The sequence below is a fragment of the Oryza glaberrima genome, chromosome 9 (genome assembly GCF_000147395.1).
Source record: "Oryza glaberrima chromosome 9, OglaRS2, whole genome shotgun sequence".
In the NCBI taxonomy this organism is placed as follows: Eukaryota; Viridiplantae; Streptophyta; class Magnoliopsida; order Poales; family Poaceae; genus Oryza; species Oryza glaberrima.
In genome coordinates this window covers 11,570,529-11,642,617 of record NC_068334.1, presented here as the reverse complement: position 1 = coordinate 11,642,617, position 72,089 = coordinate 11,570,529, and the positions used below count along the sequence as shown (strand labels likewise).

The 72,089-nt window shown below is 47.2% G+C and overlaps 4 protein-coding genes, 1 non-coding gene and 1 pseudogene across 5 annotated transcripts; 3 read left to right on the top strand and 3 right to left on the bottom strand.

The window, feature by feature from the left end:
• The first annotated feature begins 3,579 nt into the window (after window positions 1-3,579).
• LOC127784126 (homeobox-leucine zipper protein HOX25) lies at window positions 3,580-6,409 on the top strand. The gene is made up of 3 exons (XM_052311317.1): window positions 3,580-4,140; window positions 4,214-4,635; window positions 5,886-6,409. Exons 1-3 carry the CDS (start codon window positions 4,011-4,013, stop codon window positions 6,333-6,335), a joined length of 1,002 nt encoding a protein of 333 aa, XP_052167277.1. The 5' UTR covers window positions 3,580-4,010; the 3' UTR covers window positions 6,336-6,409.
• Window positions 6,410-13,831: 7,422 nt separating this feature from the next.
• On the top strand, window positions 13,832-15,663 carry LOC127785069 (UDP-glycosyltransferase 90A1-like; annotated as a pseudogene).
• A 4,179-nt stretch (window positions 15,664-19,842) lies between these two features.
• Window positions 19,843-20,346, bottom strand: LOC127784158 (uncharacterized). The gene has a single exon (XM_052311352.1). The coding sequence runs from the start codon at window positions 20,344-20,346 to the stop codon at window positions 19,843-19,845; it is 504 nt and encodes a 167-aa protein (XP_052167312.1).
• Window positions 20,347-26,141: 5,795 nt separating this feature from the next.
• Window positions 26,142-26,214, bottom strand: TRNAK-CUU (transfer RNA lysine (anticodon CUU)). Its single transcript has one exon. It is a non-coding gene; the product is annotated as a tRNA-Lys (tRNA).
• A 351-nt stretch (window positions 26,215-26,565) lies between these two features.
• Window positions 26,566-29,382, bottom strand: LOC127784083 (U-box domain-containing protein 19-like). Its single transcript, XM_052311269.1, has one exon. The coding sequence runs from the start codon at window positions 29,129-29,131 to the stop codon at window positions 26,984-26,986; it is 2,148 nt and encodes a 715-aa protein (XP_052167229.1). The 5' UTR covers window positions 29,132-29,382; the 3' UTR covers window positions 26,566-26,983.
• A 27,284-nt stretch (window positions 29,383-56,666) lies between these two features.
• On the top strand, window positions 56,667-61,431 carry LOC127784512 (leucine--tRNA ligase, cytoplasmic-like). Its single transcript, XM_052311835.1, has 2 exons — window positions 56,667-56,801; window positions 57,902-61,431. Exon 2 carries the CDS (start codon window positions 57,906-57,908, stop codon window positions 61,188-61,190), a length of 3,285 nt encoding a protein of 1,094 aa, XP_052167795.1. The 5' UTR covers window positions 56,667-56,801; window positions 57,902-57,905; the 3' UTR covers window positions 61,191-61,431.
• Window positions 61,432-72,089: the final 10,658 nt, after the last annotated feature.

Here is a 72,089-nt window from a genome sequence, read left to right as displayed (position 1 = left end):
GTGTTTAACTTATGCACATTTGGTGAAAACGTACCAATGGAGGAAGAGTATTTCCTCTTTGATTTCGATCAGCTTTTTGGATGCAATCTTTTGTTGAGAGAATCTCAAAAAATACCGAAAGGTCATAATTGTAGAGAACATAGAGTTGTAGCATGGCCTTGGATGACAATAAAATGTTAGATTTACTATCCAATATTGTTTCTCATTTTCCCTTCATCACTGTATAGTAGTACTCTTTTGGTAGAAGGGTGAACAGCTACCTAATTTTATTTTTTGGTCTTTTTTCTGAATGACTGAATAGTTAAATGTTGTATGATAATTATTCGAGGACACAAATCAATTAAATATTATAAAGTTTAAAAATGAATTTAAAATAATTGTAATAAATTTATATATGGAAAAGTTTTACGAAAATCACACCATTTTGGAGCACGGAAAGCGTGCGGTCATTAATTTCATTCCATCACTGTTTTAGAAGTATCCACTAACCAACCCAAGCTTGATTAATACTAGCTAGTATGTTTTATTCTCTCTTGACCAATTCTCTATATCAGTAATTGTCTTCCATCACAACATGAGATGACTTGATGACAGTTTTTCTGGTTTTGTTTTGTCAATTGTAGTCGATTCGATTCCTATACATAAATGGGCCATCAAATTAAACAAAAGTTGACTAAAAGAGTCGCAGCCATTACCGTTTTAATACTTGAAATGGGAACATTAGAACATGGCTTACATAGTACAACAATTACCAAGTCCCAGGATTCGTTCAATCACGCGCTTAATTAAATTCATATTATAGTTCAACCACAAGGATTTAGTTCATATTATAGTTCAACCACAATTCATATTATAGTTCTACGTGTTTCCCAGTCATGAGACTGACACAAACACTATATACCCAGCTAATTGTCATAAAACTTGTTAGAGAAAAGCATAAAAATTAGAGTGCCAAATATTACTTGTGATTTGTGAACCATTCTTAGAAGTTAGCATAGCCTTTTAGGTTTCTAAAGGGTGCTTTTTGTAGGTAGCAATATTGTCTTTTTACCCGAACGAAACGGTGGCAAAACAGAGATGATCATGTAGTCAATAGAACAGGTCAGGTAATATATAACGTGATGATAGTGACTCGTCCAGCAGTTATCACAGCTTGCAAAATTCACTCGGTTATGGTCTCGATGACTTTCGTTAATGCACCCTCCTTATATGGGACTGTTGCAGTGGTTGCAACAGCTTATAATCTCTGATTCATGACAAAGATATTAATGTTTCTTCTAGAAAAAAAAAACACATTATTAACACATGTGCTCACATATACACGCATACAATCTTATTATATGAATAATGACGAACGCAGATCCAAATTTTAGGAGGTGCCAATGGAATAAAAGATAAAAAGAAACTAATATAAGTGGATTAAATATAAAACAAATCCAAAGCACATTCATGAATATATTATAAGTAAATATCGAGAAAACTAAAAGAACTAATTATGCTATAATCATTAAGCTTTTCCTATAGCATGAACATATCTTAAAATCTGAAATGTATGTACGGGTTCACTACTAGAAAAATGGTTTCTTCAGACGGCCAAACACTATTTTTCTAGGCGGGGGAACGGTCCGCTTGGAAGCAAATGACTGCGAAAATCATCGATTTTCGCAGGCGGCCCAGTCACCTGCCTGCGAAAATCATTGCGGCAAACAAAAAAAGAATTCACTGCTGCCGGGGGTGGGAGGTGCCGCTGCCGCCGCCACCGCCCTCCTCCGGCATCCCTGTGGTCAGATCTAGGAGGGAGGGGAACCCCCGCCGCCGCCATCGCCCTCCCCCTGCCTCCCTCCGGCTGGATCTGGGAGGGAGGGAATCGCCGCCACCGCCATCGCCCTCCCTCGGCCTCCCTCAGGCCTGATCTGGGAGGGAGGGGAATTGCCGCCGCCGCCACCTCTGTCCCCCGGCCTCCCTCCAGCCGGATCTGGGAGGGAGGGAACCGTCGCCGCCTCCACCGCCCTCCTCCGGCGTCCCTCCGGCCGGATCTAGGAGGGAGGGAACCGCCGCCGCCACCACCTCTCCTCCCCCCTCCCCCCTTCTGCCGGATCTGGGAGGGAGAGTGTGCGCCGCCGCTAGGGGTGGGCACGCCGCCGCCATCGGGGGTGGGGGCCACGGGCCGCCGCCGCCGACCCCGCGCCACCCACGTCGCCGGTTGCTGAGAGGAGAGGTGAGGGAGAGAGGAGAGCTGAGAGGTGAGGAAGATAGGAGAGCTTAGTCACAGTGTCTTAGAAAAAATCTGGGCTGTTGTTGTGTCTTTTTATATCCACGCCAATTTTTGCAAGTGGACCACTTAAACGGTCCGCCATGCAAAAATAGATTTTCGTAGGCGGACAGCGAGTTTCAACCCGATTTACATTTTTGCAGGTGACCATTTGGCTCCGATGGCCATACCCGCCTGCGAAAAAAATACCCAACATCGGCAAAAATGGTTTTTCTAGTAGTGGTTTGACAATGATCGATAGGAGGGCCTTGAGCCTTTCTTTCCTATGGTTGGGACCGCTCCTACCTATGAACGAACGCACACACTTTTATCGTGTAAGCACGTATCAAATCTAAAAAGTAGGGGTGAAAACAGATAGGATAATATCCATCCGATCGATCCACTTCGAATCCGTCTGCAACGAGGATATGGTATGGTTTTTAGAAATCCGATGAATATGGATGCGGATACGGATAGTGTGGTGCGTATTCGGATGGGATGTGGTATCTCTAAAATCCGGTGGATGCGGATTATCCGACCTTTCTTCCGATAGGCCGTTTGCCGAATAATCCAAAATTATCAACCCATGTAACCACTTGATAGGATACATATGACATGAGAACGGCACATCCAATGTCCTAATTCATCAATTAATCTAGTCCCCTTAGTTTGAGGCTTTCATAGAATCATCTAACACTTCGTACGTAGCTATGTATTTATACTATGATCATCATATATTTATATTGTTTAGCACTTAATTATTTCGATGGGTCATTTATTGATAATTGTATTGTTGTCCCTTGCATTGCTCATTCAATATTGTATTGATTGCATATACACGTAACATCCGATAAATTTAATCCGTTTTCAACTGAGTCCGCATCGACTCCATACTATTTCTAACATCCGAAAGAATCTACTCCGCATCCATTCCGAATCCACTTAAATGGTTTATGATACGGTATTACCACTATCCGTCTGAATCCGCTTCGTTTCATCACTAATTAAAAGAGATATCATTATATTCATATAGAGGTAAGAGTTGAAGACTTGCTTGTATCAAGATTTTTGTACACCTAATGCATCAACAATTTCTTTTTTTCTCAAGTCAGTTGGAAGCACCTTTTATCCCCCAAAATGAGAGGCCAACATCAGGCTAACTACATAAACCACAAAGCGTGCTGCCTAATTACTAACACCCTAAATTAAAGATTAACACTTAAATAACAATAGGGGTATTTTCGTCAATGTACACTAGCTGTCCCTTTGGGCCTTGGGCCTATAAAACCCCTCCCTCCTCCAACCTCAAGACTTTACCCACAAAAGCCTCCCTCCCCTCACAAAGTCCAATTTCCTCCACTGGCCAGCAACTAATAACCAACCAGGCCCCTGAAAAAACATATTTCTTACAGTTCAGTCCCTCCGCCGCCGCTGGCTCGCTTCTCCGACCACCGCGCACCGATCAACCTTGGCCTGACCAACCTCCCCACCGCCGGCGGCGGCGGCGGCATGGGGTTCTCTCTGCACCCCATGAAGACGTCCACGCGCTTGCTGTGGAGTACCAGCTTCTTCCGCCACAAGTTCCCGGCCGCCGCCGCCATCGCCACTGCTTTCTAGCTCAGCTCCGGCTCGCCGGCCGGTGCCCGTCTGCCTCCGTGTTTCGAGAGGAGGCGGACGAGCTTATAGCTAATATACGTAGAGAGATTATATATATATATATTTACAGTTTGACAACGAGGTGGAGTAGAGAGGTGTGTACATGTGCAGCATGGACGACTACTCCGGCCGCCTCGTGTTCAGCTCCGCCGGCGCCGCGCCGCCGTGCAGCGCCGCCGGCGCGGGAGGCGGGCAGATGCTGCTCTTTGGCGGCCATGGCGGCTTCGTCGGAGGTGTCGATCGACCCAGATCAGTGGTTCTATATATATAGCTTGGAGCGCGTTGCTTACGTGTGTGAACGTGTAGGCTCGCCGGTGATGGAGGAGGCCGAGCTGCGGCGGCGGCGGCGGAAGAGGCCGTTCCTGACGACGACTCACGACGAGCTGGAGCTCCAGATGGAGGACCTCGTCGACGAGCTGTACGGCGTCGACGAGCAGGGGTCGTCGTCAGCGGCGGCGAGGAAGCGGCGGCTGACGGCGGAGCAGGTGCGAGCGCTGGAGCGGAGCTTCGAGGAGGAGAAGCGGAAGCTGGAGCCGGAGCGGAAGAGCGAGCTGGCGCGGCGTCTCGGGATCGCGCCGCGGCAGGTGGCCGTGTGGTTCCAGAACCGCCGCGCGAGGTGGAAGACGAAGCAGCTCGAGCTCGACTTCGACCGCCTCCGGGCCGCCCACGACGAGCTCCTCGCCGGCCGCGCCGCGCTCGCCGCCGACAACGAGAGCCTCCGATCTCAGGTGAGTGAGACGGATCACAGGACTGAGATCATCTACCTTCAAAATCATCGTTTCTTTTTTATCACTGATATGTGGATTCAGAATTCATCCGACTCACGTATCAGTGACAAACTCGTGTGATTTTAAAGATAGATGATTCTAACCCCGAGATACATCATAGTCAGGGCCACTAATTATTAAGGCCTCACTTTTAGAAAAAGAATTTTTAGGTTTAAACAAGAATTGAGATTTTTTATAATATATTTTAATTTATATGACTCCATTAACTTTAAATCGTAAGTTTAATTATTTGTATAATAAGAAAATTATGCAAATAAAAATCATAAGTTGGGCTTAAAATACTTTTAGTAATAGTCACCATAAATAATTATACTTAGATTTTCTTTAGAAAAATAAGATGAGTGGTCAAACCGTCCAACATAGAAACAATTTTACATCGTTTGTTGATCATCAAAGGGAACCGAAGATAATCATTTTCTGACGATCACACAGTCATAAAAACAGTTTTACATCGTTGTATCGTATCTATAGTCCGTAGAGGTATATTATTAGCAACTTTAGATAATTTATTTAATAGATAATATAATACTGCACGAGCTGTTTCTATCACCGTGTCTTTGTGGAAAACTCATACATAAAAATAGCAAATGTTAAACCATTATTCATACCTTGAAACGCACGTTCACAACTCAATCATTATTTTAGATAAGCCAAATGTCATATTTAATAGACGTCGTATTACTTATGTTGTTATTCTTCATTTTCAGATGACAATAGTAGACTTGAAGTGGATAAAAGGATCATCAATGTACTACCATCCCCCCTCTGAGCAATCATACCACTTCAGGGTTTAATATCGAACGTAATTTCTGAAATTTCCAAAAAAATAGACCGGGTCTATTCGTCCCTCGACAGAATATTATATCGGCCAAACTAGTAAAATTCTTATGAACTTAATTTATATTTAATCAAATTTTGTTTGAATTTCAACTTATTTTGGGTCCAAATTTTGAAATTTTATTTCTATCGGTTTATGCAAACCGCGATATGTAGAATCTTACAACTTAATTCCATTATGGATAAGAAATGACCTCAAGATTTTATTAGTGGGCTCGATGTGTTTGGCAAAATACGGACAGTCCATTTGACTTGTCATTTGCACTAATCGCAATTCGATCATGTGTACTTTTCAACAATATGGAGTCAAGGAAAATGAATTTTGATCATGATGTAAATGTGCCACGTGGCAGGTGATCCTATTAACCGAGAAGCTGCAAGCTAATGGGAAGTCACCGTCACCGTCGCCGGCGCCGGCGGAGCAAACCGCCGTGCCAGCCGCACCTGAAAGCGCCAAGTCGTTTCAGCTCGAAGAAGGTCGCCGCCTCTACGACGCCGCCGGGAGCACCACCACCACCAACAACGGCGGCGGCGGTGGCGTCGCGATGCCGGCGGCGCGCGTGGCGGCCGCAAGAGCGGCCAGCAACGACAGCCCCGAGTCCTACTTCGCCGGCGCTCGCTCTCCGCCCTCGTCGTCGGACGACGACTGCGGCGGCGGCAGCGACGACGACTACCCCTCTTCCTCCGTCTTACTCCCGGTCGACGCTGTGCTCGCCGGCGACGCCTTCGAGCACGCCGTGGCGGCGACGGTGGCGGCGGATGAGGAGGCGCCGCTAAACAGCTGGGAGTGGTTCTGGAATTGATCGAGTGATATCGCTGGTTGGGATTTTCTATGTTAATTCAAAACACACATATATATACATATATTTCTTTTTTATGCTTGGTTACTAGCAATATGATGCTAATGTATAAATTAAGCAGATTAAAAATTAAGGACGGACTTTTTTACGATTTTTAGGGTGTAATCGAATGCAATCTGGAAGGAAGATCACAATGTTTATGGACATGTTTTGCCTTGGAATAAGTTCACTTTAGGTCGCTTAATTTGTCGTCCAATCTAATTTTCATCCTTAGACTAAAAAACCAGATACAATCCATCGCTGAACTTTAAAAACCAATGTAAAGTAGATCACTCGGCAGTATTGTTCCCGGTTTTAGCTGACGTGATGTCTACATGACTCCTTTAACTAGGTCTTCATCCTACGTGGTATTGACGTGGCGCTTACATGGCTATTTGATCAGGAAAACAATAAAAGGAGCTAACGTGGCAGCTGAGTCAAGTAGGGGACCCACATGTTAGGGTAATTTCAGTCTAAATAAAAAATTAAAAATGATGGGCCCCATATGTCAGTGACATGTAATCTCCTTCATCGTCTGTCTCTGCTACTATTTCTCGGCGGCATTGGTGGGAGCAGGGTGTCGGCGACAACTGGTGATGCCGTGGAGGAAGGCGTCAGCGTTGGCGTGGGAGCATCTCCTCCGGTCGCATGCCCCATTCCCCTTCTCCCCTCCCCCTCCCTATAGGCGGGCGGCGAGGGGCGGGAGAGGAACTAGGCGGTAGTGGCGAAAAACGGGAAAGGGCGGCGGGCGGCAAGAGAGGAGCTGGGAGGTGGCGGGCCAGTAGTGGATGGCGGTGGCCGCCGCTCCAGCACGTCGTGCTCTGCATGGTCAAGGCAGCGCTCGAGGCCATCGACTTCATCGCCCACACCGGAACGCACCCACTCCTCAGCGCCGTCGACCACATTTGCTTTCACCCCCTCACCCAGGCCTCCCTTCACCACCTCACAGGATTAGGCCCGCGACACCGAGGGGGAGGACGGCACCGGAGGGGACGACGATGAGAAGGACATCGCGAAGATGACACCGGTGACAATGGCAGCCGTGCAGCACGTGGCGGAGGCTGACCCCACAACCAGGCACCGAAGACGAAGACCTCATTCCCTTTTCTTCCTCCTCCCTGCGCACAAGGGTTCACCGTCGGCGGCCGTGGCTAGGGAGGGAGAGGAGAGAAGGGGAAGGCCCACAGCTCACTGTCCTTCTTCCACCCACGGGCCCCGCCACCTAGCGCCAATCTCTGTGTCACCTGCCGGCCCTTCACACCGCCTGTCGTCGGCCGTCGCTCGCCCTACTCGCCACGCCGCTCCGCACCATCCGCGACCCACATGCCAAAAAGGGGAAGTGAGAGAGGAGTGGAGTGGTCATCGTCGCTCTGGCCACCGCCCGCCCCGCTCCGTTCCATTGGACTGCTCCGGCCGCGGCCGCTCCACCCGCCTCCACCCATCGGGCGCTCTGTTCTTGAAGGGGAGAAAAAGAGGAGGGGTAGTGAGGATGACATGTGGGGCCACATGGGCCCCACCTTTTTTATTATTGTGTGTAACTGACATGTAGTAGGTCCCATGGGTTTTATTATTTTTTCGGATCTAATTACCACGTCAATACCACGTGGAACGAAAACCTAGTCAAAAGATCTATGTAGGTGCCGTACTGCCGCGTCAGCAAAAACCGAGGTCAATACTGTCGAGTGACCTTGTTTGTGGATGCATATCTATCTAGTTTTCCAGAGTGGCCAACAAATTGAGGGATCTAGAGTGAACTTGTTTCTTTTGCCATTGCAAAAGCATTAGCTGGTCTGAATTTTGGAATAAGGTCACCGGAGGTCTCTCAACTTAACCGCGAGATTTTTTAAGGTCCCTTAACTACAAAACCAGAAATGTGTACCCCTAAACTCCTTTAAACCGTTCAAAGAAGGTCCCATGGCAGTATTTTTGCCCGGTTTTGCTGACGTTACATCCTAGTCAGCAAAAAAAAAAATTACATGGGACCCACATGTCAGCTGCATCCTAGTTTCTTTTCCTTTTTCTCCTCTTCTCTTTCGGCGTGTGCGCACCGCGACAACCTCTTCGCCTCAGGCGGGGCGGCGGCGTGCGCCTCGACCCAAGCAAGAGCGTCGGCAGCGGCAGGCAGCGGAAAGGGGCGAGCGAGCGCGGCCGCAGAGGGCGAGCGGTAGCGGGCGGTGGCGCGCGGCCGGAGCAGGCGGAGGGGCGGCGTCGGCGGCTGCAGGCGGCGGAAAGCGGCAGTCTGGGCCCGGGGACGCGAGGAAGAAGGCGCCGTCGAGGGCGCGCGCGCCGGCGTAGAGCGTGGCGAGGGAGCCCGGCGGGGGAGAGGAGCGGCGCGCGGCGCGGCGGCGGGAGAGAGGAGAGGAGTGACGCGCCGTCGGGGCTCGACAGAGGAAGGCCGTCCTGGAGCTTCAGCGGTCGCGGCGGCGGACGGCGTGGCGATGGCGGCGGACCGCCGCACGGGTTGCTGCTGCTAGCGGTGGTGCTGGATCCGCGAGCCGACGGCTATCGGCCCGGGCTTCCTCGGCGAAGGAGGATTCCGAGGGTCGCCGCCGGAGGGCGGAGGCAGTCGCCCACGAGCTGATCAACTTTAAGCATGCTTGCAATGGCGATCTGGCTAGATAGCTTGTGTGCGTGTCTTCTGAATTTCAGGTTTCTGAACATGATTAGGCAAAGCTGCATGCATGCTTTCCCATCGATCACACGCCCTGAAGATTAGGTAGATTAATCTGGTTGTGACAGTTGACTAATCACCGGAATTACATTAACAATGATGGCACTTTTAATTACGTGAATAGCTAGTGCGTGCTCTCTTCGATTGATCAACAAAATAATTAGCCGTCGTTTCCCTCCAGGGGCACTTTGTCGGCGTTGCCAGTTTAGACAGCAGCTGAAGGAACTGCATTCGGCTTAAGGGAAAGAAGGACTGAACTGCCATCTAGCATCGTTCTTCATCGCCGTTGGCGTCGTCCATTCCATCATCGCCGCCGCGGGGGCCCGTGGTTGCGTCGTCCTTCATCGCCGCCATCATCGCCGATTCCAAGGGCCGCCGCCGGAAAGCGGAGTCATCCCCTGCGGGGGCCCGTGGGGGTGTTCGGCCTCCGTCGCGACCGCGACGGCGTGCCCACGAGCTCGTCGGCCGTGGGGCCCGTGGACGCATTTGCCGCCTCCGCCGCGACGCCGACTGCCCTTCGACGGCTCGTCATGCATTTGCATCCTCACCGCCTGCCGCGCCGCCACCGCTCCGTCTGCCTCCGGCCGCGCGCCTCCCCCTCTGCGGCGAAGAAAAAAGCGAATGAGAAGGAGACTGCTGACTAGGATTCTTGACCTCACATTTTTTTTCTCATGGGCTCCATATATTTATTTTTTTTTATTTTTTTGCTGACTAGGATGCCACGTCAGTAAAATCGGACAAAAATACTGCTATAGAAAAAGAACGGTTTTAATAAGTCTAGGGATATACATTTCTTGTTTTGTGGTTAAGGGATCTCAAACAATCTCGCTGATAAGTTGAGGGACTTCCAGTGAACTTATTCCCTGAATTTTATATCCGGCTAAATGGGCCTAACAAAGAAATGGCAAGTGTAGGATGGGCTTTAATAATTGATAAAATATAGCCTAGCCCAATCTGCATTGTTATTTGCCGTTAATAATTCTCGGGGGCCTCAGAATACGCGCATGTGCGCTGGGGGTTAATTCGTGGACGCATTAGCGCGCTTAGTGCCCTAGTAAGCTAGTGTAATCATACACAATATGGTCATCGACAATGAGTGAGATGAAGATGTAGACTTCGACTATAATCAGGGAGACAGTGAGGTGTTGAGGAAGGAGGAGTACCATTGCTGTAAAATACCTGTGTTAGAGAACTTTCTAAAAATACATAAAGAAGTTAAAGACCAATAGGCACATGAGCAACTTCGAGATGATCTTGTGGAACATTTGTGGGCGCTTCATGGTGCTCGGTAGTTTGTTTAATTGCATTTTCTATCAACTATAAGTTATGTTCAATATTTGCTGGTAGGATATATCATTTTAATGTTAGAAAATTTTGAATTTAAATTTAAATCATGGTGTTTGAAATTGTAAATTTGAATATGGTTTAATTCCATGTGCTATAATTATTTATGTTTGAATTATTATGGTGTTAAACTATATATAAACATAAATTTTATACTAAAATAAAAGAGGAAAAGAAATAGTGGCTAAGATACGAGGGCTACTGCTAGAGTTGAAGATATATTTAGGGTTTTAAAGAATTGGGGGCAGTCCCCGTTTGATTTTAGGGGGCTCTAATGTAAGGGCTACTACTAGAAATGCTCTAAGTCCGCATCTCCAGCTACGATGCCCTCTTCCGGTCTTCCCACTGCTCACCATGCGCAAGATGTTGCGCTTTAGCGCCTGTCTCCGCTTTGGCACGCACGTCCCTCACACAACGCCCACGTCAACGCACTCATCAACAACTTTACCCTTGCCTGTGTCGCTAACAACGATGAATAAGGGGGAGACGGGCTCATGAAGGGGTAAATACAAAGATACGGCCATGTTATACTACCACATGAGCACTCAAACCTAGTTTGACAAGCTTTGGACATATTAAAATAAGATTGCAGATTCAAATATTGTTCTATAAGATTATAGATCTAACTGATACCACGCCTCAACTTTAAAGAGCGGTAGGTGTACTTAAGAAAACATATTAGGGGAAACACTCACGTGGGATGCAACGCTCGAATCATTTCCACTGTCTGCTAACATGCCTTTCCATATCTAGCCATGACCTTTTTGGGTATCGGATTCGGACCGGTTGTGCGCACGCTCATGGCCCATGAATGAGCTTTCAAACCTCTTTTTTCTTGGCATGTTTCCTCTTTTTAGGTCTTTGTTAGGTGCGTTATACATGTCCAAATCTAGAATGGTCTCATGGCCCAAATCACGGTTGTCTTTTGTTTGTTTTTCTCTTTTTATAATTAAATTTCTTAAATGCTGAATGCGCATATGAATTTTTTAAAAAATTAAGCCTGAAAAACCTTATTCACATAAACTTTGTCTCTTTATACGGCACGAGCACGACTGCATCAAGGGCTAAGGATCATGGTCAGAGCGCCGTGGCGACGAAGGCGGCGAAGGCGAGGGAGGCAGTGGCGGGGGCCGGGCCGGTGATCGTCGTGGAAGCGAAGACGCTGGAGGAGATATGGTCGGCGGCGCGTGCTGCCTGATGCCGACCGATCCAACCAAGTAAAATGCAGATTGATTCAGATTCAAGTTACAGTTATCTTCTCTGAAGATTGGGAAGTGCTAATAATACAGATAGTTGCGAATTAATTAATGTGACGTGCAATCATTAATCATGTCCATAGACGATCAATCAGAAAACTTCACATCCATCAATCCAGCGAGCTGATAATTAACAATATAATAAGTAGAGTAACCGCTTACTCCCTCCATTTCATATTACAACATGGGTGGGAGGGGAGGCGCGGTGAGAGGGTGGAGAAGAGGATGAGACGGGAGGCAGCAAGGACGGCGGCACGAAGGAGGGCATCCGAGACGATGTGCACGGTGAGGGTGGGCGAGAGGAGGGAGAGGCAGGGGAGCAGCACAAGGAGCGACGGCGGAAGCGTGGAGAGGAGCGGGTGGAGGACGTCATTGGAGTTGAGCTCAGCGGACAGAAAGTAGGGAGCGGCGCACCTACACCAACGCGACCCTCTTCCATTTCTCGTCCCCGCCGTGACGCGCCCCAATGCCGCCGCACTCTTGCAACGGAGAGCCCGCCTCGCCCCCGCTGTTTACACCATCGCGCCTTGCCATGCTGCTGCCCAAAGATCGCCGCATGCCTTGCCGAGCTCCGCAACCCGATCTGCTTCAGTCGCGTCATCTCTGCCATCACCGATGCCACCGCGCGCCACGCCCTTGCAACGGAGAGCCCGCCTCGCCCCCACCGTGCTGCACCGTGCTGCTGTTGGTCAACCGCTAGAATGGGGAGGGAAGGTAGAGGGGCCGGCGGTGACGGCGGCTGAGGCCTGCCTTGCCCCTGTCGTCTACACTATCACGCTGCACCGTGCCGCAGCCAATCGACCACGAAAATGAGGAGGAAAGGAAGAAGAAGTGGCGATGGCGGCGGCGGAGTCCTGCCTCGCCGTCGTCAAGAGGGGAAAGTGAGAGGGGGAGAGTATGATAGCTAGACCCCACCATTATGAAAAGAAAAAAAAAGTCTTGATTGGCACGTGTACATCATGTAGGACAAAATCGCTCTGGATTAGGTCAAGAGGGATAGTTCATCCTGTATAAATAGTCGAGGGTGAAAGATTTCTGGTTTCGGGTTTAGGTGGGTAATTCATACTCACCCAATAGTTCAGGGGTAATTCAGACTTTCCTTTTTTAATCTAACATTTGATATATTTTAATACTATATTTATTTTGTATTTTATATTAAAAATGTTGCTACATTTTTATATAAATTTGGTCAAAATTGAATATGCCAATGCTGCCCCTCTTCCATCTCTATGGCTCTAGCAGCGTCGCTACCATCTCACCGCATGCATGTGTTCACCACCCACCACCCACGGTCATCCTCTAAGCTCCGGGGAAACCTTGTTCTTCACTCTCCCCCTCACCCACCCTCTTTTCACCCTAATCTCAGCTAGAGGAGAGGGCAGCCGATGTAAATCTTGGCGCGGATCAGACGGTCCAAAATTGGACAGAAATCTTCTAAATTTCTATCCCATGAAGGTTAGCTGTTCTATATTTTAATACAGAAGGATGTATTTGGTCAGGAGAGCATCAGGTGCGACGGTGCTACCATGCTACAGTATGGCACCAAAGTGAGAGTATCATGTTCTTTGTATGGGCCAATTACTTACCATTTCACTTGATTTTGAGTGGGAGTTTACACGTTGTTTTCGTCCCATCCACCAATCAAGCTAGGTTGCCCCGGTTGGATTAACAGGCAATCTTGAGAAAACTTGTCAAGTTGTTCGGTTCCATTTTAGGCATTATATATTCGACGTCGTGGCAGGTAACTGCCGACATCGCTATTCAATACAGTAAGCATTTGTTATCCTGTCAAGGCCGTACGTAATAAAAGTGTAGCACACGGTACAACTTCCGTTTTAAAATATAGCAACATAAACAAAGAAATATCATAGAATTACGAATCTAGATAAACAAAGAAATATCATAGAATTACGAATCTAGATAGTAATATTTAATTATGTTTTACCCTCTACTTTGTAACTATATTTTGGGACAGAATTACTGCATCCGTTCTATATTTTGGGACAGAAATACTGGATCCATTCCAGGTTATAAGACGTTTTGACTTTGGTCAAAGTCAAACTGTTTCAAGTTTGACTAAGTTTATAGACAAATATAATAATATTTATAATACTAAATTAGTATCATCAAATCAATAATTGAATATATTTTTATAATAAATTTATCTTGGGTTGAAAATATTACAGCTTTTTTCTATAAAATTGGTCAAATTTAAAGCAGTTTGACTTTGATAAAAATCAAAATATCTTATGACCGAAAACTGAGGGAAGTATTTTTTTTTTCTAGAGAGCACTGCATCTTTTTTGAGTGCTTAAATATTACTTGTGCCAAACACGTGGGAGCTGCAGCATTGAATTAGCACCCACTGCGCAGTACACACTATCAGCAAGCTCCCGGACTCCCGGTCGGTCATGGCGGCGGCGGCTTCACCGTGTAGTCGAGCTGGTCGTCATGACGCGCAGCTCCCCCACGTCGCCATCTTCCCGTTCATGGCGAGGGGGCACACCGTCCCGCTCATCCACCTCGCTCACCTCCTCCGCCGCCGCGGCCTCGCCGCCGTCACCCTCTTCACCACCCCGGCCAACGCGCCGTTCGTCCGGAGAGTGCTCGACGACGACGCCGTGGGCCGTGGCCGTCGTGGAGCTCCCCTTCCCGGGCCACCATCTCCCCGGCGTCCCGCCGGGCGTGGAGTGCGTCGAGGGCCTCGACGGGCTGTCCTCCTCCTTCCCGGCGTTCGTCGAGGCGGCGTCGGCGCTCCGCCCGCGGCTGGAGGCGTGTCTCGCCGCCGCGCGGCCCCGCGTCGGCCTCCTCGTCGCCGACGCGCTCCTGTACTGGGCGCACGACGCCGCGGCGGGGCTCGGGGTCCCCACGGTGGCGTTCTACGCCGCGAGCATGTTCGCGCACGTCATACGTGACGTGCTCCTGCGTGACAACCCGGCCGCCATGCTGGTGGCCGGCGGCGGCGCCGCGGCGACGTTCGCCGTGCCGGAATTCCCGAACGTCCGGCTCACGCTTGCCGACATCCCTGTCCCCTTCAACGACCCGTCGGCGGCGGGGCCGCTCGTCGAGATGGACGCCAAGATGGCGAACGCCATCGCCGGCAGCCGCGGCCTGATCGTCAACACCTTCGACGCCATGGAAGCCCACTACATCGAGCACTGGGACCGTCACCACGTCGGCCACAGGGCGTGGCCCGTCGGCCCGCTCTGCCTGGCACGGCAGCCGTGCCACGCCGCCGCCGTCAAGCCGTCGTGGATGCGGTGGCTGGACGAGAAGGCGGCCGCCGGGCGCGCCGTGCTGTACGTCGCGCTCGGCACGCTCAACGCCGTGCAGGAAGCGCAGCTTCGGGAGCTCGCCGGCGGGCTGGAGGCGTCCGGCGTGGACTTCCTCTGGGCCGTGCGCCCCATCGACGCCGACCTCGGCGCCGGCTTCGAGGAGCGCGTGGAGGGGAGAGGCATGGTGGCGCGGGAGTGGGTGGACCAATGGCGGATCCTGCGGCACGGCTGCGTGAAGGGGTTCCTCAGCCACTGCGGGTGGAACTCGGCGGTGGAGAGCATCAGCGCCGGCGTGCCGCTGGCGGCGTGGCCGATGGGCGCCGAGCAGCCGCTCAACGCCATACACGCCGTCGACGAGCTCAGGATCGGGGTCAGGGTGCCGACGGGTCACGGCGTGGTAAGCAGCGAGGAGATCGCGCGCGTGGCGAGGGAGCTGATGGGCATGGACATGGACGGGGAAGGAGAGAGTGGCGAGGCGGCGAGGAACGCGGCGGCGCTGGCGGCGAAGGCGAGGGAGGCGGTGGCGGAGGGCGGGTCGTCGTGGAAGACGCTGGAGGAGATGCTCGCCACGGTGTGCCTCCCGAGCGAGCCAAACCAAGTGAATGCAGATTAATATTGTGCGGTATGTTCTCTGCAGATTGGGAGTTGAGGTTTCAGAAATAAACAAAGTTTAATACTATATATTTCTTTTTAGCTATATAATCTCTATTTTTATATTATGCTCCCTCTGTTTTATATTATAAGTCATTTGATTTTTTTTCTAATTAATTTTTTAAATTTGTCAAGTTTAAAAGAATATAATAGTATTTTCAACGCAAAACAAGCATATTATCAAAATATATTTAACGTAGATTTAATGAAGCTAATTTAATATTTTAAATATTGTTAAATTTTTTATAAAGTTGATCAGACTAAGTTTGATTAAGAAAAATGTTAATAGAGAGACCTATAATATGAACTGCCAATCGGGATTAAGATGCTGCATCTTGCGTCCCTTTTGCGTGGTGTTTGATCAAATCGACCGATTGGGTGTAAGCACAAATAGATACAGTACTCAATATCAAATGGAAGCAGGGCCGCCCCTCGGGGGCAGTGCGACCGCACTGGGCCTCCAAAATATGTATACTATGGTACCAAGCCTGATAGGCTACTTTGTGCATTGAGAAGATGCTGCTAGATGAGATTATTATTGACACTATCATCATTGATTTTGCATCTAGAACTGTTAGAAGAAATTATTTTAAATGATCTAGAGATATTTGTTTTGGTATTTTAAACTTATTAGTGTGAAATTCGTTAATGACAATGAGTTTTTAAATATTACCTTTTATTTTTATGGTGAATGGGGGCCTTCATTTTTTTTCCACACTGGGCCACCAAAAAGTCAGGGCCGGCCCTGAATGGAAGCGTCGTGTAGTCGGCTGTCGGCCGAGCTTTTTCTACACGGCAGCTGAAGCAAGATGCTTTAGCTAAGAGCAAGCATGTAGGCTGTAAACCGACTAAATACTAAGGTGGAGCAGATAAGAGTGGAGAGAGAGGAGAAGTGGGCTGAAAACCTACAGCAGGCTTGGACACAATAACCAAGAAACTCTGTGAGAGAGATAAGTGGGTCCTATATTAATTGTAAAGAGCTAACTATTATATGAGTGGGCTGAGAGAAGGCTGCAAAGAACCTTATAGCCAACAAGTCAGCTGTATTATTAACCTTGCTCTTAAGATGAAGTTTGGACCAACAGTACACGTGGATAACTTGTAGAGTCATTGTGGGTGGGGCCACCCCGCCCTCAGTCCCACTCTGATGAGGTTCTCAGCTCGCCTAGCGCCAACTTCCACGCCTAAAATGAGTGCACCACAGCTTGTAACCTATATTTGTTATTTAGTCTCTTATCATCTGCGGGTTAGCTTATCGGTTGTAGCCAGATAAAATAGGGTTTATCCATTTTATTGCAAATTTGCCTATTAAAAAAATATTATTACAATTCGTCTATTTATAACCGTGCCATTAAAATATTATAAAATTAAGACTGTGCCGCTGCCTTCATGTTTTCCATCCATCTCTTTCCTTTTTACGTCTTTCTTCTTCTCGCCTTCCCACTAGTACTACTCTTTCTCCTTCATCCTCAGGACCCCCAGATCGAGCCCGATCGCACCATACGCACCCATCGACCCTGAGAGCTCGTTTCCCATCGTTGAATCCAATCTCCAAAGCTCTGGCGCTGAACTCTACGTGGTGGATGAGGACAACCCTGTTTCTTCATTCGTCGACCGGCGGACTCCCGAGAGCATCCGTGAGATCGATCTCCTTCCCGACGACGCTGTCGCCGACCTCCGCACCATCGCGTCCCGCATGGCTGCAAGCCGGCTGTCGGCTCCTCCCTCTGTCGGCTCGACGTCGAATGGCTCAGCATCAGCGACAAACAGCGCCTCGAGTGAAAGGCCCTCGAGGCCAAGATATGCCGCTGGATCCGCGCAGCTGATGCATTCATAATGGCATGGATCTGCGTTGACTTCGCAAGGAAGAAGATGCGAGAAGAAGGAAGAAGTCGGAAAAAGGATGAGATGGATGAAAAACATAACGATAGTGACACGGTCCTAATTTTATAAAATTTTAATGTCACGGCTACAAATAGACGAACTATGTTTCTCTACTTTATTTTGAGTTTTAGCCATGCCAAATGGTCCGATCATTTTGTAACTTCCCTGCCAGCTTTAGGGTGTGTTTAGTTCCTGGAAAAAGTTAGAAGTTTGGGGAAAGTTGAGAGTTTGGAAAAAAAAAGTTGTAAGTTTATGTGTGTAGGAAAGTTTTTTATGTGACATGATGTGATGGAAAGTTGGAAGTTTGGGTAGTTGGGGATGAACTAAACACGGCCTTAAAAGGATAGTTTTTTTTTTCAAGCAACGCAGTACTGTACAAAAGTCTCAAAGTGTTTCAAACAAGTTCGATTCGATCCAACGGTCAAAGAAGCCCAGGTTCAGATCGCTACAACTGGTAACGATTGGTACATTTCGTAGCAATTGAACGTGTTCATATGGTCGATTCTAAAAAATGCCACCGGAAATACGATTTCTTCAAGGAAAAACATGGTTCGCTTGATGAGCAAGCGATCCACACGCGGGACGACATGGGTCGTTTGATTTTGTTGAACAGCGCGATCCGGCTTGTGAGAAGTTTTGCTAGCTTTGCTAGGATAAAAGAAAATATATTCTAATATAATTGAAATAAATAGAAATATATTTTCCATCAAATGTATTACATATGTTTTATAGAGAATATTTATCTTAATTTAATTTTACACATAGCTGTCTATTTAGATTCGATTGTTTTTCAATATTAATAAATCTGAACTCTGAAGGGCAGTTTATAAAATTTATGATGGAAGTAGATGACGTGGCAACTATCTTTAATTATTTTAGTAAAGGGGTATAAAGGACAAACACTTGGACAGCAGTCAGCTAGAAATGACGTCTAAGCATGCATAAGTGTTACAGTGACATATATATATGTACATAGTTATATCGAATTAATCGAGTAAATGACAACAAGTTAATGAAATTGATCTCTTAGAACTGAATCATTCATTATACAGTTGGACATGATGCATGTGCATGCTTGCTGACAAACAAAGAAATAAACTTGGTTCTTGGATGAGCTAACAATCTTATGATTCACCGGAATCATCATCTCCGTCTTGGTCTCCATGGCCATGGGAGATCGAGCAGTCACACCCGGAGCTCGCACTCTTGCGCAGACGTACGGGATCGTCGATCGACCCGAGAGACGACGAACGCTTTTATTTTCGTGGACAAACGTACACGCGCTCACGTAATCCGACTCGGATAACTACTCCGATTTGCTTTTACTTCCTCCGTTTTATAATGTAAGTCTTTCTAGCATTATGCACATTCATATAGATGTTAATGAATCTAAATATATATCTATGTCTAAATTCATTAACATCTATATGAATGTGGACAATACTAGAAAGTCTTACATTATAAAATAGAGGGAGTATATGTTTATTGAAGCCGACAAATTGGAACATACAATGCTGGGCCTAATTGGCAAGAAGAGAGGAAATTAATGGGCCTCAATAAGCACGATCAGTGCTGGGCCTGGATCGGCCGGTCCATTTACTAGGAAATATGCCCCTCCCATCTCTAAAGTCTAAATGCTACTTCTTCTTTTTTTGTTTGAACGACTCGCACGAGACGGTGCGAAGTTCTATTGATAGAGCAGAAAAAAATTACAAGATTACAACCCTGGAGGGTCGTAACCAGGAAAATTGAAAAAATTATACCACCACCCACATATCGACAGCGCCAACACACAACCTAGGAGAAGGCTAGCACCGAATCGGCCGCCGCTAAGCGTGACCGACCGCCGCTAGACCAACAAAGGAACACAAACGAAGATCGCTCCCTAGGAGATGCCAAAACGACGTCTTCAAGAAGAGAAGCAACAGAAAACCGTTGCCGCCGTCCGTCGGGGCTCAAGGAGGCAAGACTGGCTTTCGCCCGGAGCCTGCGAATCCACGGCTAACGCACCGATGCTCAACCACCACTCAAGCTCTGTCGACATGTGGGACCCCTGCACCGGCGTCCCCCGCCGGCCAGCCTTCGTGCGTCGAAGACCGCGCTACACCCACCGGCAGCTCCTCCTCACACCGAGGTCGCCTCCTCCACCGCCGGCCGCACCTCTCGCGCCAAGCCAGCCTCCTCCAACGGACGCGCCTCTCGCTCCAATCCGGCCTCCCTCCATCGGCTGCGCCTCTCGCGCCAAGCCGGCCTACATCTCCGTCGCCCGCGCCTCTCGCGCCGAGCCGGCCTCCGCTGCCATCGGCTACGCCTCTGTGCCAAGCCGGTCTCCGACCCCTCCTCCAAACGATGCCACGCCGGCCAGATGCAACCGTCTGCCACGCCCTCGGCTAGCCGTCCGAAGCCGCCATGCCTCCGGTGACCGCGGTCACCGCCACCGCAGCCGTTGCTGCCGAACGCCCAGCCACCTCGCCATCGCCATCCTCACCTCCTCCGCCGTAGCCATGTCCACGATCGTCACGGCCATTGCCGCAAGCCGTCCGCAGTCGTAGCCTGCAGCCACCAGCACCCGCTGTCACCGCCCGCGAGCTCCATGTCGCCGGCCGCGACTCCACACTGCCGCCGGTCTCCATGACGCCCTCCCGCTGCCGCACAACGCTGGCCTCCACGACAGCCACACGTCGCCGGCCTCCACGACGCCTGCACGGCAGGCCTCGCCACCCACGAGGCCGCGCGACCGCCTCCACGACGCCTCGACCACCACGGCCGCTGCCTCGCCAGCCAGCCGCCGCAGTCGATGCCGCCACAGCTGCCGCCGCCATCATTGCCGCCGTCGGCAGCCGCAACCACCGCCAGCCAGATCTGACTAGAGGCGTCGTTGCCTCCTCCCGCATCGCCGGCGTCACCACCGGCTCTCGTGGCACCTCCACCACCGCATCCGTCGTCCGGCCGCACCTCCGTGCTCGGTACCGGAGGCAGCTCCGGCAGCATCTCCCGCCTGGTTGCCGCCGCCCAGTCGCGCCAGGTCGCCGCCACCCAAAACCACCGCCAAACCTCGCCGCCGAGCTACCAGGACGCCGCCGCCCGTCGATGGGGGACCGGATCCGGCCACCACGGCACCGGATCTGGATGCCACGGCACCGGATCCGGTCGGCGCCGACGCCATGCCCTGAGCTCATGCCGTGCCGACGTCCCGACCGTCTTGGCCGTGAGCGAGGGAGAGAGAGCCCCGCCGCCGCCGTCCTTGCAACCGCCCGGCTTTGCCGGCGGCAGCGAGGCTGGGGAGGGGAGGAGAAAGGCGGGGACGGCGCGGCTTGTTCGCCGCCCGCGTCGCCCCCGGAACAGGGCGACCGGGCGAGTTGTAGCCGTGGCTGGACCTTCTCTGCGGTAGTAGTGGCTACCAATTTCCGCATTTGGTAACGTGTGCTTGTGTGCCTTCATGATAAGTGTGCGCACGTTGTGAGCACACTCTTGGTATTATGTTTGTATTATGTTTCTAGAAACATAATACAAACTCTGAGTTTGTATTATGTTTCTAGATAAATAAATACTTTTGGTCTAAGATGCTATAAAAAAAAGAAAGATACTATGCGCGATGGTATCATACTCTTGGAATCTATGTTACCCAAATACGGCTCAATAGGGACTGCTGATCGGCGACTGATCGCGCGCGCCTGCGGCCACGCGGTCAGTTATAGCCTTCCCCTATGTATTATAGTACAATACTAGTATACTGTACTACCCCTTATACTACTATACCCCTTATACTACTATACTATGTTTATATATTTAGACATACATATATATACTTTGAATATATACATACCAAATCATTTTTGATGTATAAAAAATATATACATGTATATAAACTTTATATACATCATATACAAAGTTTGTATTTATATACGACGTATACAAACTTTGTATACAACATATACAAAGTGTATATACGTATGTATACAAATGTATACGTACCTATAAAACCATTCATGTATAGAAACTTTGTGACGTATTAAAAAACCAGGAAAGAAAACCAGAGAAAATATCAACTTTGTATTTGTATATATACAAAATTTATATACATACGTATAAAAAATACACACATACAAAGTTTGTATACGTGTATACAAAGTTTGTATAACTGTATACACATGTAAACTTTGTAATGTAAAAATAAAAGAAAGAAAAACAAATAAAAAAGGAAAACGGAGAGTAAAAAGGAATTGAGAAACGGAGCCAAAAAAAACAGAGAAAAAAAAGGAAGCACGCGACGTCCGCTGCCCTTCTCTCCGTGCGCCACTCCGTGCGCCACGTGTCCAATCACGCGGCGCGCGCGACTATCCGCGAATTAGCTCTTTCGTGGCTCAATGGCTACGTATTCATATCGGATACGGCTCCGATACGTATCCGTACGTATCTCTAATTACCGCGATTTTAGGAAAAAGAAAATAATTCGGATACGTGCTGATACGCTCCCGTCCCGATTCGCTCGAATGGCCTAACCCACTCTTCTTCGCATCATATGGAAGCACCGAGCCGCCGATCCAATCCACCCACAGCGCCGTCTCCGCCTACTATCGCTCTCGTCGCCGACGCCCAACGCAGTTCACGACTTCCCGGCATCGTCCCTTGTTGCCCCAGGCGTAGGGCCTCCACCCGCTGGCCGCCTGGTTCTGCCGCCGCCCGAGGCGCAAGGCCTCCACCGGCAGCCAAATACCGCGTCACCGCCCTCGGCAGCCGCTGGCTCGCTGCATTTGCCGTTTGGTTCTTTCCTCCTTTGAAGTCTCAATCTGCGATGAGTTCTGTTATATGTTTTCTCTTCACATTTTCTTAGTGCTAGTGCATTATCTTTTTTTAGAATCAAATTTTGGAATTGGAAGCTTAACTGCTTCGGATGCACGCTCATCAGGACCACTAGTGATTATTCATGGGAGTTACATGGTGAGCTTAATCTGCTGAGACACTGTTTTTAGATTTTGGTGTATTGGACCTGTCTTATGACGTAGGACTCTCAGCCACATCGCTGAGAATGAATGCAGACAACAATTAAACTTATCTTAGCTATTGAGTTGAACTTGATGTCCTGAACAGGTTATATTCTAATTATCTCTAGTTGATGTCATGTAATCTGGCATTATGTTTTCCCTCTATATTTTTTATTCTTTTTAAATATCTATAGACATATCCCCGTATCAGGGTTTTTATGAAAATGCCGTATCCTCATATCACGTATTCGTATCCGTATCCCCATATCAGGGTAACGTAGCTTGGAATTGGTAGTGAATGGTCTCTTATTTCATTATGGGTGGCGTAGTTTCATTAGAAGCATTAGGGCAGAAGCTAGCTAGAGATGTAAACCATTTTCGCTATCTAAATATAAATAAATATTAGAGTACACGTAGACACTGATCATGTTCAGCCCTTCAATTTTTTTATCCGTACTGAGCTCGTTCAACCTATACATGGCCAAATGGACCACCAGCCTGGGCGCGACTAGGCCTAGGCCCAAGATTAGTCGGGCCGGCACAGCCCGACCTACACGCTAGGGCAGGCCAGGCCGTGCCCGCCCACGGGCTACACCAATAGCCCAGGCACGACCCAAAGACACAAAAGCCCCTTGGGTAGTCCCTTATAACTTTGGGCCGTATCTTATATGGAGAGTATAAGTCTATTTGGAATCCCTCACCTCTTGGGGCATGCGTCATATGACCGAGATTAGTCTATTTTGCATCCCTAATCGTCGAACCGTGTCGTGCCGGGCCAGCCCACCGTGCTGAGGTAGAGGCCCAAACACGGCCCAACCTGACAGGTTGGGCTGACACGGGCTCAACACCAATCGGACCGTGTCATGCTTAAGCGGGCCAAAACCCTGTGTCGTGGGCCAGGTCGTTGGGCCTCAGGCTTTTTGGCCATATATAGTCCAACCCTTTGTTTCTGTTTTGTGTTTTTGACTTGCAAAAATCGTTACAAAAGGGATAACCCCATGCTCGGGGACGGCTGATACGCGATTAGCCACGCGGGGGAGGGGGGCCGCACACGGTCAGTCGCCCCCTCCTCTAGTCTCCCTGTATCTAATCTATACATTATATGTATATACGTATGTATATGCTATAAACACATACATGTGTATATAGTATATATATACGTATATATAAATATATTTTTAATGCATAAAAATATATACACATATACAAAGTTTATATATGATGTATACAAAAGTTTATATTGGACATATACAAACTTTGTATACGATGAATAAAAACTTTATATACATACATATTAAAAAATAAAATAAAAACTAGAAAATACACAATGTATACAAACTTTGCATACGCGTATACAAACTTTGTATACACAATGTATACGCGATTAGCCGCGCGGGGGGGGGGGGGGGCACACGGTCAGTCGCCCCCTCCTCTAGTCTCCCTGTATCTAATCTATACATTATATGTATATACGTATGTATATGCTATAAACACATACGTGTGTATATATTATATATATACGTATATATAAATATATTTTTAATGCATAAAAAATATATACACAGATACAAAGTTTATATATGATGTATACAAAAGTTTATATTGGACATATACAAACTTTGTATACGATGAATAAAAACTTTATATACATACATATTAAAAAATAAAATAAAAACTAGAAAATACACAATGTATACAAACTTTACATACGCATATACAAACTTTGTATACACAATGTATACGCGATTAGCCGCGCGGGGGGGGGGGGGGGGGGGCGCACACGGTCAGTCGCCCCCTCCTCTAGTCTCCTTGTATCTAATCTATACATTATATGTATATACGTATGTATATGCTATAAACACATACGTGTGTATATATTATATATATACGTATATATAAATATATTTTTAATGCATAAAAAATATATGCACATATACAAAGTTTATATATGATGTATACAAAAGTTTATATTGGACATATACAAACTTTGTATACGATGAATAAAAACTTTATATACATACAAATTAAAAAATAAAATAAAAACTAGAAAATACACAATGTATATAAACTTTACATACGCGTATACAAACTTTGTATACATACAAATACAAACTTGGTATATATACGAATACAAACTTTATATTCATACACCTTAAAAAAAACTAGGAAAAAACAGAAGAGAAACCGGAAGAAAGAAAAAAAAAGGGAAAACCAACCAAACAAGAAACGATAAAAAAGGAAAAAACAAAAAAACAGAAAACTCGCTCTCCCTCCGCCCTCTCTTTGCGCGTGACACGTGTCCAGTCGCACGACGAGGGACGCGCGCGACTGATCGCCAACTAGTCTTCTCGCCCCATGCTCTGTACTAAGTACCAACGGTAAGGCGCCTGCTCGCAACAGCATCCATGATCTAGCGACGATATATGTGTCAACTGACCGGTCCACCGGTATTGGTCTTGTTCCTTGTTTTGTTATTATTTCTCGTCATCGCTCAAGCCTGAGGACTACGAGCATCCATGGGGTTAGCGAGGTTAATCAGTTAATCACACACTTAAACGCAAACAATCTCCTCGGATCAATCAACGAACGCACACTACGTACCCCAATTTCTTATTTTATTCACGAGATAGATGGCACCCATTGCTCAGTCACCGTCCAACTCCATTCCTCTCCCGTCCCGTGACCGATCACGAGACGCCCAAAAAGCCAGAGACTGATCTGTCACCACCAACGCGATCGAGATCGAGCTCTACTTAATTAACAACCCTGATTAGCAGTACTAATCACACATTAATTAACTCTTGTCGGGTCGGTTAACGACACTAACCTCGGTACAGGCGATGAGCCGTCGATCGATCGATTGACCCCGGACACGTACGTCGGCCTGAATGATCCGCACGCAGTCGCAGGTGTGTGGCGGCTGATTAATTTATAGCTCCACTACACGAAGCTTGCATACTCGATCGACAAAAAGACAAAAGTTAATTTTATTTTTAAGAGAAAATTATAAACGTAGACGCTCACAACGCACGCACAGTCACATGAACATATCTTAATATTAATAAAGTCACCACTACACGTGTGTCTCGGTCTCGCTATCAACAAATACCTCACATGTATATCGTTTAAAAATAATTAACCGTAAATACGATTACACCGTGTCTAATCTAGAAATCCAATTTTAGTGGGTTGGTTCAGCCCAAAAAAAATATTCTAGCCAGTTAAGCTAGCTCGCTTGTGAAAAAAGTTAATTAATTAGTGTGTGGTGATTAGTGTAATCAATTGGCGAATTGTTCGTTTGTTCTGCGAGTGTTCCTTGCACGCAATGGCCAGGTGGGTTAAGGCAGTAGCTAGTAAGCGACAGAGGGAGGCTGCTTTGATCAGATCTAGGTTAGGATAATCCGTTGCCGACATCAAACCAAGCTATGGTGTGCTGCTGACCTTTCAAAAAAGAAAATAATAATAGTAATTGCAGTTTGCCGCTGTTACGCTGACACGTCACACGTTAGCACATTAGCAATTTCGGCTGTGTGGGTACGTGGGCTTGATTCCATTGAGATTTGAGGAGCTTCTTCTTCTGTTGCAAAGAGGGAAAAAAAATCTCATGTGAATTTCACCATCCGTAAGAATCATTCATTAATTAACCGTGATGATGAGTAAAAAACATAGTTACCGTGATTAGAGGAGTTGAAAAAAATTAACTGCGCCCACCGTGGGGCTCGAACCCACGACCACAAGGTTAAGAGCCTTGCGCTCTACCGACTGAGCTAGACGGGCCTTGTCATTTTGCTGGTGAAATGTTCTTATAGTAAAAGTTTTTACTGCCAAGACAGTCATTTACACACGACAGGCCATCAGTCAACAGTAGTAAAAAAACTGTTGGCAAGCTGCTTTCTTCTTCAGTGTGGAAGCATACATGACCTGTTCCAATCACATGTTCACGACGATGAGATCCAGCGTTTTCTCATGTGTGTGAAACAGTCCTGGGGCACATTGCAACTCCCATCGCATCAACGAAATATCCATCGAAACTTCCGCTGTATATGCTTGTATGTAACATGAGTCTTTGATCCATATACATTACCGAATCTCTCAATCCATCAGACCATCACATTGAATTCACCACAGTGAACAAAACAACAACCACCGACTATTTACATCACAAACAGCGTCACAAACAGCAATCAAACCCAAAAACAAACTCATGCACACACTAGTTATGTACTACAGTCTACAGCTAACTAACTATCCATCCATCAGTACAAGTTCACCGCAATTTCCCCCGTACTTTAATTTACTACTACTGTACTACGTGTGTATGAATATATTTTGTGTAACTGTGTACAAAACAAGACGAAAAAACGGCAAAGAGGAACAGAGTATGTGCGACGCAAAATTCGATCAAGACTCTTCTAAAACGCGAGCCGAGATCGTGACAAAAACCAATGTCCTATGTACGATCTACTGTATTATGCTCTATGTACGATCTACTGTATTATGCTCTACTTAATTACGTGTGTTTGTTTGTGTGGTTTGTCGATCGCTGCTATAGCACGCGAACGACACGGTCACCGCCGGCGTCCGACGACGCCGACGACGCCGGCGGCGGCGGCGCCACCTCGTAATGCCGGTGGATCTCGTTGAGCAGCGCCCGCGCCTTCTTGCTCGTCTGCGGGCTGCCGCCGTCGGCGACGAGCGAGTAGAGCGACGCCATCAGCCCCGGCATCCGCCCCAGCACGGCGACCACCTTGGCGCCGCCGTGCTGGCACAGCGAGGCGAGGAGCGACACGCTGTGGTCTCTCGCCGACCGGGACGACGACGCCGACGACGCGGCGAGCGCCTCGGCGAGGCGGGCGACGAGCCCCGGCTGCGAGAGGACGGCCGCGGCGCCAGACGGCTGCTCGGCGATCCTCGCCAGCAGCGCGACGCTGTCCCCGGCGAGGTCGTCGCGGTCGGCGGAGAGCAGCAGCGCGGCGAGCGCTGACACGGCGCCCGCGGCGATGGCCCTGCCGTGGTTGGCGGCGCTCTGGAGCAGCCCGTACAGGCTGACCATGGCGTTCTTCCGCCCGCGGTACGCGCCGTCCCGGATGAGCTGGACCAGCGTCGGGATCGCCTCCGGGATGCGGCCGATCTCCTCGGCGGAGTCCGGGCTGTTCGACGAGAGGTAGAAGAGGACGGCCGCCGCGTTGTGCTGCGCCTCGGCCTTGGCGCCGACGTTGATCACGTCGACGACGAGGCCGACGCCGCCGACCTCCACGATGGCCGTCCTGCCGGCGGGGTGCTTCGAGAGGTTGAGCAGCGACGCCACGGCATTGTCCTGCACGGCGGCGTCGGTGGAGGAGAGGAGGCACAGCAGCCACGGCACGGCGTTGGCGTCGACGAGGCAAGCCCGGTAGAACACGCTGTGCTTCGACAGCTTCCGTGCCTCCGACGTCGCCTTCCTCCGGTCCTCCGTCGACCCCCTCGAGAGCTGCGCCACGATGTGCGCGACGGCGAGGCGCGCGGCGCCCGCGGCGGCCGGGCCGAACGGCACGGCCGTGTTCGCGACGGCGCCGTGGCGGTGGCCACCGCCGCCGCCGGCGCTCGGCTCCGGGAGGGTGACGCCATTGATGAGAAGCATCCGCTCGATGATCCCGCGGAGCACGGTGTTGGGGACGAGGTCGGCGGTGCTCAGCCTCTCGCCGGTGACCGGGCACGTGCGGCAACCGGCCTTCATCCACCGGGTGATCGACGCCCGGTCGTATGTCTGGCCGGTGGACACGGTCACCGGATCGGTCATGAGGTCAAGAGTGATCGGGCACTGCAGCGCTTCCGGTCTGATCCATTCCGGGCACCTCGCCGGCGCCGGCGCTGCCGCCGCCGCCGGTTGCGACTTGCTCGCGTCAATGTGGTCGAACAGCACGACGCGGCAGTACACCAGGAACGCCATTAAGCTGTTCATGACGAGAACGTCATTGCTGTTCTCGTCGCCGGCGTCCAGCCGCGCGCAAATCTCGCTCTCCAGGAACGCGATCTCCTCGGAGCAATCCGACCAGCTCCCGACCCTGACCCGGCGGAGCACCCGCCTCACGTCGTCGGCGTCCGGCGCGACGCCGTCCTTGAACTGATCCAGGATCGACCGCACGCTCCGCGCCGCGCGCTCGTCGGCGCAGTCGGGCCGCACCGCCGCGCGCCACGCCTGCTCCGACACCACCCGCGCGAGCTCCCCGGCCTCCACCGACGCCTCCGCGACGCTCCTCGGAAGCGCGTCCATGGCCGCCGCGACCGACCCGAGCACCAACCTGAGCTCCGACGCCACCATCCCGGCGTTCACGAGCACCCACAGCCGCGCGCCACGCCGCGCGCAGTCCGCGAGCAGGAACCGCAGCTTCTGCATCGCCACGTGCAGCTCCGTCAGCCCAAGCACCGCAGACGACGGCAACGCCGCCGCCGCCGCCGCCGCATCCTGAACCTCCTCGAGGAACGCGAGGAGGATCCCGGCGAGCCGCACGGCCTTGCGCACGCCGCAGCGGAGAACGGGGAAGGCGTCGACGTCGGCCGCCCGACGGCTGGCGACATCCGCCGCGAGGGAGAGCAGCGAGGCGAGCAGCGGCGCCGGCGCGATGTCCTCGCACGGGTAGACCGCCGGAAGAGACAGTAGCCGCCGGCGCTTCGGCTTGCTCGGCGGCGGCGGCGGCGGCGGCGGCGACGACATCGGGGAGAGAGGGGAAGAGAGAGAGCATAAAATGGTAAAGGGAAGTTTCGAGGTGGGCTGTAAAATCGCAGCGAGTGAGGGGTATATATAGCGCGACGGGTACACGTGTTGGCGGGAAGGAGGCAGAGGGCTTGGGATGGTGACACGTGTATGAGTGGACACGTGGAGGACGATGAGAGGACAGCTTCCCGGATAATGGCTGGAAGCTTTGTCCCCTTTTGCTGCTCGATTGATGGGGTTGGATGAAACTGGATAGGAATGAAGCAAACAAGAGTCTTTAATTTTGCTGTATTAGCAGGCTCCTTTTGCCTAAGCTAGACACATCGATATTTCATGTGCATTCCTTTTTTCTAAAATGTGTACACATATCGATCTATGTGCAATGGACTTAATTAGCAAACTTTGAAATCAGGGGCTGAGGTAGAGTATGGAAGGGGTGCCCAATAACCTAGTCAAGAAATCTTTTTAGCTATATCTTATCGATTTTCACCATGTGTGTATCCTCTAAATACAAACTTAGACGTCTGTATTAGCTTAAACTTGATTTAAATTAGAGTAAATTAAGCAAGAGTTACCCTAATCTATTTTGTTCTAGCTCCGTCCCTGTTTGATATATTGAAGATCTCTCACGTCATTGCAGATTGTGTATCACTGTATCATTCAATCGAATTATGCACGCGCATGCATGTCTGATTGTTGCTATACGCAGATCTCGATCTGTCGATAGCACGTACTACTACTCCACATGCATGCATCGTGTGATCGTATCCTACTTAAAAATAAAGAAAAGATATATAGAACAACAATGATTAACTAATCACCGCGCCGTCTACGTGAAATGCACCGTAACTTTTCTTTTCTACCGGGATTTTAACGCTCGATTCATTGATGTCAGTCACAAGCAAATTAAAAGCCGCCTTTATTTCATCTATATGTATGTACATCCAAAGTGGAGTTTAGTTCGCGCAGAAGTCGCGCACATATGCGCGTTTTTTTTTTCCTTTTTCGCTGGTCGGCCGTGCCAAAGTTGTGTCATGGCCGTATGGGTTTCGCACGCACAGTGACTCAGCCAGCACGAGTCCAACCTTGCACACGCATCATCCGCTCGCCGGCGCCGTATCAAAATCGTGTATATCCCAAAGTAAGCGCAGCTTAACCAACCTAACAAGATTTAAATCTTGATTAATTTTAATAATACGGATGCTTGCATTTAAAGCTAATTTTTTTAAGTGGTAGATAATGTATCCATTAACATTGAGGATTCTATAGTGATTTTGTCAATATCAAAATATATCGGTTTAGTCTTTCAAGAATACTCATAGAAATATAATGAGTAGAAATACGGTGTGCGGCTGTATGGTTACAAGGGGTTAGTGTGCAAATGTTATGGGCGCCTTGTACTGTGTTTTTAAAATCGTGCAGATCCACGGCTCGCTGGCGGGATCGGACCGTGATCCAGATTTCCTGACGACACGAGACGATCAAACGAAGAGAAATCACGAAGGGGAGCGTGGGACCCACATGTACGGCTGGGCACACGTGATCGCCACCCCGTACACGTGGCACCCATCGTGTCGCGCCTCGGAAAATCCATCGACCTGGGGGCAGCCGCGCGAGGAGGGGTTGGGGCCCCACCTGGCCGACATACCGACGGCCATGCTGCGAGTCAGCGAACACCAAACACCGCGGCGGCCTCCAACCCCGTGCCGCCACGTAGGCGTCAAGGGTTTCTTTACTTTATTTTAAGAATTACACACCGCACAACGCAGAGACTCACAACGCACGCGCACTCACTCCTATAAACACACGCACGCAAACCCTATCTCTATGAGCATCTTCGAAGACTGGACCGGCGCCTCGCTGTCGATGGGTACGTCGCCTGTCACTGAAAGCACAATACCGTTAAATCCTGAAAATTTTGTTCTTATAGAGAGTTGAATCTAGAACCTTAGATGCTACTGAGACTCTCGTAACCGGCCCTTTCGCACAAGGGTTTTTTTTCTCATCACGCCTCCGTCCGCTCGTCGTCCACGCCACGGGGCTCCATTGCTGTATTGCATGCCAATGGGCTGTAAATCGGGGTTAGCCCGGCTGTCACCTGCTAATCACAAGCTGCTGCTGGTGGTTAATTACCAGCGACGTGTGACGTTTGACACGAGTCGAGTGGAAAAATACTAGTAGTAGCGGGGCCTCACTCACGCCGCCTACGTGTTGGGGGTGGGCGGGGGGCCACGCGGCGCGGCGCGATTGCGTGGTCCCAGCTCGCTGTCTCGCGCATCCGTCCAGGAAGGCAATCAAGCCGGGGACCCCACACGGCGTGAGTGACTGGTTGGTCCCGTCAAAAATCGTCGCGTCGCGGGACGAACCGGTCAACCGTGAGAAGGAGGAAGGCGTGTCGCTGTCAGACGTGGCGAACGGGGACAGGGACGGATACGGACACGTTAAGTGTACGTACGTACGCCCTACCGGTGGCTCTGCTCGAGAAAACGCGCAAGGTTTGTACCATATACGTATGCGACAGGAGAGGTGATCGATATATGCAAACTAATTAACGGAATCAAGTGGAGGGTGAGTAGGGTAGAACACGGATGTACTCCTACTAAAATGTATAGCCATTTCTACGAGTTTAGCTTGGTACATTTTCTTTTCAACATATCGGTGCATGCGGTTATCATGGGACTTGTTTCAAAGAGTTTTAGGTATCAGAATCAGAAACTATCTTAGTAATTAGCAGTCTAACTTCTTTTTTAGATTATAGGAAGTTGTAATTATAGAATCCAATAGAAGATATTGGAAATCATAATTTTTCCAAAATCTCAAAAGCTGACTACCGACCAGCTAATTCTCATAATCTTAAGGTCCCCAACATTCTATATATAAGATTGTTTTTATAATTAGTTGCCTTGTGTAACCTACAATTTTACGAAGTGCCAAGTAGCTCGATTGGTTGGGTTTTTACTTGTGGTTGAACACTTGAACCTATCCATTCGGGTTCTAATTAATTCCTAGACTTAGCACGTGTCATCGTATTTACAGCTAACTACTTTCTTAATACTAGGCGATGTCATACCCGTTGACAGTGAGACATCTACAATTACTTCATTAATTTCAATATATGTCAGTTCAGTCCTCCGGGAATGCGTACATATGAATACGATATGAGTATATATGTGTTCGTATGGGTGAATGTTCGTGCGTTGTGAGCGTCTGTGTTGATACTATGTTTCATTAGAAAAAAAAGCTGCTAGACTACAGCGACTAAACATCTGTATAGTCCTTCCCTATTACTCCCTCTATCTCAAAATATAACAATTTTTAGCACTTAAGATTTGCCCTAAATTATAACAACTTCTTCACCAACATTATGTTCCCAACCAATCACAATCCTCCACTATTCACTTTACTTCTTATATATATTATGGGACGGAGGCAGAAATATATACTCCCTCCGTTTACTTTTGATTGTCATATTTTTACTTGACACTGTATAAGAAAAACAAACACGCTTATAACTCTATAAGCCCAGGCTCTTATCAACTAGCCAACGGGCCTGCATGCCTCATCCCATAATTAAAGCTGGCTGCATGCGACTGTGACAAACGAATATGAGGTGGTTGTCGCGCGGTGAGAAAAATGAATCCGTTGCCTCGCGCGGTAGAAAAGGAAGGAGCGATTGATCTCCCGAGGACGAATTAACTCCGCGAGAAAACTGAGTCGGCGCACGTGTGGGAACCGAGAAAAGTCCGACACAAATGGGACGATCGGAACTGTAAAATCGATTTTGTGAATTGTGACGATCAAAAGTAGAAAGGCAAAACTTTTGTCCTTAAAACTGTATAGTGGGTCATTAATTACAATCGATCGTCTGCTGAAATGCTTTGGGTTAGCAGTGGGAGAGCAGTAGAGAGTGATGTTGTTGGCGTGTGGGGCCTTAATTACGGCGTACGTACGTACTACGTTCCAGAATCTAATCCTGTTTGATGCAGTCGATCGATGGTGGAGAGCGTGCAGTGCGTGCCATGGCAATGCATCATGCGTGCACTGGATCAACGCGTCCGGAGCAGCTGTCTCTGCTCATGTATTGGATTGGGTTGGAACAGCCGGGCGGGCACTGTGTTAGCACTTGGCAGTCGCCCTCTTGCCAGCAGCCAGCCCGTTTAGTAGTGGGTATAGAGATTATATTTTCAGCTATATAATTTTCTCGTTGCCACCAAACTTAACCGAGTTGGCGTTTTACATCAACTGGTAAAGCGTTTTTGTTTTCCTATTGACTCCGTGACTAGCTCCATGCTGCAAGCTAATACAAGGTTGGTTGGTCCGGTCTCGAGTTGGCCGGTTTCGGTATTATTGGTGGATGCATGCGTGGAATTCAATGGCACCCACTACAGTGGACGTCTCACTGGAGATATTTTTTTGGCTTCCGTCTCCAACTTTCCATGTCAAGACAACAACGAGTTCTAAAAAACAAACAAAAAAAGAAGACAACAACGCCTGAATGCAACAAACCTTGTTCAATTAATTGGGTTATTTCAGAAGCAAGCATCGTTTTGTGGAGGCTTGGCTTAAGTGTTGCTATTAGCTTACGTCGATCGAGTTTAATCATGGCGGCAAGAAAGCTAGCTATCATCTGGCGCTCTCTCACTCTCACCGGGTCACCTGGATCATCATAACGAGCTAGACTAGCTACGTCGTTCTGTGTTGTGTTCTCACAGCTCTCGTTGCTTTCAGTCCAGTCGATATCGCAATCTCTTTGAAATGGAGCCCGGCCGGCCGGCCGGCCGGCGAGACCGGCGACCGATCGATGTGGTGCCAGATCGATGATGCCGTGCCGTACGTCGTCGCCGTCGTCGTCGTCGTGTCCAGGCGGCCGAAAGCGAAGTGACCGGCCCGTCCAGCTAAGCTGATGAGCTACCTTGGCCGAGACGGGAGACGCGTGTGATCTGAGCCTCGACTGACAAGACATGGCGATGGTGAGAGATTGCAAAACCGATGGAGATTGCGTTTCCATCGAGCTGAGATCGACGACGACGTACGCAGTTGATTCTGATCAGCTAGCAATCATGCGATCGATCGGTTTGTTTGGTTAACGCGTCTGTGGAATACTCCCTCCGTCTTAAAAAAAAAAAAGGCAAACCCTAGATTTTCATGTCCAACTTTAACTGTCCATCTTATAGAAATTTTTTTTATAATTAGTATTTTTATTGTTGTTAGATGATAAAATATGATTAATATTTTATACGTGACTTGTCTTTTTAACTTTTTTTCATAATTTTTTTAAATAAGATAGACGGTCAAATGTTGGGCACAAAAATCAAGGTTTATTTATTTTTTTTTTATGGAGGGAGTAGGAGGCTGACGGATCCACGGAAGCCGATTATTATTGCAGAAAGCAAGTGGGTAGCAAGAATGTACGTATAGTCAGCAGCGGACAGTGAGACACGTTGCTAGCGGTCGAAGCAGTTATGTTATACTATTGGCGATGAAAACGCATACACGGCCTGTTTGCTCAGTTCGTTTCCCCTTTCCCTCAAATCCCCTTTCTCGTTTTCCGCACACACGTTTTTCAAACTACTATTTTAGTGCGTTTTTTTTAAAAAAAAAGTTTCTATACGAAAGTTGTTTAAAAAAAATCATATTATTCTATTTTTGAAAAAAATTTACTAATATTTAATTAATCACGTGAAAATGAATTGCTTCGTTTTCCGTGCGGAGTTTGGTTCCCAACTCTCCCAAACGAACACAGCCCGACTACTAAGTGACTACGTGGTGCATAAGTATGCGTATACGCGTGTACAATGCAATCACCGTACGTGTACGCCTGTGCTTGCATTAGTTGCATACAGTACATTGTACACCTGCAGGCTGCAGCTACATAGGAGTATATATACCCCGTGAAAATGGAATACATGCGGCTACCACGTGGCACACATCCGTTTAATTACCGTACGTCTCCATCTCTTTCTCCCCGACTTATATTATAGATTTATAGAGGAAAAAATAGCGGATTTATACAGTAAAAATGTCTTCGTGTTCATCCCCCTCCATCTCCGAATTATAATCTGATTAACGGAGCGCCTGATGGTCGTCCCTCGTGTGCCTGCTATCATCCACTCCGTATTATTACGTGACCCCAATCATGCACACGGTTACAAAAGGTTGCAGTCTTAATGGTCATTCCTCTAATCTAAACCCAGAGGATGTGTTTGGATAATGGGAAATGAGGGGTGGGATTAAAATTGGAAAATGAATGAAGAGTTAGGATTAAATGGATGAGGGAGAATGGATGGTTAGGATTTAAAGATGGGTGGGAAATCATTTCCCTTGGGCATTTGCCAAACACTGCCAGAGAGCTCTTCAATTCCGCTCCTCTCTGCTATTCCCTCATCCTATTTTTACCATGACCTTAATCCTAAACCCTAACCAATAATTTATCTATTGGGGTTACAAGGTGCAGGTGCCAGCGTGTCATTTGGTGTCGTAGAAGAGGAGAAGCTCCAAGAGAGAAGCCGAAGATCAGTAAGGGTGTAAAATATATAATCGGTGTCGGAGAAGAAGAGGAGAAGCTCCAGTAGAGATGAAGATAAGTAACATGAACCCGAATCTTGAGGAGGATTTGATTGGTTGCCTGATAAGTGGCAAAGCTAAAATTTGAATTTTCAAATTTAATTTTAAAATTGATTTTAAGATAGATTCTTTTTTAGCATTGATTTTTAAGTCGATAAAAACACACATATAAAAGTTTTACCTATAAATTAACTTTTATTTTCTAATAAACCGTTCTGACTTATTAGAAAATATGTGCAACCGACATGGACCAAAATCTCCGCTATTTTTGTGTCCAATGCCATTTTACTAAACCCGGTTGGAATGTGATGTTTGTGTACGCATATACTCCCTTCGTTCCAAAAAATTCATTCCTAGCATCCCAAGGTGAAATTAGTGGAGAGTAATAATGACTAAAATACCCTTAATCATTAAAAAATGTATTAAAAATTCATTCTTAGCATCTCAAGGTGAAATTAGTGGAGAGTGATAATGACTAAAATGCCCTTAATCATTAAAAAAAGTACTCTCTCCATCCCATAATAGAAGGGATTTTGAGTTTTTTTTGTTTGGACTGTTTGACTACTCATCTTATTAAAAAAATTTGTGCAAATATAAAAAAACAAAAAGTTGTGCTTAAAGTACTTTGGAAAATAAAGTAAGTAAAAAAAATAACAATTCCAAATTTTTTTGAATAAGACGAGTGGTCAAACAATAGATTGATAGATAGGTAAAGGTATTGAAAGGATAAAACATCTCGTTTTATGTGCTGAGGATAAGTAGGATAGTAGAAGTTGATTTTTTTTTACAAAATTCAAACGAAAGGTTTTTTTTTTTTTTCCGCAACGGAGGAAGTATGCAGTAGGAATGTAGGATAAAACCGTAGCCAGTAGAAAGAGCAGTCAATATCGATCCATCAGCAGCGCGTTCTTGCGTTCCGCCGCCGCCGTCGCAACAGTCCCGTGACCGTGATCCCTCCCGTCGTACGCACGTCCTCCATCCGTCGACGTGCGGTGGTGGCTGGTCGCGTCGTTCTATCGCCCTCGATCCCTCCATGGACGTACTGGATCGATCGATGGAGATCGAGTTGGAGAGTACGCGGAGATCGATCGAGACGGAGATCATGGCGCGCCGCGGGGATATGATTGACAGGGACGTGGTGCGTTCCGGTGGTGGCCCGGGGGATCCCGCGGCAGAAGATGCAAGCGGAGGCAAGGCAACTCGATCGAGGAGACAATCGATGCAGACTAGCATGGCGACGATGGCGACGACAGACGCGGAGACGACGGGGAAGTCAGGGAAGACGAAGAAGGGCCTTGTGGCCGCCGACGAGGTCATTGACAGCGAGAACGTCAACGTATATAGCGAGTACATGGGCCTGAACGGGAGACGTGGGCTGTGGATGGTTAATTGTGCCTGAACGGGCCGGAATCCAGCGCACGTTGCTCGGGTAGGTGGGCCAGAGCTGGACGTGCGGCGTGGCTAATTAAAGGAATAAGTTCACTTGGTGACCCTTAAAAGTGATTGAAATCTAATCCGTGACCCTAAACCACAAAACCGGATATCTTGACTCCCTCGGTGGTTTTGGAGAGCGGTTTCGCTGACGTGGCGGTATTGACCTAGTCTGTTTGCTGACGTGGCGCTTAGGTGGCATTTCAATGTCATTCACACACACAATTGTGGGGCCCACTGACACGTGGGCCCCACATGGCATCTTCTCCTTTTCTTTTTCTTCCTCCATTCCCTTCTCTCTTTCTTTCTCCCTCTCCCCTACGGCTGTCCGCGGGGAGCGAGCGGCGGCGGCGACGGCGGGAGCTAGCTGGGGCGGCGGCGGCCGTGGGCTGGAGCTGAAGCGGCGGGCTGGAGTCCATGTCGCGCCGCTCGCCGTTCCTCTCGCACCACCACCACCCACACCACCCGGCGGCCGACATCGAGACGTCGGCGGTGGCAGCCCGCGGTCGGCGGCTGTGGGCGACATCGGGAGGGCGGGCGAGGGCGGTGGCGGCTCACGGTAGTGGGAGGACGAGGGGAACAGCCGCGGGCAGGAGAAGCAGGCCGCGGCTGTGACTTCGAAACCGCGCGACCCCACGGTGAGGCGGAACCACTCAAGGAGAGGGATGAGGGAGAGCGCGCCACGAGGAGGTCGCCTCACGCCGTCACCCCCCCTACGCGACCGTCCACCGAGAGGAGAAGCGCCATGATCCGGTCGCCGCCGCCATCGCCCGCCCGCCCTCCCGCCGTCACCGGCTCCCCACGTCCTCCCACTGCCACAAGCCGTCGCTGCCCTCACCCGCCCGCCCTCCCTCCCGCCGGCCCCCGTCCCTCAGCTGCCGCTCGAACCGCCGCCGGCTTCCCTCGTCCTCCTACTGCTACGAGCCGTCGCCCTTACCCGCCCGCCCTCCCTCCTGTCGGCCCCCGTCCCTCAGCCGCCGCTCGCACCGCCGTCGGCTTCCCTCGTCCTCCCACTGCCACGAGCCGTCGTGTCACACCCCGAAGTTCTTTCCCAAGCCTGAAATGGAATTTATAATCCACCCGAGAAAATATTGGTGTAAAGCAGGATTAAACCTTAATAAATTAATGCAAATAATAATCGGAATTGGCATGTGGAATTTTTCTTGAGTTCTACATGTCGAAATTCGCTAACAAGATTTTTAGTGGAATTTTCAGAGCTCTCGAAATAATTTTAACCAATTAAAATTGAGCACATGCAATTTTAATCCCAGGAAAATCCTTTTTCCTTCTTTTTCCTTTTTCTTTCTTTTCTTTTCTCTTTTTCCTTTGAATGGCCGCCGGCCCATTCCTCTTTTTCTTCCCCCTCCTCCCGCTGGGCCGGCCGAAGGCCGAGGCCCAGCTAAGCCGCGCGAGCCGGCTGCCCTCCTCCTCTCTCCCCGGGACGCCGACAGGTGGGCCCCACCTATCGGGGTCATCCCCTTCCTCCAGCCGCCCATCCCCACGTCGCCATCACCGCCAAAACCGCCGCCGCACCCACGTCCCGCTCCCTCCGCGCCCACGTCGGCCGCCCCGGTCGTGCGCCACGTCTCCCGCACCCGCTTCCCCCTCTCTCCCGCTCGCGCCCGCGCCCGAGATGGCCGGGATTCGAATTCCGAATCCCGCCTCTCTCTCCTCTCCCACTCCCCCGCGTCGGCTGGCGATTCCCGCCTCTCCTGGCCACGTCCGGCCCCCTCTCTCCCTATTTAAGCTTCGCCGCCACCCCCTCTCTCTTTTTCCCCATCTCGCCGGTCTCTCCCGAGCTCTCTATCGCTCCCGCACCGTGCATCCACCCGCCGCCGCCTTTCCCGCCACTCCGGCCGCCTCTAGCCGCCGCACCGCGCCGTCGCCGCCGTTGGGTTCGCGTGGTCAAGGGCCACCCTGTCCACCCCTCCTCCATCGAGGTCCGTCGCCGGAGCCCGCATCCCCTCGCACTCCGGTGAGCACCACCTCCACCGCCGCCTTCGGCCATGGTTTCCGATCACCGTGGTTCATCTCTCTCCCTCTAATCTTTCTCTTTTCCTCTCTTAGGGTATTTCGGAGCTCGTCCGCCCGCCGCCGTTGTCCTCCCGTGGCTCACCGTCGCCGTTCGCCGTCGTCCTCCTCCGCGCCGGCCACTCTCGGTGAGGCATCCCTCCTCCTCTATTCCCCTCCCTCTCCCTCCTAGCTGCGCCGGGTCGAGCCGCCGCCCCGATCGTGCGCCGCCGTCTTTGCGCCGCCGTCTCCCGCCGCCGGTTGCCGTCGCCGGCAACGCGCGCGCGCGCCGCCGCCCTTGCCATGGCCGGCCGGCCGGCTTTGTGCCGAGCCGAGCCGAGCCAGGCTGCCGCCGCACCGTCCGATCGGCCCCGGGCCGATCCGGGCCATCGATCCCGTGGACCGGCGGTGGACCACCCGCGTGGTCCCGGTCCACGGTAGACCGACCGCCCGTGCGCCGCTGACATGCGGGCCCCGCCTGTCGGCGCCGACCCCCCCTTGATGACGTCAGCCCTGGGACTTATTGCGCAATAAATGATTTAAGTACTTTTTGTTATAGTAATAAATACAGTGAATCTTCTAAAATTCATAACTAATTCATCCGTGCTCCGTTTGAGCTCATTCAAGTCTCAGTAAATCAAGAAAAATGTGTAGAATCCATTAAAAATGGTTTTTTTTTCTCTGTTTCAATAGTCTCATAGCCTGTTTGTATTGTTTGCTTTGTATGTCGCTTAGATTCCGTTTCTCCCGACGCTCCGATGTACTTCGAGATAGTCGCCGAGGTTCCTCCAGCTGCGGAGCAAGGCAAGTCATGCTTGTCACTTGAACATGTTGATCCTATATTGCAAATGCTCTATTGTTTTTATTCAAATATTGCATTGTTTTATAATGTTACTATGGGATGTTTACCTATTGTCATAGCCATGCTATTGTTGTACCATGTTCCTTTGTTAGCTTGGGTTATAACATGAATAGACTTTGGACTAGGAATTGCTTAGCCATGCTTAGTTCAACTAGTACACAATGGGGAAAATCCTATTAATGTTTAGACTGTAGGTTCTAATGGTAATGTTGGATTAGTGACACCGCTTCGGTGTTGGTTAATTAAAATAAATCACATGGTGGGCTGTGGGTGCATGGTTTTGTTGGTCGCGCCCATGGCAGTTAAGGACCGGTTCGTGGGATGCCCTGGAAGAACTTATCGTACTTACCAAAAGCCAGCATGGGCAACGGCTGGGCTTGTAGTGTAGCTTTCCTCTAGCTGACGCATCCAGGCAAGGGTGGGCGTGATGGAGCGGGGCGGGCCCTGCGACGGCCTCTGTTGCTTCCGGATTCACCTAGGCACGAGAGGGGACTGCCCGCTGCCTTGCGAGGAGTGGGGGTGAAACCTGAGGTGTGGTGTGCTTGGTTAGAAGGGGTTATGCGAAGGGTCCTGTCACAGCCTCTTTTCGGTATGTCGTGGTGGCATGTCGACGCACGGTAACGTGTCGTGGGGCTGTCTTGTGGGTACAGTTATACACCTCTAATCAGAGTAAAACTATTCGAATAGCCGTGCCCGCGGTTATGGGCGGTCAACCAGATTCACCGTGATTAGACTCACCCTAGTTTAGTCTAATGAAATTGGATAGTATAGGTGGATGGTTGGGCCTGTCGCAACGTTGTATAGCGTTGGACAGTGGATGAATAATATTGATTAATTATCACGACTGTTTTCTTCTTTAAACTTCTGTTTATAAATGCTCGCTTTATGCAAATGAATCATTCTAGCTCTCCTTTGATAAATCCCTGCATCATTCCCCTATTCCGGTATGACTTGCTGAGTACAGTGGGTAGTACTCAGTCTTGCTCTATTTTCCCCAACCCCAGAGTACGAGTATGTGTCGGATGGTGGTTTCTCCGAGGAGTAGGCTTCGTCCGTGCCGTCGAGGATGCCTGTGGAGTGGTGTTCCCGCTGCAGATCAAGTCAAGGCTTAGCTCCTGTTATCTCTCGTTTTTCTGCTGCATTTATGTAAGAATTTTATGATGTTTGTAAGACGTGGATCTGAATGTCAACATTATCGTTTGTGTACCCCGGCCGGTCCTGGACGGGGATTTTAATGCATAATCTGCTTGGAATTCTATTCGGGAATTTCTGGGCGTGACACGTCGCCCTCACCCATCCGCCCTCCCGCCGCCGCCGCCGGCGGCTCCCGCTCGCTGGTTACGGCGTCGAAGACCTGTTCGGCAGCGGCGAGCTCGCCATACCCCGCCACGTGTGCCTCCCGCCGCCGCCGCTATGGTCTCCTCCGTCTTCGCCGCGGTGGAGCTCAGCCTGGGCGCCGCCGCCGCTCGCAGGCCGTCGCGCCTCCGCCGCTCGCTGCCGTCTCCACCGCTTGCCGTTGTCTCCGCCCGCCGAGGGAGAGAGAAAGAGGGAGCGGCGGGGAGAGAGAATGAACCGAGGGAGGGGAGAGAGAAGGGACATGTGGGTCCCACAATCTGTGTCAATGACAAATGGGTCCCACACATATTTTTTAATTCTAAATGCCACCTAAACGCCACGTCAACACCACGTGTAAAGAAGACCCGATTAATACCGCCACGCCAGCAAAACCGCCCTCCAAAACCGTCGAGGGAGTCAAATTGCACCGGTTTTTATAGTTTGGGGGTCAAGATATCCAATTTTGTGGTTTAAGGTCACGGATTAAATTTCAATCACTTTTGAGGGTCACCAAGTGAACTTATACCCTAATTAAATGTTTGAAACGTATTTGCTATAGATTTGTCGACAGATTTTTTCACTGTTAGGATTAGTGTTTTGTCGTATATGATTAGATGAATTGAAAACGCACACATCCACGGAAGGCACTGAACCGGTGGGATCCACACAAACAATTAAATTCATATTTAATTATTTTATATTTTCTTTGAAATATAAAATTACAGTCTTATATAACTAAAATTACATTTGTAAATTCAGTTGATATGACATGTAAGTGCATTGTAATTTTACTAAAGATGTTGTGTGAGTAAATATGTATTCGTTATTTTCTTTAAAACATAAAATTACAATCCTATATAACTAAAATTATATTTGTAAATTCAGTTGATATGACATGTAAGTGCACTGTGTCAGGGTTACGCTAAGGCATACCCTTTACCCTTCGGTATACGTCACATATCGATATGGCATGCCTGCGCGTATATGGACGTTTTCTGTATACATTAAGGAAATCCTTCACGAAGTTTGCAGATGAAAAGAGTCCTACTCGGTCAAGACTGGGTCGTCAATGTATCGTGCAGGGTCCGATGTCTCCGAGTCCTACTTGGGAATCGCCTGACCTACGATATAAAAGGGACCCCCTGGGAGGACCTAAGGCATCGAATCTCATAGCCAACACAACCACCACAGCCTACGAACTCGGAGCCTACAGGAGCCAAGTCGCTGGGAGATCTAGTCGAACCAACTCGATTACGATCTCGCCAGTACCATCGAGTTCCATCGTTCCCTTTGTAACCTGTGATTTCCATCATATAATCCCATATCAACTGGATTAGGGCTATTACCTATCAAGGGGCCTGAACCAGTATAGTCTTCGTTTTCTGTCTGCCTGATGTCGTATTACGTAGATCCTTGTACCAACGTACCCCAATACCCTCTATATCCGGTCTACGGGTATCACCCGTCGACAGTGGCGCGCCAGGTAGGGGGACTTGGTGCTCAAGGTTCTACTACTATGTTATCCAGCTTCGCCGACAACACCGTCAACACCAACCTCAACCAGGGAGTTCCTGCTTCAACTATGCTGGTGTGGACTCAAGTTGGCGAAATCGTCTTCCCGGTTTACACCACGATGCCGATCTCAGCTGGTCCATCAATGACCGGAAACGAGAACGCAGTGGCTAGGAAACACATTTTGCAAGCCTGCTGGGTTTTTCTCAACGTCCATGCTAAAATTTGTGCCTGCAAAGAGCGTGGAATTCAGCGTATTTCTCCAACCTGTGATGTCTATTGTCCTATTCACAAGACAAAGCATCACGTCCTCTCAAGCTGCAAGGTCTTTCTCAGCGCCATGAAGACGTCATCTCATAAGATCCAGCAGTCAGGCATATCCCTTAGAGATGAAGACAAGGAACAAGGAACGACGCTGGTCTCAGATCGATTCGTTGGCGTAATCGATATCGATCCCCACGAACCATCAGTTCTGCATCTACTCGAGGACTATGGCTCGTCGCCAACGGGTACGCCCCGCGAGGTATTGGCTATCGATGGGACCAGCACATTAGCACGCGCTAATGCGGAAGCGGAAAATCAAGTGACTACACCGGCTCAGCACATCAGGACCATCAACGCAATACTGAGGGAGACCCCCTACGATCCCGTTCTGAACGATGATCTCGCACAGTGGACAGAACGGCTACGGGAGTCGGTAACCAACCTCAGTAACGCGTTCGAAGAAGCCGCTGCTGCAGCGCACCCGGAACAACCACCAACTGGCGGTGTCAATGGCGAAAACCCCAAACAGCGGGAGTCGCCTCATCGAGCTACCCCTCCACCTCGCGGCACCGGCGATCTCCGCGATCACCTGAATGGCCGCCGAGAAGCACGACGCGCACAAGATAACGGGAACTGTTCCCGGCATCGCGTCTCTTCACAACATCATGATAATGAAGAACGAGGAGGCCGCTCGAACGAAGACCGAGACCGTGATAACCGCCACAACCGCCATGATCATGATGATCGCGAGCGGCGGATGCACGGCGATACTAGTCAAGGACACCGCCATAATGACGAAGACAACAGAGGTCGGCGCCGGGACAACAACGGAGGGCGACGACAGGATTCTCGAGAACCCGGCCGACATCCTCGTAATCCTACACCGAAACCAAGCGACCCATCGTCATCGTCGTCTTCTTCTTCATCCTCATCGTCAAACATACATCCACGAAGGACACACGATCGCCGATAACCCACCGCCCCCAGCGCTGGGTGTAGAGCTTTCAGTCGTTCGCTGCGTGATGTCCGATGGCCTGAGAGATTCCGACCAGGAGCAATAGAGAAGTACGATGGGAGTACCGACCCAGAAGAATTCCTTCAAGTCTACTCCATAGTACTCTACGCTGCCGGAGCAGACGAAAACGCGTTGGCGAATTATTTGCCAACTGCACTGAAAGGCTCTACGCGTTCATGACTGATGCATCTCCCGCCCTACTCGATTTCTTCGTGGGCAGACCTGTGGCATCAGTTCGTCGCCAACTTCCAAGGAACTTATAAGCGCCACGCGATCGAAGACGACCTACATGCGTTGACACAGAACCCGGGTGAATCCTTGAGGGAATATGTTCGGCGCTTTAATGAGTGTTGAAATACAATCCCCGAAATCACCGATGCTTCTGTAATCCGCGCCTTCAAGTCCGGTGTCAGAGATCGCTATACTACCCAGGAGTTGGCAACAAGACACATCATGACTACTTGGAGATTATTCGAGATTGTCGATCGATGCGCCCACGGACGATGCACTGAGATGCAAGAACGATAAGCCGAAGAACGGGGGAGAGAAGAAACCAGCCAAGGACGCACCTGAGTCAAGCAAGAAGAAAAATCGCAAGAGTGGGAAAAGGAAAGCTCAAGCGGAGGTTCTCGCAGCAGAATACGCGAACCCTCCCAAGCGCCCAGACTGTCACGCCCGGAATTTCTATCCAAAATTCCAAACGCTTACATGTGTGTGAACCCTCGTCCAGGAATCAGCCGAGGCACACAATAACAAATTGATAATAGAGTACAATTATTACTCTAATTAATAAGCGAATAAAATGTCATTATAGAGGTGGATAGTTCCTCTCAATCAATAAAGATCTAAGCAGCGGAAAATAAGATAAACGGCGCAGACGACTCCACTCCACAGGCAGCTTGACCAGGGCTACACATAATCCTTCACACCATCAGCATCACTGTAGAACTCCTCCTCTGATGAATGATTGCAAGGTGAGTATATGACATACTCAGCAAGCCACGCAGCAAATATGCAAGTGCACAGGATAACAAAGGATGGCATAGTAGGGTTTCATTTGCATAAACAGCATTTAATAAACATCTCAGAATTTAATAAAACAGTTAAGTAATAATTAAACAGTATTAATCCAACGCTATACAACATACCTTGTTGCATAGGCCCAACCATTCTGAACAACCAATCCCTGCTGCACAGTTGTATCTCCAAACTAGGAGTTAATCAGATTATTACCAGTTATAGCATCTTTTATTATGGTGAGAAGTGTGAAACTAATCACGAAAGACATTGTTAGACCCGCTCATAACCGCGGGCACGGCTATTCGAATAGTTTTACTCTGGCCAGAGGTGTACCACTGTACCCACAAGACACAGCCCCACAACATGTCACCATGTGCCTCAATACCACCACGGTACCTCGGAAAGGAGCTGTGACAGTACCCCTCGCACAACACAATCCACCACAGCGCACCGTTCCTAGATCATAATCACCCCCTTATAAACAAGGCATGGACTCCCCAGCGACCCCCGTGGGCTTATCTCCGCCACTTCTCAGTCTGGTGCCCCGCAATGAACCATGCTATACAAAAGGTAAAGCCGTTGCCCACGCTGGCTTGTGGTTGGCACGGTTAATGTTTCACAACCGAAACTCGTGAACCGGTCCTTAATTGTCATGAGCACGACCATCAAAACCATGTGCTCACAACCCACCATTATCAGGTTTTAGTTGGCAAATTAATTAATTAACCAATCATGATTAACCATCATGAGCTATCACTAAGCCATCATTAAATAATAGTGAATCATAAGTTATCCCAATAGTGTGCTAAAGTTTCTAAGCATGGCTAAGCAATCACATCTAATATCTGGCTGAACCAATATATAAAGCTCAACTAGTCAATTTATAATAACCCAAGGTATCAAGGAATAAAGTAATCAAGAACAAAAGGGCTATAACAAACAATAGGTTAATTCCACCCAATGACATTCGAAAATAATTGCAATAGTTAAATAGAAACACTAGCTTTAAATGGGATCAACATGCTCAAAGGGTTGTTTGGAATCTGTGTGACTTGCCTTGCTGGCCTTGGAACTCTTCAATTTCTTCTCCTGCGAAAACGGACTCTCCGGAAACGTCGGAATCTAAACAGAAAAGAGCAAAACACCAAAACAGCACATAAACAAGCATGAACAGTACATGTGGATATTTTTAACATGTAGATCTCAATTTTAGAAAAATTTAGAGACTTGAACCAACTAAATCCGAGCTAAGATGAATTAGTTATGAATTTTTAAAGATTAAATCGGATTAAAACACTTATATGGATTTTAATTGAATTATGACGCAATAATGAATTATTTTTGAAAAGGAAAAGAGGATTTATTGCGTCAGCGGCTAGGGTTAGCGGTGGACCGGGTGCACGGCGGCGGCTCACGGAAACGAACGGCCGAGATCGATCCATCCAAAACGGACGGCCAAGATCCCTCGGTCCACGACCGGACCACGGCGGACGGCATCGATGACGTCGGCGATGACGTCACCACCGGCGGCGACCGAACCGCGCGAGCTCGCCGGCGAACCACGGCACGACAGCGCAAACGGAAAGCCTCTACGGGTTGCGGGCGGCACGGCGAACTCACCGGCGACCAAAGCGACGCCGGACGATGACCGGACGACGTCGGCGACGAGGAAGAAGCGGCGGCAACCTTCGGCTTGACGACGGCGACGGAGTTCCGGCGGTCGACAGCGACGACAGAGGGGCGGACGAGGACGGCGACGCGACGGCGACCACGACGGTGGCCTTCCCGAGCGACGGCGACGTCTGGAGCGACGGCGGCGCACGGCTGGAGTGACGGTGGCGACGGCGGCTCTGAGCTACACGGTGCTAGGGCTCTACCGTCGACGAGAGGCGAAGGCGAGGGTGGCGACGGGTAGCGGAGACACCGAGGGTCCTTTTATATGGGCAAGAACACGGCGGCGAAGGCCCACGGCGGCCGGCGACGAGAAGGAAAGTCTAGGGTTCGGAGGAGAGAGACCGATCCGATTCGAGATCGAATCCACGGATTTCCAAAGCGATTTAGACGATGATTCCAAAAGGGAAAAGGTAGAGCGGATCACGGGGATCCTTTCCCCTCAATCAAATTCACCGGAACGGAAAGGGGCGGCCGGATTTGGAATGGCGGCGGCGGCGCGGCGCAGCTAGGGTTTCGTCGGGAGGAAGACGACGACCCTGACAGGCAGGCCCCACCTGTCAGCGGGCGGACGCGCGCGCGAGCGGCGGCTGCGGACTGGGCCGACTTGGGCCGAGGAGGAGAGAGAGGGTTTTGGGCCGACTTTCGGCCCAAAGCCAAAAGAGACTTTTAAAAACCTTTTTCCAATTTAAATTATTCATGAAATGCAATTCCATTTATTAAAAATACTTCCTTAGCTCAAATAAATCCCAGAAAAATCTAGGAATTATAGAATCAAGCAAAGTATTTAATGAAATTTTATCTGGCCCCATTTTGTATTGGAATTTATTATTTAAAATTAGATCTTCTCTCCTAGGCTTTTAAAATCATTTCTAATAATTCCAATTAAACAACAATTTATATTTTTAGGATTTTTAGGATGTGACACAGAGTGGCTAGCCAATCCAGTCATGGTGCGGAAGGCCAACGGGAAATAGAGAATGTGTGTCGATTTCACCGACCTCAACAAGGCGTATCCCAAGGATCACTTCCCTCTTCCCCGAATAGACCAACTGGTGGATTCAACAGCCGGTTGTGAGCTGTTGAGCTTTCACGACGCTTACTCCGGCTACCACCAAATCAGCATGGCGAAAGAGGACGAGGAGAAGACAACATTCATCACGCCGTTAGGGGTATTCTTCTATGTTAAGATGCCATTCGGACTGATAACCGCAGGGAATACTTTCCAGCGCACGGTCCAGGGAGCACTTAGCGACCAGCTTGGAAACAATGTCGAGGCCTACGTCGACGACATTGTTGTCAAGACCAAAACAAGCGACTCATTGATTGACGATCCGCGGGAAACGTTCGACAACCTCCGACGATATCGCCTCATGCTCAATCCAGAGAAGTGCACGTTCGGAGTACCGTCGGGCAAGCTGCTCGGTTTTCTCGTCTCTGGCAGAGGAATAGAAGCAAACCTCGAGAAGATCAAGGCAATCGAGAACATGAAGTCGCCCACAAGACTCAAGGAAGTACAAAAGCTAACTGGATGCATGGCGGCACTAAGCAGGTTCGTCGCTAGGATGGGAGAGCGAGGACAACCTTTCTTCGCTCTGCTGACGAAGCAAGAAAAATTTGTATGGACACAGGAAGCCGAAGAGGCATTCATTGCACTCAAGCGCTACCTATCAAATCCCCCTGTACTTGTTGCCCCCCAACCTAACGAAGAATTATTCCTCTATATTGCCACCACGCCATATTCCGTTAGCACCGTCATTGTTATCGAGAGAGAAAAAGTACAACGACCAGTCTACTACGTCAGCGAAGCTCTCCACGACGCAAATACAAGATATCCACAGATCCAAAAGCTGCTCTACGCGATAATCATGACATCAAGAAAACTACGCCACTACTTTCAAGCTCACAGAGTCACAGTTGTCTCCTCCTTCCCTCTCGGTGAAGTCGTGAGAAACAAAGACGTTGTCGGCCGCATTGCGAAATGGGTAGTCGAGCTAAGCCAGTTTGATGTCCACTTTGTGCCACGAACAGCCATCAAGTCCCAGGTACTCACCGACTTCGTAGCTGATTGGACTATGCCTGATAACAAATCAGACAACCAAATCGACAACGAAACGTGGACAATGGCGTTCGATGGCGGCACTCAATAGCCAAGGAGCATGGGCAGGATTCATCTTGACATCACCTTCTGGAGATCAATTCAAGCATGCAATCCACCTCAACTTTAGGGCAACCAATAACACAGCCGAGTACGAAGGACTACTCGCCGGGATAAGAGCTGCAGCCGCACTTGGAGTCAAGTGACTGATCGTGAAAGGGGACTCCGAACTAGTCGCGAACCAGGTGTACAAAGATTATAAATGCTCTAACCCCGAGTTATCCAAGTATCTCGCAGAAGTCAGGAAGATGGAGAAAAGGTTCGATGGGATCGAGGTCCGACACGTATATCGCAAGGACAACATCGAGCCAGATGATCTAGCACGGCGTGCGTCCAGACGAGAACCACTTGAGCCCGGCACTTTTCTGGACGTCCTGACAAAGCCATCAGTAAAAGAGGTTAGCGGCGAAGGTAACCCGATCGTCCCCGACATCAGCTCGGACGCTACAGAGGCAGAACGCGCCGTTGCCAATATTGAGACCACAGACGACTAGCGCACCCCACTGATTAAATTCATCAACAGCGAAGAGCTGCCCGAGGACGACGTAGAAGTCGAGAAAATAACCCGTAAAGCAAAAATCTACTGTACGATCGGCAACGATCTATACAAGAAAGCGCCAAACGGGGTACTTCTCAAATGCGTCTGATCCAACGATGGCAGACACCTCCTCCTTGACATACATGAAGGGATCTGTTGGTCACACGCCGCCGGTCGGACATTGGTTGGGAAAGCCTTTCGCAAGGGTTTTTCTGGCCAACCGCCCTCAAAGATGCATGCGACATGGTCCAGCGGTGTGAAGCCTGTCAATTCCACAATAAACACACAAAGCTACCCGTGCAAGCGCTTCAGACTATCCCTCTTACTTGACCGTTCTCGTGCTGGGGGCTAGACATACTCGGGCCATTCCCACGAGGACAGGGCGGCTACAGGTTTCTATTCGTGGCGATCGACAAATTCACTAAGTGGATCGAAGCGACACCCACGGGGGAAATCAAGGCCGACAACGCCATCAAATTCATCAAAGGAATATTTTGCAGATACGGACTGCCGCACCGCATCATAACCGACAACGGCTCCCAGTTCATTAGTGCCGACTTCCAGGATTACTGTATCGGGCTGGGAGTCAAGATCTGCTTCGCCTCGGTTTCTCACCCTCAAAGCAACGGACAAGTCGAGAGGGCAAATGGCATAGTACTACAAGGAATCAAAACCCGCGTCTACGACAGGCTCATGTCACATGACAAGAAATGGGTAAAAGAACTCCCATCAGTACTATGGGCTGTACGTACCACACCGACAACGTCTAACAAGGAAACACCCTTCTTCCTCGTGTACGGCTCAGAGGCCATGCTCCCTAGCGAGCTACGACATCAAAGTACACGAGTACAGAAGTATTCCGATGAGAATCAGGAGGAGCAGCAAAACGACGATGTGAATCTACTCGAGGAACATCGCGAACGAGTTGCCCTCCGAGCAGCCAGCTACAACAGGCCCTCCGCCATTACCACGAGAAGCGCACCCGAGCATGCATACTTTCGATCGGCGACTACGTCCTCCGATGGGTTCAAAGCCAAGTAGGGCGAAACAAGTACTCACCCAAATAGGAAGGACCGTACACGATCACACAAGTCTTGCAGCCAGGCGCATTCAAAATTGCAGACGGTGATGGTCGCGAGTTGGCAAATTCTTGGAACATTGATCAACTACGTAAATTCTATGTATAAGTCAATAGTATTAGTATCCATACCTGTAAGACATCTTACAGCCTCAATAAAGCCTATTTTCAGGTGCAGATTACAATCAAAGTGTTCCTGCCCGACGATCCCTTACCCAGATGACACCTAGCGTTGAAACCTATCCTCATGTCCCTTTACGCCGTCTTGACAAGTCGAGGAACCTAAGGGATCTTCGGCTGGGACGCCCAGAGCCGATAAGGCCTTGTCGGATCCTGTAGAGACGAAAGACCATGTAAGATCTGGTCGTGTAAGAGTTCTCGCCATGCGTATTAACCAAGCCGTGTAATCGGAAATTAACTTTCCAACTTCACGGCTAGGGGCTAGGATCAGTGCTTGTTCAACCGAGGCAAGTCAAAGGTCCAAGAGCCTTATCTTCCGAGAAGAATTCTCCGATGACAAGGCTGGGGGCTAGGGAGAGTGTATGACTCAAACGACTGATCAAAGTCGTGAAGTCAGAAGACACTCTTACACACTACATCCAGAGTAAGAAAGCTTAGCGAAGATAGATTTCTTTACTATTTCACAAGTATTTCTTACAATTTCGCACAAATCCACAACTATATTACACTTTTCCCTAAGATATCTATCACAGGGTACAAAGACTACCAGGAAGGCCAACGCCAGTCCATAGACTGGAAGACTTTCTCGGCCAGCGGCGCCATCGACTTTGCTAGGTGATCTATCTCCGCCGGAGTTCTCCGAGAACGAGAAAACCCTTCGTGGAGGAACTCGAGGTGCAGTTGCGGACGATGATCTCGTATGCAAGCCAACACGTGCCCTCCGGCATATCGGCTCGATCGACGGCACTCCTGCTTCAGGGCTTCGTCAATACGTTTGCCGACGCCTTCAAGCTGCGTACAGGTCCCGTTCAGCCACGAGATGTATCCGGCCGCCGACTCCTCGGGATCTCCATGGGGTACTTGGAGCTCTCTACAAACTCTAGCCATGGACGTGCAGCAACTTTTCAAGTACGAGTTGAACCACACCTCACGACCTCGGAGTGTTTCCACAGCCTGCTCCTTCTTTACTTTCAGCATATTTCTCTCGAGTTCCGCTATCTCAAATTTCGTCTTCCAATATTGGATACGACGATCTTGGTCAGCAAGCGCACTCTCGAGATCTACTCAGCATGGAAACGACTAAGTCAAGCTGCTCTTCTCTTTCGAGAACACAGCAAATCAAGTCGGAGGAGCAAAGGAGATGAAAAGACCACCAACCTAAGGAAGTCGTCGCCATCCCCGTTTCCACGGGTAAATTCTGATCTACATCGTCCGACGACACATGTGGCTCAAACGCAAGTGCCAGAATAATCACTGGCGACTCAGGCTGCCCACGCTGCTGGACATCCTCGACATCAACATCTCTACAAACGACAACAAAGTACTCGGGATCAAAATGCTGAAGAAAACTAAGGTGATGACTACACACGCAAAAGCAGTTGAGGCCAACAAAGTTTTACAAGGCGTGACTGGTTAAAGGGTACAGGGGAACTGAGATCCTACTTTTCAAAAAGCGGGAGAACGAACTCTCCTAGATCGTCGACTTCCTCCATCACGCCACTACACGCGTCGTTCATCGCCCCCTGATCCAAGATCCGCTGGAGATCAAGTTCAGGGTGCGCCAACCTGACGCACACGAGGACATGACACGCCCCGGTGTAGATCCCGTTGGACGCCTCCTCCCCGATCCTGGCCGCATGCTTGGAGGGTATCGCCTCCATCGCCGTGGCCAGTTCCGCGAGCGAAGACGTCAGCGAGAACTCATCGGGGTTCACCGGGATCGTGGTCGTAACACCACATTCCAAGGCGAGCTGGTGTAGGCTGGTGTAGGTGACCCGCAACGAGCCACGGAGCTCCGACAGGTTGTTCTCGAGTTCCGCTACGTGGTCCTCGAGTCCCCGCCGCTGTCGCTCGTTGCCGGCCACCAGTTCCCTCATCTTCTAGAGGTCCTCACGAACCTCCGCTAGGTCACGCGCCAGCTTGTCGGCGCTCGTTTGCCGACGACGCCGCCGCTGTCCTCGCCTCGGCAATCTCGCGACTTATGCCGCGAGCACCAACTTCGAGGAGGCGCCCCATCTCGACTTGGAGCTCCCCCCAGGTGAGGATGTCAGCAGGCGGGCCACGAGCAGGTCCGAGATCACTGGCTGGGCCACTGGGCGTCGCCTCACGGCTTCTCGAAGCGACCACGACATCGGTCGAGGCCACCACAGGAGACGCGCTGGAGTTCCCTCCGGACCCGTTGTGCGCCGCCTTCGCCCGCGCCGACCTAGAGAAGATTACCATGTCTGACCCTCAAGACAAGTCTCCAGAATTCAGCTGAGGGAAAAAACCTCAAATCTCGTCCACTTACTTCTCGCCAAGTGTCACCAGCCTCTGCCGTCGTGGAGGTGGCAGGGATGCATCCAAGGCCTAAGTAAGACGAGTACGACGTGAGGGGGATGTTTTCCGACTACATAGTTAACAACTCGAGTGACTTACTGATGGGGAGGACGCTCTCCGGCGGCTGCCGAGCACGGAGGTGAATTTTCTCCCCTTCCTCAGGACACGGCTGCCACTAGTCGTGGCAGCAGCAGCAGCGATGGCCGCGTCGGACGCCTCCTGGGCGACGCCCTCCTTCAACGAGGCCGCCGCCTGGTGGTCCACAAGTGGTCCAATGATGTCGGTCAGAGGGAGAGCCTACATCACGTGAAATCATTATGCGATCTAGGACCAAAAACAAAGAGGTCGACAAATACACTCACGTTGATTGCGGCTTCACGCTCAGCTTTCCCTTTCTCGCAAAGGGGGATAGGGACATCGCTTGCTGTTGTCGGGCCGCTGATCATCAATTGGCCGACGCGGCGCTCCACAGTTTCGCTGTTCAAACCTGTGAATCGAGAACCAGAATTCGGTAAGATAGGAGGAACATGAACATAAGGAAATCAAATTAAACACAAGAAAAATACCCCGAGGAGAAACCCAGGCGCGTCCTCCGGCCCAGAGTAGTCAAAGGCTGGGTGGGCTCGAGCCTGGAGCGGCTGGATCCGCCTACCAATGAAGTCGGCAGCGACTTCATACCCTGACAAACCCCGTACTCGGAGGTCATCGATGGCATCGATGAAGGACTGAAGAGAGGGGGTCAAGGTGGGTTTGGCGGTCCAAGACGGAACCTTATCTGGCTGTTCCTCAGGGACAGCAAAGATCGGATCCGAATCCTCTATCTGAAGATAGAACCATCTTGCTCGCCACTTGCTACGAGAAGAAGGGCACTGGAAGGGCATATAGCGCGACTTTAGGCCATCCCGAAGTCGGAAACCAACACACCCAGATACCCTGGTGGATTCCATCCAGCGCAACTCGTAGTAAAAACGAAAGAGATCGAGAAATGGCTCTACCCCAATATAGGCCTCACAGAGATGTGAAAAGATATTGAGGAAGGCGATGGAATTGGGGTTCAGATGGAGCAAAGAAAGACCCTAGAAATTCAAAACGAGGAGGAGAAACTCAGAAGACGGAGGGAGAAAGCCACAAAGAATATGATCCTCTACCGCAACCATGCGGCCTAGGACAGGTTCAGGTTCAGTACCTCCTGGTTCCCTCTCCATGGTCCCGCGACCGGGGAGGGTGCCCTCCTCCTGCAACTTCTTCAGGGACGCACTGGTTGAGGTGGACTTGTCGAGGTCCATCGCCGTCGGAGATCGCCGGAGAAAGGACTGGGATGAACAAGCTAGGGTTTGTGCGCGAGCGGAGAAGATGAGGAATGCTTGGAGGCTGGAGAGTTTTTCTTCACAAACAAGCGGACTTCAAAATGGATCCCCAAAAACCTCTTAAATAGACACATTTCCGACGGTGCGAATTCCAAGGAAAGGAGAGAGAGATGCCCGCCGGAAATTTCTGGGTCCGTTACGCGTGGCGGTTTCTCGGACTTCAGTTTAAATTCACTCATGACCGTTGGGCTTCACATGGTGTTGTCGATTACGCCTTGTCTTTACAGTCCTCGCACTGAGAACGACAACAGCCTTGACACCAGAAGTCGCGATCGGTTACACGAGTTCATTTAAGCAGAAGTCGGGGGTTACTGTCAGGGTTACGGGTAAGGCATACCCTTTACCCTTCGGTATACGTCACATATCGATATGGCATGCCTGCGCGTATATGGACGTTTTCTGTATATATTAAGGAAATCCTTCACGGAGTTTGTAGATGAAAAGAGTTCTACTCGGTCAAGACTGGGTCGTCAATGTATCGTGCAGGGTCCGATGTCTTTGAGTCCTACTTGGGAACCGCCTGACCTACGATATAAAAGGGACCCCCTGGGAGGACCTAAGGCATCGAATCTCATAGCCAACACAACCACCACAGCCTACGAAGTCGGAGCCTACAGGAGCCAAGTCGCCGGGAGATCTATTCGAACCAACTCGATTACGATCTCGCCAGTACCATCGAGTTCCATCGTTCCCTTTGTAACCTGTGATTTCCATCATATAATCCCATATCAACTGGATTAGGGCTATTACCTATCAAGGGGCCTGAACCAGTATAGTCTTCGTTTTCTGTCTGCCTGATGTCGTATTACGTAGATCCTTATACCAACGTACCACAATACCCTCTATATCCAGTCTACGGATATCACTCGTCGACACACTGTAATTTTAATAAAAAAGTTGTGTAAGTAAATATATATGTATTCATTATTTTCTTTGAAATATAAAATTACAGTCCTATATAACTAAAATTACATTTGTCAATTCGGTTGATATGACATGTAAGTGCATTGCAATTATGATAATAATATTGTGTAAGTAAATATGTTTTTGTTATTTTCTTTTATTTGTCCGTTAGATGTAAATCTAAGGTCCGTTAGATGTAAATCTAAGGGTAAAAAAAATCCGGGTGATTTTTAGTTAGAAATCACCCGACAAATGGATAGGTAGTTCCCCCGCTCAGACAGGTCGTTTGATACATTGGTAACCTGGTAGATCAGCTGATACCCATGCATCAAGTGATACTTAAAAAAAAAAAGCTATGCCCTTAGATAGAGAGGGAGGACAGAGGCCTTTGGTGTCTCTTCCCATTAAGAATTGAGGCTTTATAATTACGAGCCAATATTTCTCTCATGCACTTACTCGTTCATGGTTCGATATTATGGTATCCTAGGCGTGGAGGAACCACACCAATCCATCCCGAATTTAAGCTACTATAGTAGGTATCGACTGATACTCAGGCATCAGGCGATACATACGCTACCAAGTATCAAATAATACCTACTCTTTCTGTCCAAAAAGAATCAAACTAGGAGGGGATACGACCTTTCCTAGAAAAATGTATATGAACATACCCATGTCGACATATATCAACCTTTTTAGCACGGAGGGAGCAAGAGGTATCATCCCATCTTAACGAGAGAATTTTTTTCATTTTTAAATTATTTTTTTTAAAAATATTTACAAAGATAATCTTTTGTCGCAAAAATTTACAAAAATAGACTCTGCCACCCTAGTGGAGGGCGGCAAACTGATGTGGCAGACGACGGCTCGACGGCGCCGTGTGCACATTTTACGCTTTGGAGGGCCGCAAGGGGCGAAATGCAATTTGCCCAACTAGAAAGAAGCATTTGCAAAAAAACCAAGTAAAATGCTTTTTTCCAGCTCTGTTGATAATGGCCCTTCCCGGGCTGGCTTTTTGCATGGAGGCACCTTTGCCGCCCTGGCAGTGGGCGGCAAAGGTGTTAATGCAAAAAATTCAACTTTTTCTATTTGCCGTCACCGCCCGTCGAGCCGCCGTCTGCCATGTCAGCTTGCCGCCCTCCACTAGAGCGGCAGGGTCTATTTTTGTAAATTTTTCCTACGATAGACTATTTCTGTAAATATTTTTTTTAAAAAAATTAAAAATGAAAAAAATTCCTTAACGAGATAACGTCACGTGGGAGTCAAGGCACGTCTTCCCGGCCCATTCTAGATTACCCAGCAAGGCCCAAGTCCACGCGCCAGGATAAAACTGCTAATCCCGTCGTCCTCCCTCTCCGCCGCCGCCGCCGCCGCCCCTCCGCTGGCTTCCAACCTGCTCTCCGCCGGCCTGAGGCTGCGGCTCCCCTTCCTGCGCGCCACCGTCAGGTACCCTCCCGCTTCTCCCCCCTCAACTATATTCGCTCGGTAGATCGCCGGTGCCGCGCCGTTTCTCGCTCGGAGTGTTCGCTCGCGTGGCTGGACTTCGCGTTTGCCCTTCCAGCCGCCGCAGGGTTTGGTTTCGCTGCGTTTTCTCCTCTCTTTGGTGCTTGTGGTTTCGGGTGCATGTCGATTTGCGGTGAGGTTTTAGTTGATCGGTGTGGATTCGGGCAGACCGATCTATGTGGTTCGTTGCCTCTCCGGTTCAGATTTCTTAGTTGTGTGTGTGTAGCTTGACCCTTGGGTGGAATTTGATAGTGTATGCTTAGTTTCAACTTATGTTACTTGGTTGCAAATATGTCATTCTGGATCCATTTGCTTATCTAGATTACTTGAGTTGCCAATTCTGAAATATTTCAACTTATCTTGCCAAGGAAGTTTGTAGTTTATAGCGCAACAAATTACATATGGATGTGGATGTTATGAATTTGTGCACATGAGATGCTTTCTGCATATGTTTCGAATGTCTTTTTGGTAGTAATTTTTATACATTGCTTGGTTAAGCTACTTTTGTTACTATGTGCATTGATTTACTTATCAGCTGGGCATGATAATGAAGTTTGAGGACCCTCATGTCTGTATTTTTTTCCTGGGAGATGGATTTCTCGTCTTCATTATTCATCTGGCATGGTATTATATGGATATATTTTATACGCGTAAGATGTATATGGTTAATCATTTAGTATTTCGATAAATATGAAAGATCTGATTTAGAGGGGATTTCTTTTTTCAACTCAAGCTAATAAATTTGTAAATGAAATAATTTGTCTGACCTCCTGCCCCCTTCTTCTCGCCTATTTATGTTTTGGTTATGATGTTAATGTCTTATCCTAGTTCTATCACATACTAGCTTCGCCCTGTTGTCTTTCTTTTTCATGGGTTTGTTATGTAAGCTCAGCTGGTTCAGAGTTGATTGCACCATTACTGTTCGTTCAAAATAAGCGATCAGTGTATGTGTAATGAGGTTGTTAGTTTTTATTGTTTAATCGAAAGCAGTGGTTTTAACCCAAAGGATTTAAATAAACCTTTTATTTTTGTTGTTTTTTCAGGAAAATGTCGTCAAATCCTGATGGAGGCAGAAGTTTTGCTCGGAGAGATCAATTACTCAATATCCAATCAGATGTTCATAAGTTATGGGATGAGGGCAAGGTTTTTGAGGCTGAACCTGGGAGTAAGCCACCAGGCCCTGGGGAAAAATTCTTTGGCAATTTTCCATACCCTTACATGAACGGCTTGCTACATTTGGGCCATGCCTTCTCATTGTCCAAGCTTGAGTTTGGTGCTGCATACCATAGACTCCGTGGCTCAAACGTCCTTTTGCCTTTTGCTTTCCATTGTACGGGAATGCCCATCAAGGCCTCAGCAGATAAACTGTCAAGGGAGGCTCAACAATATGGATATCCTCCTGTGTTTCCTGAATTGGACTCAAGTATTGAAGTTGCTGATGATAGCCAGCCTGACCAGGGGGTTTCTGTTGCCCCAGATAAATTTAAGAGCAAGAAATCTAAGGCTGCTTCAAAGGTTGGCTTACAGAAGTTTCAGTGGGAGATCATGAGGGGGTTTGGATTGTCAGATGAAGAAATTGCTAAATTCCGGGACCCTTACCACTGGTTATCTTACTTCCCTCCATTGGCAAAGGAGGACCTCAAGGCCTTTGGCCTGGGTTGTGATTGGAGGAGGTCGTTCATAACTACTGACATGAACCCATTCTATGATGCTTTTGTCCGGTGGCAGATGAGAAAGCTGAAGAAAATGGGCAAGGTTGTCAAAGATATGAGGTACACAATCTACTCTCCATTGGATGGCCAACCTTGTGCTGACCATGATCGAGCTTCAGGTGAAGGTGTACAGCCTCAGGAGTATGTGTTAATTAAAATGGAGGTGGTTCCACCTTTCCCACCCAACTTGAAGGCCTTGGAAGGAAGGAAAGTTTATTTGGCAGCAGCTACCTTAAGACCTGAGACGATGTATGGGCAGACAAACTGTTGGGTATTACCTGATGGAAAATATGGTGCTTTTGAGATCAATGACACCGATGTCTTCGTTCTGACATCAAGGGCCGCCCTTAATCTTGCATACCAGGGTCTATCTAAGGTCCCAGAGAAGCCAACTTGCTTAGCTGAGCTATCTGGCAATGATCTGATTGGTTTGCCCTTAAAGTCCCCTCTTTCTTTTAATGACGTTATATACGCACTTCCCATGCTCACTATCTTGACAGACAAAGGCACTGGCATTGTGACTAGTGTGCCAAGTGATTCTCCAGATGATTTCATGGCACTACAAGATTTAGTATCAAAGCCAGCTTTGAGACAAAAGTTTGGAGTCAAAGATGAGTGGGTTCTTCCATTTAAGATTATACCAATAATCAATATTCCTGAATTTGGAGATAAGTCGGCTGAGAAGGTGTGCCTTGATCTCAAGATTAAAAGCCAGAATGACAAGGAGAAACTTGCGGAAGCTAAAAGGATGACATATCTCAAAGGTTTTACTGATGGAACAATGATTGTAGGGGAGTTCAATGGGAGAAAGGTTCAAGAAGCAAAGCCACTGATAAAGAAGCAGCTTTTGGAAGAAGGCACAGCAGTGCTGTATAGCGAGCCTGAGAAGAAAGTCATGTCAAGATCTGGTGATGAGTGTGTTGTTGCTCTCACAGATCAGTGGTACATTACTTATGGTGAGACTGAATGGAAGCAGAAGGCAGTCAAATGTTTGGAGAAGATGAATACATTCTCGGCAGAAACCCGTAATGGTTTTGAACACACATTAGGCTGGCTGAATCAGTGGGCTTGCTCTCGGTCTTTTGGCCTAGGTACTCGCATTCCATGGGATGAGCAGTTCCTCGTGGAATCTCTTTCTGATTCCACCCTCTATATGGCATATTACACAATTGCTCATCTTTTGCAAAATGGTAACATGTATGGTAAGGAAATATTTTCTATTAGACCAGAACAAATGACAGATGAAGTTTGGGACTATGTGTTCTGTGATGGTCCGGCACCTACTACTGACATACCTCCAGCTCTCTTGAGTAAAATGAAGCAAGAATTCGAGTATTGGTATCCCTTTGATATTCGGGTGTCTGGCAAGGATCTTATCCAAAACCATCTGACATTCAGCATTTACAACCATACAGCACTTCTTCCGGAGCATCATTGGCCCCGTGGCTTCCGTTGCAATGGGCATCTTATGCTTAATTCTGAGAAGATGTCCAAGTCCACAGGGAATTTCCGTACTCTTCGGCAGGCCATTGAAGAATTCTCTTCTGATGCCACTAGGTTTGCCCTTGCTGATGCTGGTGATGGTATGGATGATGCCAATTTTGTCTTTGAAACAGCAAATGCTGCTATTTTGAGGCTTACCAAAGAAATTGCATGGATGGAAGAGGTTATAGCTGCTGAATCTTCCCTTAGAACTGGACCTCCCTCTACTTATGCTGACCATGTGTTTGCTAATGAGATTAACATTGCGGTGATCGAAACTGAGAAGAGCTACAATGCCTTCATGTTCAGAGATGGCCTTAAGTTGGGGTTCTATGACTTACAATTGGCTAGAGACGAGTACAGACTTTCTTGTGGAGCAGCAGGCATGAATCGTGATTTGTTGTGGCGGTTTATGGAAGTTCAGACTAGGCTTATCACCCCCATTTGCCCACACTATGCTGAGCATGTGTGGCAAAAGATCCTGAGGAAGGAAGGCTTTGCAATAAAAGCAGGCTGGCCAGTTGCAGGAAGCCCAGATCCTACTCTAAGAATTGCAAACAAATATTTACAGGACTCTATAGTTAAATTCAGGAAGCTGCTCCAGAAGCAAGAATCCGGTTCCAAGAAGCCCAAGAAGGGAGCTGCTGCACCTCCTCCATCTGAGGAAAACAAGCTGACTGTTGGTCTGATCTATGTTAATGAACACTATTATGGATGGAAAGAGCAATGTCTGAGGGTGCTCCAGTCTAAATTTGACAGCCAAGCTCGGTCCTTCGCCCCTGATGAGGAGATTACTGAAGCACTGAAGAATTGCTCCATCGGGCAGGAAACTAATTTCAAACAAGTCCAGAAGCTCTGCATGCCTTTCATCAAGTCAAAAAAGGATGAGGCCAAGAGTGTTGGGCCCCATGCTTTAAATCTGAAGCTTCCATTTGGTGAAATGAATGTTCTCGAGGAGAATTTGGAGTTGATCAAGAGGCAGGTAGGCCTTGACCATGTAGAGGTCTTGTCAGCTTCTGATGAAGCAACTCGTGCTAAGGCTGGTGCTCATGTTTCAATGTTGGACAAGACCCCTCCTTCTCCTGGTGAACCAGTAGCAATCTTCATCAGCAAGCAGGAGTTTGAAGCCCAGCACTGAGCTTAAGTCGCAGAATGAATTGTTTACAGTAACTCTCGTGATATTTTTGTCATTTTCATGGACATATTAAACTGTTATATTAGCTTGCGGCTTCTACAATACTGCAGTATTTGCGGAAAATGAACAAATTTGTTCTTCCCTGTAACAGAGTGATGATCTTGCAATACTCCCATTTTGTAGAATGTTTAAGCTACTTACTGTGTCACTTATTTGCAGTGCACTCGTTTTTAGTTAATAGCTAGTAACTTATTTGCATGAATTTTTTTGGTCACAAATTTTAGCCTCTTCATTGTAAACATTCTGGAGACTTCCATGTTTATATGTGAACTAATACTTATTATCAGGGCTCCATCTCAATAAATCATTGCAAGGTTAAAGATTTTATCTGGTTGCTGCAAAAGTTGGTATATGGAAAAAGCCAGGTGGTTTGGATTTTTGAACAGTCCAATCCTATGTACCAACTTCCTGGCTGTAGGGCTACTTGGCGGTTGGCAGAGAGATCCATGTCACAATGCAAAAGCACCTGTACTTTGTAGGAATTTTATAGGATTTTCATGGATATTATTTGAATATCCATTTTCACGTGAATTAATTAATTTATATAGAAGTTTTCATGGTGCAGTTATAGTGTTTTGAGTTGTCCAAATATTGACAATTACTTGTGCAATGATTACTGATCATAACAAAGGTTTGTTTTCTGCAGGTCATGGTTGAGCTCGAGCAGCAGAATTGGTTAAGCAGAACCTTTTCACCAGTTTAATACTTACCTCAAGTTTTCCACTGATACCAAGTTTGCAGTTGCTATTATACTAATCTGTCTCAGAATCCGCCATTTCTGAAGCAAACTGATTCACCTAACATAATGTTTACACTTTGGATTTTTAATCATCTGAACATTCTCCTCCAGCTAAAACCTACACCAGCTGGGACTGAGAACTTCTGAAAACTGAAACTAGCCACAATCGAGATGTAGGGTTGACTGCATCCACAGCTATTCTTGTAGGCGATCATCTGCTCCTTGCAAATGTTGGAGATTCTTGGGAGGTCATTTGTAGAGGAGATGGTAAGCTCAGAACATTTCTGATCGTGTTTTTACTCACTAATTATCCAGTTGTTCAGCTTCATATCCTTCCTTTTCAGCGGATGTATTCTCCCCTGATCTGTATCATCAGAGTTCATATCTAAATTTCTGCAATCTGCTTCTCAAATGATTGCAATCTCAGTTTTGTAATCCAATTATAGATCAGTACTGACTGGGCATTGATCATATTCTGATTCAGCTACAGCTGTGTCAAGACTCAAGAGACCACAAGCCTGATCAGTCGATGAGAGGCAGAGGATAGAGAATAGAGGATGCTGGAGATTTTGTCATGTGTGCTGGTATTTATCTCTTTGGTCTCTTCATTCTGCTAACTCTACATATTCTTACAGCTGAACATTTTCTCCATCCTAGCTAGTAGAATGCTAGATCCCTTTCTTGCTCTACCCAAAACCATTCTTAACATCTATTCACCTCATCAGCCTGCTTGGGCGTTTTTGGGAATTGCTTATCTGAATCTGACTATGCTTCCTTGCTCACCATCTGGCCAGTACCGTCCTGAGCCATCTCACGGCAGAGGAGGTTGCAGGTCTTGTCGTGTGATTTGCAGCTCTAATTTTAAGGCTGAGCAAACAAGTCTTTGAAAAAGGGGTAATCAGATAGTTCCAGTTCCAGCACTGCAATATGCTCTAGCTCTGTTATTCATAACTTAGTGTGGTCAATCTTTAATGCACAAAAAAAGGCATAATTGGAACCCAAAAATAGTTCTCACTCATTTTTGTGGCTTATAGTTTCTCGCTGATTACCGTTCTGTTCGGCATGTCCGGTAAAATCTAACTTGTATTGGTTTAAAGCTATTTTGCAACAGACGTTGTTCACATAGTTAAATTGAATTACATTATCTGATACCAATGTGTCTTGTGAATTTAAACCTGGGCTGCTGTCTGTGTTCAGCCTCCTGGAGCAGAACTGATTTTTGGGAGAGATGCATTTCTCTTCTTACTGCCTCCAATGTATATTTTTGTTTGGATTTTCTTTAGATTTGTGAGGGCTTCTTTTTCCTTTTGGTACTTCTCATGGCCAAGGATTTTGTACACAAATTGTTTCCTCATTTATAAGATTGTTAAACTCTCAGCGAAATCACTACACTTTCTATATTAGCTCCTGGATGCAACAGTTCACTTGGTTATAAAGCTTGCTTGGGAGAATCACCTTATCACTCAATTAATACTGATTATGCTTTTAAGAATTAATATGACCCGTAGTTCCTGAGTTAACATCCCAAATTTGGAATTTATCATTACGGTTAAGGTGGTTTTACCCATAAAATCTATGCTTCATACTGATGCACCATGTTTTTCTAATAATAAATTCAATTTTCCCTTGCAAACAAAACTCAGATATTTTCTATTTTTTCTAATAATATAACCGGTTTTCTCCTAGTTATCCCAGTGATATTGGTAGGTCTTTGCCACCGTCTGCATCAGCACGTATTTTTTTTTTCATTTCTCTGGTTTTGAATTATCCTGAATTCTTCACTGGAACTATTAATGCTTACTTCTATGCTACAGGCAGGGTTCACAATTCCGATGCCGGATCGAAATCCGCTCATGAGCGGTATCGTTGGATTTCGCGGAATCCATCGAAAAACGATGAAATCCGGATATTTTTTGTCAAAAATTTAAAATTCAGTTTTTTTTGAACTATCGGAAAACCGAGTGATTTGTGTTTTTATCCAGTTCGAAAAGTTCGGATTTCGATTTCACTGGAATTGTGAATCCTGGGCTACAAGTGACTTGGTCTTACTGTTTCTCTTGCTAAGTCCTTTTCTTCTTCCTACTGTATTTTCCGTGACAACACACAGTAGATAGAACAAGTTAGACCTGTTGATGTTTGCAAGTATTTTTTTTTCTGAACGCAAGAGCCTGCACATTGATATATTAGCGGGCCTTTTGCAACTGCGACTTGCTGACGCCTCCGTCCTAAAATGTAGCTATCTAGTACTACGAATCTGGACAGGAGGCACAGGAAGCTGTCCAGATTCGTAGTACTAGGTAATGCCACTTCCTATACTAGGTAGCTATATTTTGGGACGGAGGTAGTAGGAGAAAAGTAGGTCCCAAAAACCAAGATGAAAAGCAAAGACAGGCTAGAGTCTAAATGCCAAGAACTCCCAGGTTACTAGAGTCACTAGACTTAGCTACAACCAATTTAATTAAGGGCTCCTTTGAAACAAATAAAAACCAAAGGAATTTTAGAGAATTGGATTCCCACGGAAAAATTTCCTGTAGTCCTTTAAAAAAAGGAATAGGTCTTCCAAATTCCTATGGAATAGGCTATTCCATAGTAATTTTAGAGGAAAATTAGCATGAGGTTCCCCCTCATGTTTTCTGGTTCATAGGGCAGTTCCTGGTATTTTTTATGTGTCATCCAAACAATAGTTTTGAAACTTTTTCATGTTTTTAATTGAGTAAAGTGCATTGGCGGTGCTTAAACTTGTAGGATTGTGTCATATAGGTCCCTAAACTCTCAAAATGCATATCCAGGTCCCAGAACTTGTCAAAGTGTATCATCTAAGTCCCAAATTGACACATCCCCTCTAGGATCCTACGTGGCGTTGATGTGGCAATGCCACATGGACGTGATGTGTCCTTTTCTTTTTTTTCTTCTTCTTTTCTTTTTCGGTTTCTTCTCATACTTCTTTTTTTCCTTTTTTCTGCACGGGTCACATAGAAAGGAGAAGAAAGGGGAAAAAAAGAGAAGAAAAAAAGAAAAAGGAAGAAACTTAAATGGGTCCTATTTATCAGTCAAAATAATGCCATGTCATGTCCATGTGGCATGCCACATCAACGCCACGTAAGATCCTGAAGGGGTTGTGTCGATTTAGGACATAGATGACACACTATGACAAATTCTGGGACTTGGATATGCATTTTGAGAGTTTAGGGACCTAGATGATATACCCCTACAAGTTTAAAGACCGCCTGTACACTTTACTCTTGTGAATTCTTATATATGAATTTAAATGGCATCACATTTTAATCTTGTATTTTATTCTCTCTTTTTGTATTGCCATGTTTTCATATTCTTGTGTTCAAAAGGAGCCTCGAATGAATTTTATAGGATTTTCAAACTAAAATTAGTTTAACATCCATTTTCATATGAATTAGTTAATTCTATAAAATTCCTCTATTTGAAATAAGGTCCAATAAACTTAGTATCCCCTCCATCCCAAAATAACTCTGTAAAGACTAAATCTTTCAAGCAATCTTTGTATTAGAGTTTGTGAAAGTGAGGGATAAATGAATTGAGGTTTGTTAAAGTGAGGGACATACACATTGAGGTTTGTTAAAGTGATGACAATTACATTGGAAGTTTGCTAAAGTGAAAGGTATTTTCGTTTTTCCCCCTTTCAATTGGTATATGTCATATGGGATACAAATAAAGTATTTTTGGACGGAGGTAGCACTACTGTACATTAAAATAATTCCTGATGACAAACTTATATATAAGACACACTAGCATACATCGCCTTAACTGAGCAAGTGCTTGGCTGAGCCTTTTTCTGCACTGGTTTGGCTAGTTGCGACGCTAAAAAATACCCTAGATGTACTCTGGAATTCTACATCTTACAATTCAAAGTGAAAAGTGCTCCAAAGCTGAAACCGTCAACACTCTCGAAGATCAACCATATTATGAAGCGATATGGTAGAGTCCCACTTGACATGGGAGCACTCTTCATAAGTTGTCCTGTCATGTGGATGGAATCCTCTGTCGTCGCAATCGCCAATTTCATCCATACCATCTGGGACAGTTAGATGAAATATATTTTGTTCTCTATTTTGGCAGAAACACGAAACCATCAGACTATATGAACTATGGATAATTTACAGCAATAACAAGATTGCCCGCGATGAAAAAAAAATGAAAAAGGGAGTTATGAATAGAGAATTACCGTTTTGAAGGTGCCACAACTATCGCAAATGCTTCTCTGAGATCCTTCTGTTAAGCACAAAGAATCAAACATGTCAAAACACATGCCAATTAGAGAAACACAAGACAGACAATCAGTATACATTGAAATATTTGCTAAGCAACAATTTTTACAACATAATCTAAAGTACCATGAAGGTCAAGAAATTTGGAATGTAAAAATAAGTTGTAAAGGTACTATAGGATCAAGTTTTGCAATACTACCTGATTGGAGTAATGATTATGGAGATCAACAGAAGACATGAAGCACTCCTGTGTTGGATGTGTCTACAAAACAGTAACATCAAAATGTTGAGGATCTATTTTTTCTCTTAAACATGTAACAAAAGCAAAATCATTTGGGAAAACATTATATATTCATTAAAGTTAAAATAAGAGTTTTAAGGAACTAAAAACATTTAATACTTCATGAGATATACAATAAGTGTCATAACTGTCAATTGAAAATTAGCTTCTACAAGTTACTAAGACAACATAACAATGGTACCTCAGTGAAATTAAGAGTTTAAGAAGGTGTCAAATTTCTAGCTAAAACTGAACATACATGAATCCAACCCAGATGAGATGGTGAACCCAGTTGTTCGAAAATGTCAAGTATTTCTTCTTCATTTGTAGCCTCACACTGCAAAATTAAACATGAAGTTACATATAGCTCACAAAAATCTTGAAGTGCTGCATATTTTGGCATTTTGCACTACAATAACAAGCATTAATTACATGAACATAAGAATGGATAATTTGAATAGCTTATTGTTGCAAAGTGTCATGCTCCTAAGTTTAGGGTTGTTTTTGTAGACTTACATAAAAGTTCAAGTTGTAAAATAGACACTTTCCAAAACGAATCATAGAAACTACTTACCGAATAACTTGTTGATTCCTGCTTTGGAATTATCAAGTCCGTGGCAATAAAGTATTTAACATCCTAAATGGGAAAAAAAAATGTAACATTAGCGGTTTAGCACAAAGCTCACTGTTCACATTCCTATAGGAGAGAAATCACATACCATGTCCACTCGCAAGGTGCCAGCAATGATCCCACATGTTTCTAAACTTTTTGTAGTATTTTCCACAGCTTCGTTTAGAAAACGACTTATCAATTCTTCAGGCTAACAAGAAAGTAAACCATAAGTCAATTTTCAACAAGTGAATGAACTGTATTCAAGGATACAAACTCTGCATCAATGCCATGATTATTACGAGAGAGAGAGAGAGAGAGAGAGAGAGAGAGAGAGAGAGAGAGAGGTGCATTTTGAACTTACAACATACACCATTCGATAAGGGCTGCAATCAGAGATACCATGTCCCTGTGTTGAATGAAAGGACATTGAACTGATTTGTTTTGGTATACTCTCGACATGGGGAAACTCTTCTTCAGAACTAGATGAAAATTCATTTTCTTCTACCGATACAGAACATCTGCTATCATGGCTATTTGTGGGGCTATACTGAGATGTTGAACTATGGCCATCTAGGTCATCTTGGTTCAATTTAGCTGGCACTAAGCTGCAGAAGCAAAATGAATGCAATGTCAAGTGACTGAAAAAAAAACTAGTTTGTCTTCACTGTTATGAGCATGGACTAGCTTCCTTGCAGGTTGCTATTGTGTTTGATTTTCTCCACTAGTCAGGTAGCTCTCATCTTCAATTAGGAAAAACTAAACCCATTTCTCTGAATGTCTATCTCATTTTACTCTTTCCAATAAATATGATGTTGAAGCAACTAATATTTGATACTCCCTTTATTTTTTAATAGATGAAGTCGTTGACTTTTAAATACATGTTTGACAATTTATCTTATTCAAAAATTTTATACAAATGTATAAGATATAAATCATACTTAAAATACTTTGAGTGATAAAACAACTCACAACAAAATAAATTATAATTACGTAATTTTTTAATAAGAAGAATGGTAAAACGTGTGACAAAAAGTCAATGACATCATCTATTAGAAACAGAGGTAGTAGTAGAATCTCGGTAAACAACACGAGTAAAATACTTTTTGAGAAACAAACCAAATGAATAGTCAAAACAAAAGGAGAGAATGGTGGCATATGATCAGTATATAGTATTATTTAACAACAGTGAAGCACGATGCTATCCAGATTATTACCTAGAGATATCACTTTGTGTTAGTTTGAATGTATCAACAAATCAAGTAAAGTGGTTACTGTGATGATTTAAGTTGGCCAGTGTACATGTAAACTAGATTCTTTTAATTTTTTTCTTAAATTGATGGAGTGGAAATGTGAATTGCATATTTACACTCACAATCCCAATTCTATCCTTATAGAGAATGTATCAAATACTCAGATTCTTTCCTTAAATAAAGACAATGTATAAAATAGTCATAATATGATGAAGGACACACACATACTCTTTTAGAATCGGCGCGTCGGAGTGGATAATAGGCTCAACCTTTTGCAGTGACGACGTAGTACCACTTGCATCCAATGGCTGAAAAACAAAACAAACATAACAAAACACGTAAAACTGTAAAATCCAAGCAAAAACCAAAGGATCTGACACTACTGCATGCAAAAAAGGTTCATATTTAGCGATCATATCGGCTAATCATTGTTGAACCATCAGTGATCTTGGGCTGAATCAAATGCAGTGCCGTGTATATACTCCCTCCGGTTTTTAATAGATGGCGCCATTAAATTTTATACACATGTTTAACCATTCGTCTTATTTAAAAAAATATGTAAATCATGCTGCAAATATTTTTAGTGATAAAATAACTCATAGCAAAATAAATAATAATTACATAATTTTTTTAATAAGACGAGTGGTCAAACATGTACTACAAATTAACGGCGTCATCTATACCTGAGGCTTATTTGAGCTTGTGGTGTGCTGAAATGTCCTAACAATTTCAGCATTATTTCCAGTTAGATTGAGAGGTTCCGTGGCACTGCCTATGTTGTCCTCCGTAGTCTTTTCTTGTTGGTTTCTTTGCTGTTGTTGCCGCTTCTGCTGCACAATTGACTTCAGATACTCTAGCTCACCGATAACTTCCAACAGTGTCTACAGTGAGCAAGAAAACACAGGGACTTTTAAGACACAAGTGAAAAACAAATATAATCTGTGAAAGTAGGGTGCTATTTTGAATCAAGATAAGCCTAACATTTAAACAAATCAGTTCTAGACTACATTGTGAAACTGATGGAATTAAATATTGAATAACGGGGAGGAATCAATTATGTGGGACTACCTTCTCGATGAAGAACTTGACACTAGAGTTGTCGGTCCGGTAGTCAGGATGCTTCAGAATCGTGTGAAGGAGCAATCTGCAATATGTTATATATATTGATGTCAGATATATATATAACACTCGACTGAACACTCATGGGCTCATGGCACTGCTGAACAATATTGTCCCAACTAACCTCAAGAATCTTAGGAGGACAGCGTACAGGTTGACGTGGTTCTCCTTCTCCCGGTATACCCTAGCCTACGAAAATCACACCAGAGAGGTAATTAATAAGGCGATTTAACACAATCAGTCACTAGATTGTATACTATAACCCATGATAATCAAATCAACGACTGCTTATTAGTGAAAGGATTATATGCCCAATTCACCAATATATATGCACAGTAAAACATTAGAAAATCAGTCATGTATGATTTTCTTTTCATGTAGTTGATAATAAAGTGTTTTTTTTATCTTGGACATACACTCATTTCATTCATGTTAACTAAACAATCATCAATTTGTTTTTTTAAAAAAACTGATAAGATAGATCAGTATGTGATATTTCACTCTGTATACAATTCAACTTATTATTTTTTCTATTGTTCAGGTCAAATTTATTTGTGAAATGATATATCACATATTGATTTACCTTATCAAAATTTTTAAAATATTTTTATAACTTTTTAATTGATGACATGCATAAAATAAATATATGTCCACTTAATTAAAAAAAACTTTCTCATTATATTTGTTTCATATTATAAGTCGTTTTGATTTTTTTTAGTCAAACTTCTTTAAGTTCGACCAAAGTTTATAGAAAAATTTAGTAAGATATATAACATCAAATTAGTATCATTAAACCAATATTTAATATATTTTTATAATATATGTTTATTTTGTGTGAAAAACATTGATATATTTTTCCATAAACGTAAACAAACTTAAAAAGTTCAAAACAACTTCTAATATCAAACGTACAAGAAGTAAACATAGGGTTTCGAGGTGGTTAGAGACATGGTTCGACGACGATGACATACCTGGGTGAGGTGAGAGCATGCGAAGCGGTAGTAGACGTGGAGCCCGATGTGTTTCTTGACGCCGGCGACCGGCCGCGGCGCCGGCGCCTTGATGACGTCATCGCCATCGACCGGCCGTGCCGACGTCGACGTGCCGTCGACGATGTCCGGCTTGACGGCCGGCGGTGGCAGCGCACTGCCATACGCCTGGACGTCGTCGTTATGAATGGATCGCTTGGGCGCCGGCCAACGCCGCCGCCGAGGCGGCGCACCCGTGGCGGGAGGACCGCCGGAGGAGAGGACGACACCGAAGAGCTTCGTCGACGTCGACGTCGGCCTCACGCCGCCGCCGCCGCGTAGCGTTCCGCGGCCGTGGCCGGGAAGAGTCATGCTCGGGCGGGATGAGTAGTTGCGTTGAGATCGATCGATGGATGCTGGATACGATTAATCCGAATCAGATCCTGTCGGCGGCCGCGCGCGCGCGCCGGCGGCGGCTAATTTGGCTCCGCGTGGAGAGGAGCTCGTCGATCAGATCAACCACGTGTGGCTAATGTATTCTCTGCTGGCCGGAGGGGCGCACGGCGGCGGCGGCGGGAGATGACGGCGGGATGGAGGGATGGAATCACGAGACGGAAACGAACTCGCGCGACTCCCCCTGCGCGTTCGACCAGCGATCCACGGAAAAGAAGAAGGAAAAAAAAAAAGCTGGTATATATTGGGCTATGTATAGACGTGGGCTTTCTCCGAAAACGTTTCGGCCCAGGACAAGCGGCCCAGTCCCAGAGCTGTCTCGTCGCAGCTGCAGAGTGCAGAACTGCAGACTGCAAAGCCACCTGCTTTGAGCAACGTTCAATGTTCAACTGGAGAATTTATTACTGGAAAATGGGCGCGCTGCTTACGCGCTTCTAATTTATAGCCCTTTTATCTCTACTCCACTATTATAAAAATTAAATATATTTTTCAGGTGTTTTGATATGTCATCCACGTATGAATCGGTTTTTAAGTTCGTTCACTTTTGTTAACTAGCAAACATATCCGTGCGTTGCAACGGGTGAAAAAACGTAATAATAACGTTTTTCATCCATAACCATGTCGATGACAATCAGAAAATTGGAACATCTTAAATGTAAATGTAATGGCCCAACCTCGATGATGGCAACCTTACGATGTTTGCTTTACCTCTAATGGGATTATTCATATGACAACATGTATATAATCTAAAATAATCTTTTAGGGCCTGTTTGGTATAACTATCTCCAACTCCTAAATTTAGCTCTAGGAGTTGGATCTGGAGTGGAGTTGTGGAGCTGCCTAAACCTAGCTCCACAACTCTAATTCATTTCGTGAGAGAACTCTACCTAGCTCCATTCCCAGTTTTGGTGGAGCTGAAACTGTTTGGCTGCGCTCTAGCTCCAGGAGGGGTGGAGCTGGAGCTAGAGCTGTGCCAAACAGGCCCTTAATCTCATTCTTGCAACCAATCAAATCCTACATTGCATCGTATGGTGAAGTCTACACAAAATAGTCACTATGCACTCTTCTCTAAATAACAATTAAAATATGTTTATTTTCTAATATTATTTCTATATAATTATATGTTATCAAGAATAATAGCTATACTTCACAAAAATAGTCTGATAATGGCCTACAAAG

Coding starts and splice junctions, on each gene's coding strand:
- LOC127784126 (XM_052311317.1), top strand. CDS start 4,011: ATGTGCAGCATGGACGACTACTCCGGCCGCCTCGTGTTCAGCTCCGCC. Junction 4,141..4,213: donor CCATGGCGGCTTCGTCGGAG/GTGTCGATCGAC, acceptor GTGAACGTGTAG/GCTCGCCGGTGATGGAGGAG. Junction 4,636..5,885: donor ACGAGAGCCTCCGATCTCAG/GTGAGTGAGACG, acceptor GCCACGTGGCAG/GTGATCCTATTAACCGAGAA.
- LOC127784158 (XM_052311352.1), bottom strand. CDS start 20,346: ATGCGGGAGGAGGCAACGACGCCTCTAGTCAGATCTGGCTGGCGGTGG.
- LOC127784083 (XM_052311269.1), bottom strand. CDS start 29,131: ATGTCGTCGCCGCCGCCGCCGCCGCCGCCGCCGAGCAAGCCGAAGCGC.
- LOC127784512 (XM_052311835.1), top strand. CDS start 57,906: ATGTCGTCAAATCCTGATGGAGGCAGAAGTTTTGCTCGGAGAGATCAA.